At 38.1% G+C, this 71677-nt stretch overlaps 3 protein-coding genes across 13 annotated transcripts; 1 reads left to right on the top strand and 2 right to left on the bottom strand.

Moving 5' to 3' along the window:
* Positions 1 to 13176: 13176 nt before the first annotated feature.
* Positions 13177 to 21728, bottom strand: MAIP1 (matrix AAA peptidase interacting protein 1). Of its 4 annotated transcripts, none has more exons than XR_012421348.1 (5): positions 21258 to 21728; positions 18131 to 18202; positions 17590 to 17716; positions 15425 to 15751; positions 13177 to 13480 (listed from the first exon to the last, which is right to left on the bottom strand). XR_012421348.1 is itself a non-coding variant. In XM_005573853.4 (5 exons), exons 1-5 carry the CDS (start codon positions 21705 to 21707, stop codon positions 13402 to 13404), a joined length of 876 nt encoding a protein of 291 aa, XP_005573910.1. In that variant the 5' UTR covers positions 21708 to 21728; the 3' UTR covers positions 13177 to 13401. The 4 variants fall into 4 exon arrangements, 2 of the variants coding, with proteins under 2 accessions (XP_005573910.1, XP_045223385.1); XR_012421349.1 differs by having other exon boundaries at positions 15425 to 15566; XM_005573853.4 differs by having other exon boundaries at positions 15604 to 15751.
* A 287-nt stretch (positions 21729 to 22015) lies between these two features.
* TYW5 (tRNA-yW synthesizing protein 5) lies at positions 22016 to 52296 on the top strand. 7 transcript variants are annotated; one of them, XM_074009643.1, is made up of 9 exons: positions 22016 to 22115; positions 29044 to 29198; positions 33649 to 33718; positions 37036 to 37080; positions 38101 to 38238; positions 40653 to 40740; positions 41104 to 41220; positions 43800 to 44096; positions 50452 to 52296. In XM_074009643.1, the coding sequence occupies exons 1-8, from the start codon at positions 22038 to 22040 to the stop codon at positions 44054 to 44056; spliced, it is 948 nt and encodes a 315-aa protein (XP_073865744.1). In that variant the 5' UTR covers positions 22016 to 22037; the 3' UTR covers positions 44057 to 44096; positions 50452 to 52296. The 7 variants fall into 7 exon arrangements, 6 of the variants coding, with proteins under 6 accessions (XP_073865744.1, XP_005573911.2, XP_015288029.1 ...); XM_005573854.5 differs by lacking the exon at positions 50452 to 52296 and adding an exon at positions 36449 to 36515 and having other exon boundaries at positions 29044 to 29179; positions 43800 to 46663; XM_015432543.4 differs by lacking the exon at positions 50452 to 52296 and adding an exon at positions 36449 to 36515 and having other exon boundaries at positions 43800 to 46663.
* C12H2orf69 (chromosome 12 C2orf69 homolog) lies at positions 48828 to 65009 on the bottom strand. Of its 2 annotated transcripts, none has more exons than XM_005573856.3 (2): positions 64553 to 65009; positions 48828 to 52030 (listed from the first exon to the last, which is right to left on the bottom strand). In XM_005573856.3, the coding sequence occupies exons 1-2, from the start codon at positions 64886 to 64888 to the stop codon at positions 51206 to 51208; spliced, it is 1161 nt and encodes a 386-aa protein (XP_005573913.1). In that variant the 5' UTR covers positions 64889 to 65009; the 3' UTR covers positions 48828 to 51205. The 2 variants fall into 2 exon arrangements, with proteins under 2 accessions (XP_005573913.1, XP_073865743.1); XM_074009642.1 differs by lacking the exon at positions 48828 to 52030 and adding an exon at positions 55742 to 55977.
* Positions 65010 to 71677: the final 6668 nt, after the last annotated feature.

Here is a 71677-nt window from a genome sequence, read left to right as displayed (position 1 = left end):
CACTGTTGGTGGGACTGTATATTAGTATAACCACTATGGAGAACAGTTTGGAAGTTTTTCAAAAAACTAAAAATCCTACCGTAGGATCCAGCAATCCCACCCATAGGTATATACCCAAAAGAAAGGAAATCAGTATATCAAAGAGATATCTGCACTCCCATATTTATTGCAGCACTATTCACAATAGCCAAGATTTGGAAGCAACCTGTATCCACCAGCAGCTGAATAGATAAAGAAAATGTGGTACATATACACAATGGAGTACTATTCAGCCATAAAAAAGAAAGAGATCCTGTCATTTGCAACAATATGGGTGGAACTAGAGATCATTATGTTAAGTGAAATAAGCCAGGCACAGAGAGGTAAGTTTTTGCATGTTCTCACTTATTTGTGGAAGCGAAAAATTAAAATAATTGAACTCATGGAGAAAAAGAGTAGAAGGATGGTTACCAGAGTCTATGAAGGGGGGTGATAGGAAACTGGGGATGTGATAGGAAAGTGGGGATGGTTAGTGGGTACAAAAAAAAAAATAGAAAGAATGAATAAGATCTAGCATTTGCTAGCATAACAAAATGACTATAGTCAAAAATAATTTAATTGTACATTTTGAAATAACTATAAGAGTATAATTGGATTATTTGTAACACAAAGGATAAATGCTTGAGATGATTGATACCTCATTTACCCTGATGTAATTATTATGCATTGCATGCCTGTGTCAAAATGTCTCATGTAATCCATATATACACCTGCTATGTACCCCCAAAAATTAAAAATAAATTAAAAACTGTATTTAAGAATTAGCTTGGCAAGGCCAGGCATGTTGGCTCACACCTGGAATCCTAGCATTTTGGGAGGCCAAGGTGGGCGGATTGCTTCAGTTCAGGAGTTAACGATTAGCCTGGGCAAAATGGTGAAATCCCATCTCTACAAAACAAACAAACAAACAAAAATGCAAAAATTAGCATGGTGGTGTGTGCCTATAGTCCCAGCTACTCAGGAGACTGAGGTGGGAGGATCACCTGAGCCTGGGAGATCGAGGTTGAAGTGAGCTGTGATTGCACCACTGTACTACAGCCTGGGTGACACAGTGAGACCCTACCTAAAAGAAAAGAAAAATAGCTAGACAATATTTAGGACTATTTTCAGACTGCAGTTAGAAGCCACTATGGTTTCTCGGTGAAGCTGGGGAAAGCAAGTCTGTCAACTATTTGGCATTTGGCAGGGTCTGTGTGGCTTCATGACTCAAGTAACCCAATTAGGGCAAATTGCTAGAGGCCTACAGCCAATATTCATTCTCCTCCTCCTCCTCCTCAGTTTTAGGACCTCTGCTTTTATTTGAGGCAACAAAATGTACCCAGCTAAAAGACTATTCCTCAGCCTTACCTTCCCAATTACATGTGACATATGACTAATTCCTGGCTGATGAAATTAAGTAGAATTTTTTTTTGTGCCTTCTGGGAAAGCATCTTAAAAGCCAGCTGATGTATATACTCTTTGCCTGTTCTTTTCTTTCCTCCATTCTGCTCTATGGAATATGGATATGAGAGCTGCAGCTCTATCAGCCATTTTTTAATATAAGGACACATATCATGCCCTAAAGAAGACAGTTGTGACTAGAAGGAGCCTAGATTCCTGAGGACTTTGTGGAGCTGGCATACAAGCCCCAAAGTACCATATCTCTGAATCTCTGTTAGTGTAAGAGGAATCAACTACTTCTATATTATTTAAGCCATAATATTTAAAAGTTTTTGTTTCCTGCAATTATTTAATAGAATTCTAAACAATATGCCAATCATTTGCATAATCTGCCCACATTGTGAAATTAAAATGGTCAATATCAAGTACTCTTATAAGGTCTTATTTTATGTAAGTTTCTTAAAATTTATTTTGAGATGATGAACAATTTATAATAATATTGACATTATATAAGGTCTTAGGTGACCAATTTTGTTGTTGTTTTAGAAACAAGGTCTCACTATGTTGCCCAGACTACTGCTAACCTCAAACTCCCACACTCAAGCAATCCTCCTGCCTCAGCCTTCGGAGTAGCTGGGATTACAGGCGTAAGCCACTGCTTCCTCCTAGGTGACCCCATTAATCTAAGGAGTGTGTTAGTGCACCTTGGCAGATCTCATCAAATGGAGATAATGGAATTCAAGGGCTCTGTAGCCTTTCTCACTTAAACTGGTTTAGACATCTGCAATCATTGTTATACTAAATGAGTGATTCTCATCTTCAGACCCCCATAGCAGAATAGTCAATAATGCTCAGTTAATAATATATAACTAAAATACCTGGAAAGTCTCTCTCTTGGTCTCTGTGATGTAATACTGTGTGCTTTTTCTGTATGTGGTAATCATTATTGCATCTCACCAAATACTTCTTACCCTCTGCCTTCCAGCAACATGGCAGAATTGTACTTCCTGGGTCCCTATGGTTGAGTGAGACTATGTTCTGGCAAAAATAATTGTATCACTTCCAGGTTCATCCTTCAGAATTGTCTTTTCCATTTGCTATCATAGCCAGTAGTGGCTTCCTATCAGCCCATGTCCAGGGAGGAAGATGAGCTGGCACTGAACAGAGTCCCCAGGTGTCTCTTACTGAACATACAGTATGAACAAGAAATAACCCTTTTTTGTTTTGTTTTGTTTCAATCCACTGAGATTGAGAAGCTGTTTGTTAATGCAGAATAATCTACATTGTCCTGGCTGATACACCACACCATTCAGGAAAAATATCTTTCCAGGATGGGCGTAATTACAGAGGTACCGAATGATGTAATCTGTGGTTCTAGCAGGGATACGGGTAAAATTTTCCTCCAATTTGACCCCTGCACTTAATCACTTTTACATCAACAAATTATAGTCATAAAATATTTTTTGTGGAGCAATTTCCTAAAACATATCTATCTAGAAAAATCCGTCAATAAGCAAAGCAATCTTCCCCTTCCTTAGTGGCTTCATACCCTATCAAACTTACAGCCAATTCTGGCATTTAGATTCTACATACGGTTAGCTCCACCGTGTGGAACTTGAAAAGAATGACATTTGTTACAGGACCATGAAAGTGAGTTCAAATATCCAATAATACCATATACTCCTTGAGAGGGGTACTGTACATGATTTTAAAAATCACATCCAGCTTGCTAGGGTATCAAATCAAAAGCAAGAGGGAAAAAGTTCCTGCCATGTGAACTAGGAAGTTCAATAGAAGTGAGGCTCACTCTTATTTATCCAGTCAACTAATATTTACTGAGCTCCACTTTGTATGAGATATTGTTTCAGGGCCTGGGGATTCAGTAGTGAACAAGATAGGTAAAGTTCTTGCCTTAGTCCCAAAGACAATGGGAGAAATAAACAAACACATCCTACAATGTCTGATTGTGATACATGCTATAAGCCAAAATAAATCAGGGTTAGGGCATATAGAGAGTGATGGGGAAAGAATTATTTTAGGCCGGGCGCGGTGGCTCACGCCTGTAATCCCAGCACTTTGGGAGGCCGAGGCGGGGAGATCACAAGGTCAGGAGATCGAGACCACGGTGAAACCCTGTCTCTACTAAAAATACAAAAAATGAGCCGGGCGCGGTGGCGGGCGCCTGTAGTACCAGCTACTTGGGAGGCTGGGGCAGGAGAATGGCGTGAACCCAGGAGGCGGAGCTTGCAGTGAGCCAGGATTGCGCCACTGCACTCCAGCTTGGGCGACAGAGCGAGACTCCGTCTCAAAAAAAAAAAAAAGAATTATTTTAAATAAGGTTGACAGAAATAAAGGCATACAATCCACATTTAGCTTTCCCAAAGTTATTTTAGATAAATGATCCAAAATCTCAAACAGATATAAACATGTATAAACATTCTCTTACAGACATAAAATGAGAAAACACCTCAAAATGCTCAAATCTTGGTTTTCAAATTCATTGCCCTGGGGAAAAAAAAAGACTCCTTGGAGAAATGGCTGATTCTAGGTCTGAGGCAGGAAATGGACAAGAAGATCCTGAAATGTATTGTTACATTGGAAAACACAGGAGCACTCAAAGGCTAACAACAGTCATACTCATCTTTAGTCTGTCATGCAGATAGATTACAAGGACTCCTGCTAGCAAAACTAGGGCATATTTAGGCATCAACAAGAATAATAACTGTAATTGATATTACATTGGATGAATAAAAATCCATGAGTTTAGGCTGGGTGTGGTGGCTCATATCTGTAATCCCAGCACTTTGGAAGGCTGAGGTGGGAAGATCATTTGAATACAGGGGTTCAAAGCTGCAGTGCGTATGATCCTGCCACTGCACTCCAGCCTGGGTGACAGAATGAGACCTCATCTAAAAAATGAAAGAATTCATGAGTTTCTGGTGATATTTAAGAAAAATGAAGGGCTAGGGTTCTGTTTTATTGAAGAATGCCAATAGCAGGTATTATAGAATTAAAGAATAATCCTTTGGCAAACTATGAGGTAGTACTGATTCATATAAGGATCATCTTCTGTATTAATTTCTTGTTCCTTATGTAACAAACTACCACATTGTAGTGGCTTAAAACAACATAGATTTATTATTTGGCAGTTCTGGAGATCAAATGTCTAAAATGAGCCAGCGTGGCTGCGTTCCTTCTAGAGGCTCTGGGGAGAATGTTTCTTACCATTTCTAGCCTGTAAATGCTGTCCACATTCTGTGGCTGTCATGGCCCCGCATAGTTCTAACCTCTGCTTCCATCACTATGTGTTCTTCTCTCTGACTCCAACCCGCCTGCCTCCCTCTTATAAGGACATTTGTGATAACATTGGATCCACCCACATAATCCAGCATAACCTCCTCATCACAAAATCCTGAATTTAATCATACCTGCAAAGTCCTATTTTGCCAACCCCTGGAACACGTGAAGATGTGTTCCAGGCCCTAGAACACGTGAAGATGTGTTCAGGGGTTAGTACGTGGGCATCTTGTGAGCAGAGTATTTACCAGGTATCAAAGTATCATCTCACAGATTACTTATTAATTATAAAGAGAAAAAAATGACTTTTACAACTAAGGGTTCTCATAATCACCACTCTAAACAATGGGACAATGAGAAATTAGGTACTGCCTGATATTATATAATATGAGGTCCAAAATCACTGATATATTCTTGCCAAAAATGTTTCACCTGAATCTAATCAACCCTTTCGCCCTAACTTCCAGTTTACAGAAATGATGCCATAGAAAAACAAGCACATGCAAGATACGGGACATGCTGTATGTCCACCATTCTAGACTTCTCCAAATTGCAATGCCATAAACGAGGATGGGGGATATTCTAAATTTTGAAAAAAGGACTAAAGAGACTTAACCAAATGCAACGGGTAAACCTTGACTGGACCTTGAATTAAAAAGTCACTTTAAAGACAATTGGTGAAATTTTAAATTGAAATATTAGCTGATATTATGGAATTATTGCTAACGTACATGTGGTTATATAGGATAGTGTCCTTATCCTTTGGATACATGTTGGAATATTTAGGGTTGAAATATTAATACATGATGTCTGAAACTTACTTTCAAATGCTTTCGATAAAAACATTTGGTCAAACACTATTCTAGATGTTTCTGTGAAAGTTTTTGATGAGATTAACATTTAAACCACTATACGAATGTTAAATCTCTCTATATAACATATGTCTCCATAGATATCTATGTTTCTCTCTCTCTCCATAGATATGAAATAGATAAATAATAAGTTTTGTTTCTCTGGGGAACTCTAATACAATACCCTTCTTTCAATTTTTCAGTATGTTTGAAATTTTTTCTAATGAAAAGTTAGGGAAAAAATTAAATTCAGATAATTTTTTAAAAACATTCAGGAGTTTTTAAAAACATTTTCCTGATCTAGTCAATGCTGACATTCAGGAGTTAAGTGCATTATTTTGTAGCTCATGGCTGTTCTTCTAGGAGAGAAAATTAGTCTTTATGGAAAATAGACTAGCCAACAAAAAATAAGCATCACCTGTCAGTTTGCAAATATTTTTGAGAATTTATTGTCTTAGTGGTTAATTCTCAGTCCTGGGAAAAGAATGGGAAGCCACCCAGAAGTAGTCCTTGCTAACTTCTTCCTGTGTCACTGTGTGTCCCATACTTGGCAAGCCAAGTTCATTTGGGTCAAAGTAGAACACATCTAACTAGTTCTTGATTTTAAGAGAATCTACAGGTTTTCTGATCAGGGAGCCTGTATTGATGATATAGCCACTTCAGTGAAAGCCAACAGTGACAGCTTCATATTTCAAAAGTCAGACAACTCCAGTGAACATGATACAAACTCTTTTCTTCCTCTGTAACCAACACAGAACACATTTAGAAAGCTTATTTAAAAACATGTCAAGTTCTCAGAGAGAATAGAAGAATGGTTACCAGAGGCTGGGAAGGGAAATGGAGGTGGGGTGGGGAAGTGGGGGTGGGGATGGTTAATGAGTACAAAAAAATAGTTGGAAAGAATTAATAAGACTTACTATTTGATAGCACAACAGGGTGACTATAGTCAATAATAACTGTACATTTTAAATAACAAAAAGCATATAATTGGATTGTTTGTAACACAAAGAATAAGTGCTTGAGGGGATGGGTACCCCATTCTCCATGATGTGATTATTACACATTGCATACTTGTTTCAAAACATCCCATGTACGTGTACCCCATAAATATATAAACCTACAATGTACCCACAAAAATTAAAAATAAAAAAATTTTAAAATAAGAAAATAAGTCAGGTTCTGCTTTGGCCATAATAAACATTTATCCTGATGCCTTAAACATTAGACAACTCAACAGATTACATGAAACTACTGTGCTCAAACATTGGACAGTAGGAAGCACAGTATTTTTATCTATGGAAGAAGAGAAACAAACAAGGCAGATCCTATGATAACCCAAATTTCTGTGTGGGGCACTTTCTAGACCACCCAGCTGGGGAAAAAAGTCCCCAGCAGAACATGGTAAACTTGATGAACTGAGGAGATGGACATGGAAGGCCATGGAGTCTGAAGAGGCCCGAGGTGTAAGGCAAATGTTCAGACAGGAGCAAGCTATGCAGAACAGAACTTCAGAAGTTTGTATAGTAATTTCCTTGAGTTTTTAGTGAACACTAAGCTATGAACACAAAGGGTGAGACTCTATAAAGTCAAGCAAAGAGTGACTAGAAGCTGTGAAGTGAACAGTTCCCAGACAGTCTGTAGTGCTGGGAATACATTTTGAGTTCCCTAAGCCAGCATGGAGAGTGCTGTCCTGTTTGATCACTCAGGGCATCCAGTAGAGACCCCATAAATTACTCCATACAAATGGGCTACACTCTCAGTAGAGTAAAAATTACTCTAGATAAACCCTGACAAAGCTTAACAATAGCCTCAAAAAAATCAACCTGAACCACAAATGACCTAATTGGCTATCTAAAAGAACACAGTTCAACATTCTTCTCAAGGGAAATAATACCCAATGATACCCAGATATTCAATGGCAGAAAATTCATAAATTCAGTGTCCAATCAAATATTACTAGACCAGGCCAGGCCTGGTGGCTCACACCTGTAATCCCAGCACTTTGGAGGCCGAGGCAGGAGGACTGCTCAAGTTCAAGAGTTCAAGACCAGTCTGGGCAAAATAGTGAGACCTCATCCCTATTTATTTTATTTTTTTAAAATTACTAGACCAGCCAAAAGCAGGAAAACGTGGCCCATAACCAAAAGAAAAATCAGTTACTAGAAAGAGATTTTAAAGAGAGAGAAATAGTAAGATTCATGAAAGACAACTTTAAAACAACTGTTAGGCCAGGCAGAGTGACTCACACCTGTAATCCCAGCACTTTGGGAGGCAGAGGCAGGCAGATCACTTTAGCTAGGAGTTTGAGGCCAGCCTGGGCAATATAACGAGACCCCATCTCTACAAAACCTACAACAATTAGCTGGACATGGTGGCATGCACCTCAGTCCCAGCTACTTGGGAGGCTGAGGTAGGAGGATCACTTGAGGCTGGAAAGCAGAGGTTGCAGTGAGCCAAGATCGCACAACTGCAATCCAGCCTAGGCAACAGAATGAAACCCTATCTCAAGACAAACAAACAAAAAGTTGTTATAACTATGCCCAGGAAGTTAAAGGAAAACATGAACATAGAGAAGCTATGAGAAAGAGTCAAATGGAACATGTAGACATGAAAACACACACATCAGAAATAAAGCTGACATAATTCCACTCCCACCTTTCACTAACACAACACACTCTTCCTCAAAAATCCCTGTAAGATCAATGGTTTGCTCTGCTTGACAAGACTCCTCCCTTACTTAGGTAAGAAATCAATTCAAATTTGGGGTTTTATACTGATTTTGAGTGGTGGTTTCATATTTTGACAATTATGAGGTTCCACCAAGGTTATTTTGATGACTCTAACTTAAAAATAAATAAAGGTGTGCTCACCAGGTCCCTTTGGGTCCAGATTTCATTTATCCTTTGGATTTGTTCCAAGTATTTTTGTCTCAATATTGATCTGTACTCTGACTCTCAGTGAGCATGTATTGTTGAGTTTATTTTGTTAAATGAGGATTCCTATCAAAATAGTTCTTTGTAGATGGCATTGTCAATATTTTGGCCATTAATTTCATTATTCTTCAAGTGTGTGCTTGTTTTGCTTTAGTGCATCTATTAGTACAAGGTCTTGGCTCAGGACTTTTTTTTTTTCTGTTGCTTTGTCTTTCATAGTCATTTTATTTCTTGGATATATAAGGTGGTTCTACATAGGGAATAAACAAAGGAATAAGTCCATTCAGTTTCCAATTCAATCCATGTTGAGTCCAAGGACTATGAATTAGAGGTCCAGTAGACAGTGAAAAATTCATGATCAAACTTTGTCTTTTGTCCCCTAAACACCTTCATAGGGATACTTCCTCTTTTACTAATTAATGAAAGGCCATTTTGTTTAGTTCACATGCCAGGGTAAAAAATTGTCATGCCATTCATTGTATAGTCCCTTCTTAGCCCCAGTTGGTCAGGTAACCCAAGATGCTATTCTTTAGCATATATTTTTATTTGACTAGAATGGCTTCTTTCTTGTTTGTCATGAATGTTTCTAAATTAAAGTCATAACTTCTTACTGGCAGAACTACTTTTTATATGAATTCTCACTAAAATACTAACTCACGTGCTCACCCTAGTACAGCAAAAATATTTTTAACTCAAAGTAGCAATGACTACCTTGGGGGACATTCTGATAGTCAAAATTAATACATTTAAGTAGAGCTCTAGAAAAATGAGGAAAACTAGTAATATTCACAATTCATTAGTCAACTTCTTTGGTGTGTCGAGACCTCAAAACAAACAATTGATGAGAAGATGGTCTCTTTCAAAGACTCTCTAATCTCCTATCATTCAAGCCTCCTGAAACTATGCTCCGTATATAGATGATATAAAATTCTCATTACTCAGTCATATTCTTTCAATTCCATCTACTCCTGGCCTCCTAAATATGATACCCTTTCCTCAGGACTTTTCTCAGAAAAGGCCATTGTATAGTATCTCCTAAGACTTTCTAGAAGAGAAAGCAGGATCAATAGAAGCTGAATTTAAACCTTGGTCTAGAGCATCAGTAAGACTAACACAAATTTGCTGCAGAATTTGGCATTTTGTTAGATACACATAATTTTGGACTATTTAATTTATATAGCTTGCTTAATTGCTAGTTTCTCAAAAGGGAAAAACGGTTAAAAGCAGCAGGATGGGAAATACCAGGAGGAGATTTTCATCACTTAGCTGTGTATAAGTGAAGAAAGTGGCTTTGAGAGGGAAAACAGATGTATATATAGTACACTATATAGGGACATGCAGTTTTTCCTTTATGGATATGAACAGATTCAACATTGTAAGCAAAGTGAACATGAATTAATACAGGGCTTTAAAGATGGATTTCAGGAAAGTTTCAGTTTGAGTAGACAGTCAGAATAGCCCCAATATGTGAAATGAAGGGAACCTTATCTGTCATTATAATGGGCTCAGACTCAAAACAGGGGTCTTAAACAGCAATTATACAATGGAATGGAAAATTGCCGGTTTAGGAGAGTTCCAATATGTAACTGAATATTTTCAAAGAGCTTTAAAAAGGAAACTAGCTGAAAATTAAACCAAGCTTATCACCCTTCAGATAAAGTAACTGGCTCTAAGTTAAAAATAATACCGAAAGTCCTCTGTTCTTTAAGAATAAAGAGCCTATGGCTAGGAACACCTGTAGATGTTGTAAGCAGAAAAGCCAGTGAAGGAAACAATGAGCGATATTTTGAACAAAATATGAACGAAACAAAAAGACAGTTATCCTAGATCTGTCCAATTATGCTGCTCTAAGAGAAAACTCAGCACCCAGCAATTTTCTGTCATTCCTCTAAAGTCCCAAGGGGAATTACCTATTAATACAGATGGACAACAATGCAGCTTTTATGTTACTAAACGTGCCGCGTATCTATCATTAATTCTACCTCTGTAGAATATCAGATTGCTTAGAAAAACATTTTAAAGTTGAAGAGCCAGAGGAAAGATGAATTGATTTGTAATACAAGTTCAGAAGAGGGGAAAGGGAGAGTTTTGTCTTGAAGTGAAAATGTTTGGTTGTGAAATGTGAAAGAAAACAGTAACAAGCAAACTTGAGGGTGTATATAAATTTTAGAAGCCTTGATGAAAAGTGGACTTTACTTGCCTTGTTTTACTAAAGCAATTCAGAAGTGAGAATTTCTATCAATCCTAAATCTTTTCACCAGACCCAATATTTAAATGTTACTTTGGGACTACTATGAGAACATTCCTTTCTTCTTTGTGACATAAGTCCTATCTTACATGGAATTTCCAGATAAAATTAAAGCAGAAGGGTTATTTTTAAGGGTCCCTATAATTTCCCTCATATACACACTTACTAACTGGTCTATGAATTGGAAAACTTTCACTATGTATAATTCAAGAAATAACTGCAGAATTCTCTATGGTCCACAGATGTGGTCAGAATATTTGCAATAAAGGCCATAAGAAGCCATTGACTCTTTCAAGGTTATCATAAAAGTTCAGTTATATAGGTGTGTGAAAAGATAAAGCTCTTCTCCTTTAGGGGCCATAACTCAACAGCATGAAACATGTCAAAGAGCCATTGCGTGTTCTCCTTGTTTCAAAGATATTGTGGTCTCAGCTAATTTTGTTAAAACCTTTTCAGATCATCTTTCCCAATCTGTGAACTGCCTTTTAATTATCCTACTGATGTCTTTCAAAAAGTTTTAATTTTAATAAATTCCAAGTTATAAATTTTTTTCTTTCATGGTTCATGCGTTCTATATCCTAAGAAAATCTTTGCTAATCCCAAGATAGCAAATGTCTCCTATGTTTTTTTTCTAGAATTTCTAGGTTTAGCTTTTGTTTAGGTCTATCATCCATTTTAAATCTAAATTTTGCACTAAAATTATGTATGTGATGTAAAAGTTGAGGTTCATTTCTCATATGAATATATACTTATTCCATTTGTTGAAAAGATGCTTTCCCTCTTTGAATTGCTTTGGTGCCTTTTTGTTTTGTTTTCTTTTTAGACAGGGTCTCACTCTTCTGCCCAGACTGGAGTGCAATCACAGTTCACTGCAGCCTCAACCTCCCCAGGCTCAGGTGATCCTCCCATCTCAGTCTCCCAAGTACGTGTGACTACAGGCACACACCACCACACACAGCTAATTGTGCATTTGTCAAAAAATCAATTGTCCATATACGCATGAGTCCATTTTTGAACTCTATTCTGTCCACTGGTCCTTAACATTGCTTATAAAACATGTCACTGGCAATAAATTCTCTCACCTTTTCTCTGAGTCTTTTCACTTTTTGAAGATTTTTGCTGAATATCGAATTCTAGGTAAACATGTTATTTTTTCAGCACTTTTAAGATGGCATGCCAAGGTCTCTAACTTGCTGTTTAAGAAAAATAGGTAGTTATTCTTATCTTGGCTTCTCTGCATGAATATACTTTTTTTTCTCCAGTTGCTTTTACAACTTTCTCTGGTTTTCAACAATTTCATTATGATGTACCTTGATCAGATTTTTTCTGTTACCTTGTTTGTTGAATTTCTAGTGATCTGTGGGCTTATAGTTTTCATCAACTAGGACACTTTTCAGCCATTATTTCTTAACATACTATTTTTGTTTCCACTACTCCAACTTCTAGGACACAAAATACAAGTATATTAGATTAGTTGATATTATCCCATAGGTGGCTAAGACACTGTCCTATTTTTTTTCTCTTTGTATTTTAGCATGCTTTTAAATTCACTAATTTTCAGTTCTGTAGAGACTGATCTGCTATAATTTCATCTATTCCTTCTTACCTAGCTAGTGACCAAAGAAGTCAAATAGCAGCAGTAATTTAAAAATAAATCTTACACATACTTAAAATAAAGGTAGAAGGCCAGGCATGGTGGCTCATGCCTGTAATCCCAGCATTTTGGGAGGCCGAGACGGGCAGATTGTCTGAGGTCAGGAGTTCTAGACCAGCCTGGCTAACATGATGAAACCCTGTCTCTATTAAAAATACAAAAAAATTAGCTGGGCATGGTGGTGCATACCTGTTGTCCCAGCTACTCGGGAGGCTGAGGCAGAAGAATCGCTTCAACCCGGGAAGTGGAGGTTGTAGTGAACTGAGATCACACCACTGTACTCCAGCCTGGGCAACAGAGGGAGACTCCATCCAAAAAAAAAGTATAAATGTATTGGCCACAAATAAAATATGTAAGGACTATTAATTTAGAACTGTATAAGTAGGCTGGGTGCAGTGGCTCATGCCTATAATCCTAGTTCATTGGGAGGCCGAGGGCAGAACCACTTGAGGCCAGAAGTTCAGGACCAGCTGGGCAACACAGCAAAATCTCTATAAAAATTTTTAAAAATTCGCCAGCCATGCTGGTGGATGCCTGTAGTCCCAGCTACTTTGAAGGCTGAGGCAGGGGGATTGCTCAAGCCCAGGAGCTCGAGGTTACCGTGAACTATTATCATGCCACTGGACTGCATCCAGGGAGACACAGCAAGACCCTGTTTCTCAAACAATTTAAAAAATAAAGAAATGTGTAAGTAGTTTTTTCAATACCTTCTTTATTATGTCTATAAAATTATATGGAGCACTGGAAATATTATTGAATATGACACCAATGATGTGCTATTGTATTTTTTTTAATTTTGACTTCTTTTAAAGAAGGTGATAACAATCTGTGGAAAATGCTTTTACTGTATCATGCCAATATACTGCAAGGAGTATTTCAAAATAATATAAAAGTAATTCACAGACTTAGATTAAATGAAGATCAAATGATCCAAAAATTTTTCTTCCTTAGTTTTTCACAGCAACTGCTAAAGTCCATAAGCTGATTTTTCCAAGAAAATTATTCTAATAATTTTGAGTGTTCAATCCGTGCAATGGTCCAGTCAGGCTTTACTCCTTGTGTGAACTCCCTCTGAAACCTAGGAAAGATATTGCAAATAATGTAAATCTTACATCAGTCCAAGTATGTCTTAGATAACTATGTAATTTGCAAGTGTTTATTTAGAAGAATTTTTGGCAACAAGCTAATGGTTAATATTAAATCAAAATCAAAACAAATAAAAAGTTTAACCTACCCATTCAATCACAATAAATATACCCACAAAATTGAAGTACATTCTCAAGTAGTGTGAGTATTTTTAAGGGACTAATCTATATTCAACATCTGCCAGCCCCTAAGAGAAACTTGGATATTATTCTGTTTAAATACTAGCTATAACACTTGCCGAATATGAGGAGAAATAAACTGGACTCTGGTGATGCAAACAGCACTTTAAATACATAACCTAGGATACAGGAAAAAAGCTGTTTTTCAAATTGCACTGTTACCAATTTAGGAATAAATAGTGGAATTTAGTTTACATACATTAAATCAATCTTGAAAATAACAATGTTTATGAGGTACCCACAGTCTTAGTAAGAAACATCAGAAAAGATAAAGTTTAGTATTGATGACAGTGCTCTTTAAAAATGATTTCTTAACAGACAATTCAGTAGATTTAAATTAAGTATTTAAATATATAGAATATTTTGGGTAATTACAAATAAAGCAAAATTTAAAAAACACATTTCTTCCAAGAAAAGCAAAAAAAAAAAAAAAAAAGAGGATATGATTCTCTTTTACCTTAGTAAAACAGAATACATTTTATTTCTTAGGTCATTTTGGGGGTTTGTTATTTTGTTATTTTAAAGCAGATTTGTGTAACTCTGGCAACATAATCATTTTTTAAAAAATAAATGTCAAATTATATCTTCATTGACATGCTCCAGCAGTTTACTGTTGTAGACTTTATTCACATAAAAATACAATATAATGTCTCTTTTACATAACCTGTTAACTTCCTACTATACAGTATGTCCTTAAGGGCAGTATCCCTTCAACTTTGTATCTGAACCTCTACCAGAGCATGTGGGCACACAGATGATCAACAGATGTCTAGTGAATAAATCGTTCATGTACCAATTATGGCAGATTTTATTTTCCAAAAATGGCCACAACCATATCTCCCCTCCTATGTGCTCTTCTGCTATGTGACCTTGCTGTTTTTTGCCCCAAAAAGCAGGGGACTCTTCTTTTTTTTTTTTTTTTTTTTTTTTTTTTTTGAGATGGAGTCTCGCTCTGCCTCCCAGGCTGGAGTGCAGTGGCCGGATCTCAGCTCACTGCAAGCTCCGCCTCCCGGGTTCACGCCATTCTCCTGCCTCAGCCTCCCGAGTAGCTGGGACTACAGGCGCCCGCCACTTCGCCCGGCTAGTTTTCTGTATTTTTTAGTAGAGACGGGGTTTCACCGTGTTAGCCAGGATGGTCTCGATCTCCTGACCTCGTGATCCGCCCGTCTCGGCCTCCCAAAGTGCTGGGATTACAGGCTTGAGCCACCGCGCCCGGCCGCGGGGGACTCTTTCTATACCCTATGAACTATACAGATCCTTTGACTGCTTTGACAAGGAGACTATGGCAGAACTGATGTTCTAATTCTGGGCACAGACCTTTACTGGTTTAGCAGCTTCCATTTTCTGCCTCCTGGAATTCAACCACTCTGTGAAAGATATGACTAGTCTGAAACTACCACAAGTCCAAGCCACAAAGAGAGGCCCTGGAGAATGCAGAGTCATGGAGAAGCCAAGGAGTATCAAGGTGCCACACATGTGAGTTAAGAAGTCACTGTGGAAATGAATCCTCCAGCTCCTGCCACCCATGTTGATGCCAGGTGAAGCAGATAAAACCCCCTAACTGAGCCTATCCAAAATTTCTGAGCGTGAAATAGCAGGCAAAATCAATGGCTGTTTGAAGCCAATGAATTTGGGAGGAGTTTGTTAAGCAGCAACAGATAGTTAAAACATCATTTAATTAAATTTAGCAACATTACCTCTTTCTAATTTCTTAACTCTCCTGTTTCATATCCAGTGTGTCTTTCTGACCTTTTCTCTTCATAAATAACTTGTCAAATTTCAATTCTTTTCTTCCTAAAGATCTCTTAATTTTCATACCTTCAAACTACCTTCCATCTTCTGGAGAAAGGAAGCAATGAAATCTGATTAAACTTACTCATAGCTTGCACTAAGAAGTTGTTTAGTTTCCACATTCTGATTCCCCAACTTAACCTGGAATACACTGGCTCCTCTTAAAGTTTCACTGGGGATGTTGGCACTGGTTAGATACCAAAAGCACATCAGGATGTTAACAAACTTCCTTCCTTAGAGAAAAAACATATACACACACATACAAATACAAATCAAAATAATCTATCATCCATATATACAAAATGAAATCAGAAATTGGCAGTAGTCATACAGTTGTAACAGGTCAAATTCTGTGCTTATTCTGATGTGACTTAAAATATTTGTATCGATACTGTTTTATTTTTAGTAAATTGTCTTAGGGTTTATGGCATACTTGCTCTCTTCTCTGTATCTCAGTAAAAAGCTACTACTTAACTGAGCACATACTTTACTAAGTATACTATATGGATTATTTTCAATTAGTGGCATTTTCTTTTTCTTTCTCTTTTTTTGACACAGTGTCTCACTCTGTCACCAGGGCTGGGGTGCAGTGGCACAGTATCGGCTCACTGCAACCTTCGCTTCCCAAGCTTAAGCAATCCTCCCACCTCAGCCTCCTGAGTAGCTGTGACCATAGGCACCCACCACCATGCCCGGCTATTTTTTCATATTTTCAGTAGAGCCTGGGTCTTGCCATGTTGCCCAGGCTGGTCTTGAACTTTTGAGCTCAAGTGATCTGCCTGCCTTAGCCTCCCAAAGTGCTGGGATTACAAGTGTGAGCCACTGCATCTGGCCAGGCATTTTCTAAGATTATAATAATCTCATGACAGATATGTATTGTCAAACCAAAAACGAGGAGAAAAATAATATCTTTTGCTGCTCAGTAACTATCTTAACTTCAACTGCCAGAAAGAGTAAAGGCTTTCTATTCTACCCTAATTCACCTTGCTGTGCCTGGTGATTCTGACAACCTCCTGATGCAAAAGTTAGTTAGTGACCATGGTGCTGAGATGCAATTTGAAATATTAGGGAAGAAGAAAATATTTATCACTAAAAATATCTTTACAAATGTTTCAAAATAATGTGTGCATGAAAAATTTTATCATCATTAAGAGTCTCTTTCTTCTACCTTAGGAAGTGTTTAAGCAGAGTCTACATTTCCTGTGTGGCTGGCACATAATACATATGCAAATAGAGTCATCCCTTGAAATCCATGGAGGATTAGTTCTAGGACCCTCCTGTGGATACCAAAATCCACAGATGCTCAAGTCCTTTATATAAAATGGTGTAGTATTTGCATAACACACATCCTCCAGTATACTTTAAATCATCTCTAGATTATTTATAATACCTAACATAATGTAAATGCTAATGTAAATAGTTGTTATACTGTATTATTGAGAGAATAATGACAAGAAAAAACTACATGTTCAAGTATAGATGCAACTTTTTTTTAAATATTTTCTATCCGAGATTGGTTAAATCTATGGATGTGAAACCCCCAGATACAGAGGGCCAACTTTGTATGTATCAGGAACAAACAGTGAATTATCAGGAATGCTATAGGGAAAATGTATGCCTCAGACAAGAAGAACCAGATAACCACTAAACTTCCTCCCAACTTTTTTCATTATTCTCAACTAGATCCAATTTGGGAGTTCTGCAGTTAATCTTTTGAAATCATCTTTAGTTGACAATATCTAATTTGATTTTCTTTTACCCCTCATTCCTTCCGTATAAGGTGCAGTTTTAAAATACTCAATTGTTTCCTTCAAGTTACTATTGTATTGAATAAAAATAAAATAAATAAATAAATAGTAACAGAAAAAAGTTCTAGATAGAAAGGCTTAAGAAATGATGACCATGTCTCAACTCTTTCAGAAGTAGGTCTTTAAAGAATGGATATAACATTTTCTTGGAAGTTCTATTAATTTCTACTTGTCCTGACAAAACTCTATTTTGTGATTATCCACTACTTTAGCTTATCTGGACAATTATGGATCACTTCAAGTTGACTATGCTCTGGCATTACCTTTCTCATCATAGTAAATGGAGATGTCTCCTGTTGATGTAAATACAATTTCATCTATGTTAGCAGCAAGGGCATTTTTATGGTTGTCAGGTAGTGAAGTAACCTTTTCTTTCAATACATGTAGCACCTAAGTTTGAAAAAAGCAAGCCATTAGTTCACCAATACCATTTTTGAAACCTTTCAAAAAGTGATCTTTATCATGGAATACATTTTTCCAAACCTATTTTTAAATTTACTACCGTATTTACTCATCCTCAGAAGCAAGGCTGAAATGTATCTCATTATTCAACTAGGTAATTCCTAACAGAACATTCTATATAAGAGCAATTGAAAGACATCATAATTACTTACTTATGCCTTAAGTAGCAGGAGTTATTCCATGCTTTTATATGACCCGAAGTACCCATAAGAACAGATACACAGACTCTACTTTGGATGCTGGCACACATGCTATTTTTAAGCATAAATAAGGAAAATGTGCATCATTCTATTACAAGAGAATAGCATTTATTTTTAAAGCAAAATGTACAATATACTTTACCTCTTTGGCCACAAGTTCTTCCAACAGATCAAATTTACACTGTGACAGCAACTTGGATACATGAGCAAAAGCCTTGAAAAAAATATTAAGGGAAGTGTGGGGATTATTATTTCAAAATACCATGTTCATATTTAAATGGCTAAGTGTAATACAGACTATTTTATGGTAATGGTGATAAACAACATCAAATATTAATTTATCAAGGCATGACTCCTTCAAGGTTGGTTGACTTTTTGTATATGGCCTTGCCACATATATAGCAGTAAGTGACTTGACTTTTAATTCTGGATCCACCTTCAGGACCTGGGAAATGACAGCGTGTTGTGTACAATCTAGATATCTCAATAAAAATCCTCCTTTATATTTCTTTTTAAAATGATGACGTAAACAATCATTTGACAGCTGTATGACCCACCTCTTAATCATGCATAGATAGCAGTTGGAAAGGAGAACAGTCTAGATTGCACTGGGAGTCTGGAAATCTGGGCTGAAGTCTGAATCTCAGTATGGGAGATAATGTAGGTTTGAGAAAGTGGGAGAAAAGGTCATTAGTTTATATGGTCTAAAACAGTAGATCCTAGCTTTGAAGTGTGAAATTCCATTTTCAAGGAGGGAAAATCCCAACTGCAATTCTCATTGCTAGCAATGAGAAATCAAACTGTGAATTAACATCCTACCTGTCTTCAGGGAACTTTCAGTCCACTTGGGAAAAAGACAAGTAAACTGACAAGTTTAGGAATTTTGACAGGGATAAGAACAGGATGACTTGGGAGCATACAGAAGAGCCTTCTAACCCAATCTGAGAAGATCAGAGAGGGCTTCCTAAGGGAAGAAACATCTAAACTGAAATCTGAAATAAGCTGAAATCTAGGCTGCCAGAGGATGCACAGGCATGTCAGATATGGCATATCAGAGAATACTACCTAACTGTTATAGGATGAATTGTGCTCTCCTTCCCCCAAAATTTATGTTGAAGCTCTAACCCCCAGAACCTTGGAATGTGACTATATTTGGAGATAAGGCCTTAAAGAGGTGATTAAGTTAAATGAGACCATCAGGATGGGCCAAAATCTAATCTGACTGGCATCCTTAGAAGAGGAGCAAATGTGGAGTAAGAACCACCAGGAGCGCACATGCACAGGGAGGACCATGCAAGGACACAGCAGGAAGACGGCCATCCGTAAGCTGAGAGAGGCCTCAGGAAAAAAACCCCTCCGACACCTTGATACTGAAATTTTGGTTGTTTGCTTTATATAAGCAACATTGCATACAGACTGGCTGATGAATGGGGTGGAAATACTACTTAATAGCAAGGAAGGAGGTGAAAATAGCTAACAGCTGGAGAACCACTAGGACTGGAGTGACTCCAAAAATGCTGCAGGCTCCTCTGTGTGTTCAGAGGAAACAAGTACTGAGGCCTGATTTCTGCCAATGGTGGGGCGATGATTTGCAATCCTTACTGAAACATAAATGAACTGGTACCATCATATGTGTTATGAGGTGGACAAGCTCATATATCATCGGTGGGCACTGTAAAGAACAGGAGGATCAATACAACTTACCACTGCATGGACAAAAGATTTTAAGAACTGACAAGAGCAGAGGTTTATCCCTTAATTATGATGCTGAGTTAACCATCTTAATCAAGCTTGTTCTTTGACTTTTTTTAATGTAAATATATATAGTAGTCAAGAGTTGACTCAGAGAAGCAGGCAGCAGGAGTTAATACTGACACTTATTACATAAAGTTGAAAACATTTATTTACAACTGATAGGTCTCATAAATACAAATGGCCATGATTATGGAAAGAATCTGAAATAAATTTGGAGTAAAAATATCAATACCAGTATACAACCAATATTGTAAAATGATTACACCAATGGTATGGTTTTAAGGCATATGAAGGTATGAAGCAGGAAATATACTTTATGAATTCTATTGTGGTTTTTGTTTTTGTTTTTTGAGACAGAGTCTCGCTCTGTCGCCCAGGCTGGAATGCAGTGGTGCCATCTCAGCTCACTGCAACCTCCACCTCCCAGGTTCATGCGATTCTCCTGCCTCAGCCTCCAGAGTAGCTGGGACTACAGGGGCGCGCCACGGCTAATTTTTGTATTTTTAGAAGAGACGGGGTTTCACCATATTGGCCAGGCTGGTCTCGAACTCCTGAACTGTGATCCACCTGCCTCGGCCTCCCAAAGTGCTGGGATAACAGGCGTGAGCCACCATGCCTGGCCGACTTCTATTGTTATCAATAGTTTTGCAATGTTTGGGAACGATACAATCTGTAAAGGAGTCAAAAAAAGAAAAAAAAAGGTATACATGGCCCTTAATCCTAGAAAAAAAGCATGTACCCACAAACTCTACAAATAACCTCAGGGCCCAAGTGACCACTGTCATAAGGGTAAGGCAAGGTATAATCAGCCATTCAGAAACAGGTACGTAACTAACGAAGTCAGGGATAAGAATCTCTAAAGGCTAAATATTTTCTGTGTGTAGGGTGCTGCGCACTTAGCCACCAGGCAGTCTCAGCAAACCCTTTAAAAGGGTAAAACTGCTCATCTCCAGTTTAATCTTTAAGGAGTATGGGGTGGTGTGTTGGTGGACTCTGTCAAATAAACGGCAGAAAGTTCTGCTCTTCTACCCAAGGTGACATTAGAGCACTTTGGAAATGTTATCTCATTTATTCTTCAAACTGACCCATTTATTAATGTATTCAACAAACATTCATGGAGGGCCTACTATGTGCCAGGGATTGTCTTGCCCACTTTGTAGATTTGAAAATTACGTTCAGACAATATGAGACCATATAGCTTTTTCCTTTATTTTTTGAGACAGGGCTTGGCTCTGTCTCCCAGGCTGGAGTGCAATGGCACCATCACAGCACTACGTCCAACTCCTGGGTTCAAGCAATCCTCCCCTTCAGCCTTCTAAGTAGCTGAGACTACAGGCGTGTACCCCCATGCCTGGCCAGAAGCTTACTTTAAGTCAAGCAATGGCTGGAAAGCTCTATGTCTGGGCCACTAATCACTTTGGATCACTTGTATCCCAGTGAAGAAACTAAGCACTTCTGCGAATAATAGTTGAACTCATTAGAGACAGACAAGTCAACCAGGAAAATAAACAAACCTGCTTCGCTCCCTCAGAGAACTCTGCGATGCTGAACTCTTTGTCGAAATAGGCCCAGATAAGGAAGGCCTTAATTCGAGTCCTAACCCAGTTGATAGGGTTGGAGAATCCCAGGACGATCATCTTGGTTTTCTGGTGCTGCTGGGGCTTCTCCTCCGTGCTGTAGCTGCGCTGAGGGCAGGCAGGGAAAGAAGCGAAGGCTGTGGGGAGTCCCGGGCGGCTGAGCACTGGCCGCCGGGAGCCCTGGGCAGGTAGCGCCGAGGCCGCCAAGGCCCAAGCGCTTCGGGGAAATGACGCCGCTCCCGAGCCGAGGCGACAGCGGCAGAGGTAGCAAAGTCTGGCCGACGGCAGCCTCACCTCGGCCGCAGCGGGAGTCCGGAGTCGGACGGCCCCGCAGGGCAGCGACCCAGAGTGCCGCAACTGGGGTAGCAGACCAGCGGCCAGCGCCATTTTTATATGACCCTTCACCCCGGTGCCTGCTGGTGCTGTATGGAAAGGAAGTCGGTGGGAAACCACCTCAGCGGTGTCGGAGAAAGAGACTGGAGAGCAAAGTGGACTTGTTGCTGCAGCCTCTGATGAGTCGGCCCCGTCCCCGCTCTCCAGCACGCAGCCCAGGCCGAGGCCCTTCGGCAACCCGCCCCGCGCTCCGACCCAGCCTCTCTGGAGTCCGCCGGCCTCGCGGACCTTTTCTCTGTCGCTCGTGTTTCCGGGCGGATGGCGCTGAGGAACGCTTTAGAGCCGAAGTTGCGAGGACCTGTAAGAGGGCAGGCGTGAGCAACCATGGCCGGACAGCACTTCCCGGTAACCCGGCTGGAGGGCGTTTCTCGGGAGCAGTTCATGCAGCACTTCTACCCACAGGTGAGTCTCTTGCGCGGGGCAGAACCCCGGGAAACCAGCGGGAGACGCGTCTTCACCATTTGGACGACGGGGAACTGGTTTTTAGAGACCCAGGGTGTGGAAAAGAGGCGCAGGACGGCAGCAGATGACTGGTTGGCCCTTAGGCCAAGGGAAAGGTGCACGTGGGACGCCGACTGGCTCCTCTATTGAAATTTCCGGAGAAAGTCCCGTGTTTCTAGGGTGCAAGATGATGGCGGAGAGCTGAGTGCGAGAGGTATTTTGCCTAAACTCTACTCCGCATCTGTCAGTCTATTCCGAATTAATGGGTTTGAAGGCACAACTTTTCACTCCACTGAGCCAAAAAGGAAAGCAATGGGATTCCCCCGGGAAATTCCTACTTGTCTTGAATTCTAACTTACTTAGGTTCTAGTTCCGACATTGGAGTCTTTTATACCTGTAGTTAGAACCTTAGGTCTTTAAAACTCAGAGAAATATTAGGGGAACAAAAAGTGCTTTTACTTGCAGTGCTTTACAAGGGAGTCCAGACCTAAGAAAAACAGAAGGTGTTAAAAGGAAAAAATCTACAGGATTACAGTCAGTTTATGGTAGGAAAAATACTCAGCAAGCCGGGCGCAGTGGCTCAAGCCTGTAATCCCAGCACTTTGAGAGGCCGAGACGGGCGGATCATGAGGTCAGGAGATCGAGACCATCCTGGCTAACCCGGTGAAACCCCGTCTCTACTAAAAAATACAAAAAACTAGCCGGGCGAGGTGGCGGGCGCCTGTAGTCCCAGCTGCTAGGGAGACTGAGGCAGGAGAATGGCATAAACCTGGGAGGCGGAGTTTGCAGTGAGCTGAGATCCGGCCACTGCACTCCAGCCTGGGCAACAGAGTGAGACTCCGTCTCACTAAAAAAAAAAAAAAAAAACAAAAAAAACAAAAAAAACCTCAGCAATTTTCTTACCTGATATTTACACTTCTAAGGGTGGACATAGAACTACAGTTCTGGGGCCGGGCACGATGGCTCATGCCTGTAATCCCAGCACTTTGGGAGGCCGAGGTGGGCGGATCACCTGAGGTCAGGAGTTAGAGTCCAGCCAGTAGAAATCCCGTGTCTACTAAAAATACAGAATTAGCCGGGCATGGTGGTGGCACATACCTGTAATCTCAGCTACTCAGGAGGCTGAGGCAGGAGCATCGCCTGGGGAACCCGGGAAGCGGAGGTTGCAGTGAGCCGAGATCGCGCCACTGCATTTCAGCCTGGGCAGCAAGAGCGAAACTCAGTCTCAAAAAAAATAAACACTACAGTTCTGAGTGTTACAAAAATCAGGGATGGACAAGGCACGGTGGCTAATGCCTGTAATCCTAACATTTTGGGAGGCCCAGGTCGGTGGATCACTTGAGGTCAGGAGTTCAAGACCAGCCTGGCCAATATGGTGAAACCCCATCTGTACAAAAAATACAAAAATTAGCCGGGCGTGGTGGCACACGCCTGTATTCCCAGCTACTCTGGAGGCTGAGGTCGGAGGATCTGCTTGACCCCAGGAGGTCGAGGCTGCAGAGATCCATGATCCTGCCACTGCACTCCAGCATGGGCGAGAGGGTGAGACCCTAGTTTAAAAAAAAAAAAAAAGAAGGGGTTTGGGGGACGTGGGAGGAATAAAGTTTTTCTTTTGATAGCAACCTACGGGAGGGGATTCAAGCCTTTATTAGTTGGGAGACTTGTACTACATGGGATGTTCTTTTTCTTCCTGTCCCTAGACCCCCCCATCTCAGAATGTGCTAGACATTAGTTGCCTTAAGGGCAGTGTTGTGAAGATTAATGTATGTGGAAGTGCTTTGTAAGATGCATAGTAAAAGGTATTTTGTAATTTAATCTCTTCAGACAAGACATATCACAAAGCATCATTACATTTTAAAGAGTTGAAAATTACAAACAACTTTCTTTGGCCATAGGGCAGTAAAACTAGAAATTCATAACAAAATTGGAAAAAAAGACCTTTCTATCTGGAAACACTAAAAAGTATGAGGGAGCATAGTCCTATGAGTTTTTGTTAAATATTTTCTAATAACTCCATAATTAACACTGTACATTGTACAGGTACATGAATAGATAGACCAAGGGACTAGAATAGAAAGTGCAGAAATATCTATTTCTATGGAAATTTAGTGTATAATAAACATGACATTTCAAAAATCAATAGGGCAAAAAATGACTTTTTAAAAAATAGACTGTTTTTTAGAGCCTTTTTAGGTTCACAGCACAATAGACCACAGGTACAGAGATTTCTCATATCCTTCCCGTGCTGACACATGGATAGCCTCCTCCATGATACATCCCCTCATTAGAGTGGTGTATTTGTTGCAATTGATAAACCTACATTGGCACATCATTTTCTTTTTCTTTCTTCTTTTCTTTTTTTGAAACGGAGTTTTGCTCTTATCGCCCAGACTGGAGTACAGTGGCACAATCTCAGCTCACTGTAACCTCCGCCTTCAGGGTTGAAGCGATTCTCCTGCCTCAGCCTCCTGAGTAGCCAGAACTACAGGCACCCGCCACCACGGCCGGCTAATTTTTGTATTTTTTAGTAGAGACGGGGTTTTGCCATGTTGGCCAGGCTGGTCTCGAACTCCTGACCTCAGGTGATGCGCCCATCTCAGCCTCCCAAAGTGCTGGGATTACAGGCGAGAGCCACCGCACCCGGCCTGGCACATCATTTTCACCCAAAATTCATAGTTTATATTAAGGCATACTATTGATATTGTACATTTTATGGGTTTGGGCAAATTTATAATGAAATGAATCCACCATTATGGTGTTATACAGAGGAGTTTCACTTAGAAAGTGATAAAATTCAGTTTATATCTCACACTGTACACAAGAATAAACTCCAAGTGGATCAGAAAAATGTAAAGAAATGAAACTACACAAGTTGTGAGTATACTTGGCAATACAAAAAAAATGAAGCTACACAAGTGCTAGAAGAAAATAAGGGTAAATTCCTCTATAATCTAGGTGTATGGACGGCATTTCTAGCTATGACTCAAAATTCAGGTATAATATTAGATTAAAATTTGACTACATGAAACATTTGTTTGCCAGAAACACTATAAGCAAATTTGAAAGACAAATACAAAGTGGGAGAAAATATTTGCAACATTTATCTCATATAAAGGACAGTAAAAACCCTTGTATGGAAAGAACTTTTAAAAGGGGGTAAAAGGCTGAAAATCTGGTAGAAAAATGAGCAATGATAGAGGGGGAAAAAACAACATTAAAATGGCCTTTAAACTAGGATGTTTAAGTTTACTCTTAAGAGAAATAAAGCTACACTGAGATACAACTTCTCTCGTATCATATTGGCAAAAATTTGAAAAGCTCTGGTAATACTCTTGGTGAGGCCGTGAAGAAACTGACACAGTCAAATTTTATATCAAATGGTACAACTCTTTTGGCATGTCTAACTATGTTTACTTTATGACCCAGTAATTCCTCATTTAGGAATTTATTCTGGAGATATAGCTCCAAAAATATGTAAATATTTACATAGTGTTACTGCACTTGCAAATTATTGGAAATAACCTAAATGCCTATGCAGGCAAGAATAGTTGAATAAATTATGGCCCATTTACACTGAGGTATACTAAGATGTAAAAAAGAATAAAGGCGATATCTGAACTGATAGTGGTGATTTCTAGGATATATTTATGAAGTTTTTAAAAAGCACATAACGAAAGAAAATATATAGTAAGCTACTATCTATGTAAAAAAGGGAAGAGATAATGAAATACATGTTTTTAATCACTTTGCAAAAAAGAAATAAAGGAATGATAAGCCAAAAATTAATGAGATGGTTAATAACCATAGGGGATGTGTGAGTATGAGATGGAAGAATGTGGATGGGGTGACTTTTATATAGTTTTGATTTGGGTAATCACGTTAATGTTTTACATTCTAAAGTCATAATAATAAAATCAACAAGGATGGAAAAGTTATTTTTTAAAACACCCTAATATAGAATATAAAAAGTAACACATGAACCTATTTAAGTGGGAGAGGGAGAAGTTACCCAAGTCACTTTTTTTAAACACAATACTTTAATTATATGTCCTCAATCTAAGACAGAAAGAACTGAAAACAAACTGAATTCTAGTTAGTACAGTAAAGTCCTCATTTAACGTTTTCAGTAGGTTCTTGGAAGCTGCAGCTTTAAGGGAAATGACCTATAATGAAACCAGTTTTACCACAGGCTAATTGATAGAAACAAGATATAAGTTCCAGTGGCATATTTCTGGTCACAAAAACATCACCAAACTTGTAAATAAAGACCCAAAACATTTCTAATCTTAAACATCGAAGTAAATGTGAGCTACATGAACATTTAAGAAGGATTAATAAAAATAAATAATTACTCAATTTTTGGTGAATTGTTATGTGACAGTGGTCATAGTAGTGGTGGGTTAAATCAAGGAATAAATGTTTACAAATGGAAAATTGTAAGGAGCACCTCCTACCACTGAACAGTTCAAAACAAGTATGGCAGGTTCACTGAGTGCTTTCATACTGACTTGTTTATTGTGCACTTGAATGATTATCATATGCTTTACAAATTTTTGTTTTACATACTTTGTATTCACTTCTTCCTTCATTTTCCAACCTGCTTATTCCAGTTCAGGGTCACAGGTGGCCAGAGTTTATCCTGGCAGCTCAGGGCACAAGGTAGGAACCAACCCTGGACAAGATACCATGTCATCTCAGGGCACACACACACATACACGTGCGCACACACACACCCACGTGCACTCATTCATGCTGGGACTATTTAGACATGCCAGTGAACCTAATGTGCACATCTTTGGGTTGTGGGAGGAAACCAGAGTACCCAGGGAAGACCCACAGAGATGTGAGGACAGTGCAAAAACTCTACTCAGACAGGGGCCCTGGCTAGGAATTGATTTTCTTTTTTTCCTTGTCTGTGTTATAACTTTACTTGAGGACCTGTTGTAGACATGTTTTTTACAGTGGTGTGACCTAACAGTGGCAAAAGCAAATTCTGTGAATTCTTTACTTCCTGTGAATTCTGGGATTTTGCAAGTCATTAAACATTGAGGATAATGGGAATTAGGTTTCCCACGGCTGAAAATCGGAGTTACAAATTCAGTAGATTATAATGAACCTTGAAATGTTTATGGCTCATACGTACACCTGTTAGGTAAATGTGTGTGTGCATGTATTATATATATGGACATATATGGAGAGAGAGCTGAACAGAATAGGTATATGCATATATGGGGTATACGTGTAGATCTATTTGTGGGATATACATAGACCCTCACATATATCCTAGCTCTGTCCACTCAGAAGAAACCAGAGCTACTTTAAGAAATGACTGATCACAAGGCTGAGCAGAGAAAGTATCAAAGATGTTGGGTCATGTTGTTTTGCCATAATGTAAGGAAGTGCCCCGGTTAAAAAGTCACAAGAGGCATCTTGAAGGGGCTTACTGGCCAAATCTGGGATAATTTGGGTGTCAAAATTATACCACTAGATTATTACCCAGTGAATAAAATAATTCAGTGGAGAAGTTAGAGCTCATTTCGATATTAGTATGCCAACTAATAAATGTAGAAGAAATGATGGAGTTTAGAAAAATCACTGTTTTTTGTACTCATCGTAGCAAAACATCGTGTGCTACCTGATGTGGCATGCTGAGAAGGCTACACCATTCCTTTTGTGGCACATTCCTTTTCCAAAATGTGTAACTTGAGTCTAATTACGAAGAAACTTGAGATAAACCCAAATTGAAGGGTTTTCTAAAAATAGCTGGCCTATACTCTTCCAAAATGTCAAGGTCATAGAAGATAAAGAGGCTGATGATTAAACATTTCAGATTAAAAGAGACATAGCAACTGAATGCAGTGTGACATCTCAGATTGAATTCTGGGTTAGGAAAAAATGCTAAAGGAAATCATTGGGACAATTAGCAAAATTTGAATATGGACTGTAGATTAGATAATAGTATTATGTCAGTGTTTTGTTTTTTGTTTTTTTGTGTGTGACGGAGTTTCACTCTGTTGCCCAGGCTGGAGTGCAATGGCACGATCTCAGCTCACTGCAACCTCTGTCTCCTAGGTTCAAGCAATTCTTCCACATCAGCCTCCCGAGTAGCTGGGATTACAGACATGCACCACACTTCAATTTTTTTTTTTTTTAAATTTTTATTTTTAGTAGAGATGGGATTTCACCATGTTGCCCAGGCTGGTCTCAAACTCCTGACCTCAAGCAGTCCACCCTCGGCCTCCCAAAGTGTTGGGATTATAGGCGTGAGCTACTGCGCCCAGCCTACGTCAATGTTAAATATAATTTTGGTAATTATTCTGTGGTTATATAAGAGAATGTCTTTGTTCTCAGAAAATATACTTAAGTTTTTAGAGATAAGGACCATGGTGTCAGCAATTTAACCTTGAAATGGTTCCAGAAAAATTAAATTATGCTTAATTTAATTTCAATTAATGATAATGTCCTTTTATTGACAGTAAGAACAAATCATAAAGCAAATGTGCAAAATGTTAACAGTTGGTGAATTGGGGTAAAGCGTTTACGGAACTTCTTTGTAGTGTTCTTAAAACTTTTTTATAAGTTTGAAATGACATCGAAATTAAAAGTTACAAAAATATTTGACTATAAAGTACAAATTTTAGTCATTATATATTGATGGTCTTGCAGTTTTGTTTTGTTTTTCTAATCTTAAAATTTTGTTCTAGGTATTTCACATGGCCCCTCTTCTTGTTTTAGTGACAACATGAACTGTCAAAAGCTTTGAGGTCGAGCATCTTGGGAGCAAGAGTCAGATCTTACTTGTTTTTTGTCTTCCTGTTGCCAAATACAGCTCTTGATGTGTCGTTGGTTTTCATGAATTTTGTTGTTGTACTTCTTTCCCCACTTACAGAGAAAACCTCTTGTGTTGGAAGGGATTGATTTGGGGCCATGTACAAGCAAATGGACAGTGGATTACCTAAGCCAAGTTGGAGGGAAGAAAGAAGTAAAGATTCATGTTGCTGCAGTTGCACAGATGGACTTCATTAGTAAGAACTTTGTATATAGGTATTTTCTTCTGAGGTTTACTCTGGGGATACAAATAACTTTTTTAAAACTTTTAAAATATTTTTGCATTATTATACAAAGACCATATGGCATTTCATCTTTTGGCTGGTTTGATGTAATCATGGAATAGCTTACTGATTTTTAAAGAGTGGTTTTTAAAAGACAAGAATTCTGAGTTTACATAATTATACAATGACAATTTTTTATTTTATTTTTTATTTTTTTTTGAGACAGAGTTTTACTGGGCCACCCAGGCTGGAGTGCAGGTGCGTGATTTCGGCTCACTGCAACCTCTGCCTCTCGGGTTCAAGTGATACTCCTGCCTCAGCCTCCCGAGTAGCTGGGATTACAGGCACGTGCCACTATGCCCAGCTGACTTTTGTATTTTTAGTAGAGACAGGGTTTCACCATGTTGGCTGGGCTGGTCTCAAACTCTTGGCCTCAAGGCATCCACCTGCCTCAGCCTCCCAAAGTGCTGGGATTACAGGCATGAGCCACCATGCCTGGCCAACAATTTTTTAAATAGGGTATATACCCAATACCTTCTGGAGTCATGGAAGGAAGAGAAAATTTCTGTAACTAGGGTTAGATTTCATACGAAGTTGGATGTGCCGTACTCATTCAATGCTTGATTAATTAGTTGATCCTATCACATTAGTAACTGTTATATAGAATAGGAAATTCTAAAAGGCTCGTGTTTTCTTTTTCTGTCCTCTCCAGACAACCAGGACAAGCTATGTTTGGTATAATATTTCATCATCTTAGATAACTTTTAAAAATCATACTTAATTTTCCCTTTTGATAAAATAGTCTTAAGTACCTTTAATTTCTCCCATGATTGTCATTTTATGCTGTGGAATTTCTTAAAAGTAAATAAGAAATAGTCAAAAGCTGCTGATTGTCTAAAGATGAAAGTTTTAAATGCTGTCATCTTACAGATTTCATTTGCTATTTATTCCCATGAGTTTCATTTAAATTGTTAAATTAAAAACAAACAGCTTTCAAACTCTGAGCATGTGAAGTTCCCAGCAAATTCAGTCTATTGAAAAACCATGTAGTTCACAAGACTTCAATTTAGAGATGAGTTAAACAGAGCTTCTAATGTCCACAGCCATTCCTTTCTCATTAGTTTTCCAAGTTCATATAGCAGCTGCCAAAGCATTGCTCAGTTTTTAATCCTTTGAATAGTCACCATAATGGTTTTAGTTATTAATAGTCCATGAATTGAATTTAATTGCCTTAAGTTTTTCCAAGTGTAGGAACTTTTCATTTTTTATCAAATTAAAAATGCCAGAACGATGAGTGTTTTTCAGCCAGCAGTTAATGATGTTTATTTTCCAGGGAGTCCAATGCCATAACAAATGAGTACTGAAACTTCATCTTGAATTGCCTTGATGTTTTGTCATGTCTTTTTAAACTTTTCAAAACTTGTTTTTGAAGCACATACATTATGTAATAGTTCCTATCGCAGCTTCCGCCAAGCCTTTCACTAGAGCTACTAAAAAGTTGCAAGATTATTTTTTTAGTGCAACAAAAAAAAATAGGTTTAGTCATTTTTAGCATTTACCAGGCAGTAGGAAAGAAGGAATGCAACCAGGCCAAAGAGAGACTAGAAAGTAAGAAACCCTGCACACACATATATATTATTATTATCACTTGAAATTGAGGTTGCTTTTATGCTTTATCAAACTTTGGAAGAGTGATACATTAACAAGTATGAACTTTTACTTCTTTCTTCTTGGTAGCGCTCATTGTTCAGAGTCAGGAGAGTATGGACAAAAGAACCTTGTGTGGTCAAAGGATATTGTTGGCATTCTTCTGATCATAGATTTTTTTTTAAAAAAGTCTCATCATGTAAGGTTTGCCACATCTTCCTGTCACATCCTGTAATTCCTGTCATCATCTTGCTCTTGTTTATTGTACTCTCATCAGTTCTGATCTTGATTTTATAAAGCAGCCTTTTCCAAACGGGGAACAAGACAGTGAAGGGCTTTTTTCTTCTTTTTTAAAGTGTTGATGACTACTTGCATGCTGCAGAAGGGTACGTTGTCATTGTTGTTAACCCCACCATCTGTCCTTTGCTGAGCACTTATTATATTCCAGGTACTGTGCCAAGCCATCTAGGTTATATTACTCATTTCAACTGCAGAACAATCTGTGAGGCAGATATTTTTAATAATAATTTCACAGATGAGGAAAGAGAGGTTAAAAATATTAAGTAACTTCTCCAGGATCACATAGCTTGAAGTGACAGAACCCAAGGTGTTTAATTTCCCTGACTCCACGGAGCCCATGATTAAGCCTTCTTTGACATTACCTTCCTTACTGGTGCTGCCAGTCCAGACAAATGGCAGTTTAATAACCAATGCCCTTCTTTTTGAAGCATGGATAGGATAGATTTTTAAAAAGCCAAAGAACTTCCCAATTTACATACCTAATTTCTCCCCCATCTGGGCTTAGTAGAAGCTATGACAGGTACCATTACCTAGGAGAGAAGGTTGCTGGTGGCATCCCAGTTCTGCTTCTCTGGGCTGAGCTACTCTGTCTGCTCTTTCAGGGTCACTATTCTGCTCTGTTTTTCTAAAAGTCTTGAAACACTTTTTTGTTCTCCCTAGTAAGAAAGCTAAGCCTGGGTAAATGCAGCAATTATAGTAGTAGCTATGGTCCAGATAAACTTCCCCACTGGCCCAGACAAAGATGCTTTGAAGAATGAAAGCAAGAAAGAATGAAGGGTATATGGTGAGGTCAGAAATGGGAAACATTGAGTAGGAGAATGCCAAGTAAATTTGTTGATATTAGTCAGACACTATTTATAGTCAAAGAAATAGTACTCTGCATTGGTCTAAGTAGATGGCAGATCCCTCTTTTCTCTCCTGCAGTGCTCACTCTACATAATTACCAGCAGTGGCCTCAAGTTCAGATTGACATACAGAGCATCCACCAATCCATAACCTGGCTTCAGATTCCCTTACCTTTCTGCAGGAGGATATAAGGCAGGAAACGGCATTCTAGCAGGATAGTATCAGTGGAGTCTTTATACAAATCCAGGGACTGTTTTTTGACTCATCAAGTTACAGCTTAGTTGTAAGGGAATGAGACAATGGAGGTAGTATAGAAACAGCTGAGCTTAGGTAAAACATACGGTCCATAGAAACCAGTAGCTTGAAACACCCCATGAACTTAGCTTCTGCTTTCCTCCAAGGACCATACTCAGGAGAGTTGCACTACACATAGGAAAGCCAAATCATCTGCTTCTGAACAAGTATTTGTAGTCCATTTTTAGGCCACCTAGTGCAAACATAATTCATCTATCGGATTATTTTTACAATAAACAGTGTTACCCGATATGACAACTGACATTCTACATTTATCTTTAATTTTTTTGTATTCAACGTAATTCATGGGTTCACACCGTGTTTGTGTTTACCCAGTATGTTTCTGGGAAAACAGTGCAAGGAGAAAGTAAGCTGGCCCAAGGTCATCTTCTCATAGAGAAGGAGAAAGTATTCAACCTTTTCTTTCAACTTTCTCAGTACAGAGTTCAAGTGGGAAGATATTTGGTAGTAAGACTGAAAAGATTACAGCTTTTAATCACAAGTTTGGAGGCAGGAGTGTAGTGGGGGTAGCAGAGGAGAGGCTTTTGAGGACTCATTGTCTTGTTACCTATACCATATCATCTTCATTTACAGGGCAATACTTTTGATTCTAGAGAGTAAAGGGATAGATGCAATCTAGAGTAAGAATATCCTTCTGGCTCAAGAGTGTGATGTAAAGGAAACAAATTTTGGTTCCACAGTGTTCAGCCCTGTTCATCAGGATGGAAGGAGACAGGCATTTGGGCAGAAATTTTGAAGAATAAAAATTGGTCACTTCACTGGAATTCTCTTTGAACTATTCCTCAGAAGCCTTAAAATGATAGAGGGTGGTGCAGCAGGATGAGAGCAGTGTTACTGGCTTCTGAGTTCTGTGATATGCCAACAGGCAGGAATATGGGGGGTGGTTATCTTCATGGGACCATTTGTGTACTGTCTCTTCCAAAGTAACACTAGTAGTTTGCCCCACTTTTCACAAGATTTGTTTTGCCATGACACTTAAAAATAAGTAGCAATCAGAACCTGAAAGTCTGTATATTTACAAAGGTCATCAGATACCATAGAAACATTTTTCTGTCATAACTTGGAATAGAATATTGACCTATGGAAGGATCCATCTGTACCATAGATTTTGAAATCTTTAATTCCAAAATTTCAGACAACTTAGGTCAAGTAAACATACTGCTCAATAAGTTTTGAAAAGTTAGAATTTCATGTAATAGGTTATAATAAAAATTACAGATATTATAAAACAGGAAATTATATCCAACTCCAACAAGCCTTTATGTATAGTCATTAGATTCTTACTAGTTGATCTGTTATTATTAAGTCCAAGAATTCTTTTGTGTTTATTTCAGAACTTTACCTTTTGACCAGTTGGTCCAGAGGGCAGCTGAAGAGAAGCATAAAGAATTCTTTGTTTCAGAGGTAATTGCTTTTAACATTTTTAAAATTAGGCATTAATATCTATATACTAAATGGATTTCCTTATGAAGGAATAGTATACAAGAGCTATAGCCTTCTCTGATAGACATTCGTAAGATTTGGTTGGATGCATCATAGACTGTAGCTCTGCTATTTATTAGCTCTCAAACTTTGGCCAAATTATTTTTCTGTACTTCAGTATACTCATCTGTGAAATGGGGGAAATAATAGTACCTATTTTATAAAGTGTTTGTGAGGATTAACTAAATAAAATCAGTAAAATACTTAGCAGTGCCTGATGTGTGGAAATTACTCATTAAATGTTAGCTATTAATGTTACATCCTTTTAAAATGCTTTGGTCTGATATGTCAACTTCAAATGCTAATGGAAAACTTCATTTTCGTATCTATTGACTATTAGACTGTTTCTGTATTCTTATTATCAATGTGATTTCTTTTGTGTATATTTGCTATAATATTTGTTCAGGATTAAATGCGGAAGAATTCTACTTAATTATAGTCTAGCTTTAAATAATTCAATTTAAATACCTTGAGATAAGGCATCAAGGCCTTGTATATAAATATGTTTTTAAAAATTTCCTGTGTTGGCCAGGCACAGTGGCTCACGCCTGTAATCCTAGCACTTTGGGAGACCAAGGCGGGTGGATCACCTGAGATCAGGAGTTCGAGACCAGCCTGACAAACGTGGAGAAACCCCGTCTCTACTAAAAATACAAAATTAGCTGGGCGTGATGGTGCATGCCTGTAATCCCAGCTACTTGGGAGACTGAGGCAGGTGAATCGCTTGAACCCGGGTGGCAGAGGTTGTGGTGAGCTAGATCGTGCCATTGCACTCCAGTCTGGGCAACAAGAGCGTTAATTGTCTCACACACACACAAAAAATTCACTGTGTTATTCAAAAGCACATTTTAAAAACAAATTGCTTTTTAAGCTTTGAATAAACCTGTTTTCTGCATTTGAGCCAGCTGGGCTGGGCAGTTTGGTTCCAAAAGGTGTTGCATTTTTACAGTCCTCTTGTCAGGTAATAGTTACACTAGATTACCGCTGCAATCCCCACAAACTCTGTAGGTCTGTGATTCTGTAGTATAACCAAAATGTCTTTTTAAAATTGATTCCATTAGCTACACCTGAGAACTGTTTTATAACTTTATAGCCATGCTTTGAACATGTATATTCAGTTGCCCTTTGGTACTTTCCTGTCTAAGGGTAATCAGTGGTATAGATTTAAATAGCCATGAAATGTGAAGTAAAAGAAATAGACACATGGTAAAAGATTAAAGTCTAAAAATCATGGAAAGTATGTAAACAAGATCAACATGAACTGTCAGTTTGGTCCTCTAGGACACAGATGCTGAGATGGAATTAGGAGTGCAAAAGGCTTTTTAAGTAGGAGAAATACCTGTGAAAGGAAATGGGAGGAAGCAGGATTGGATAAGGGGAAGCCATGAGCTATACAGATCTGACAGTCTCTGACGGCTCATTGGAACTCCTGAGCAGACTGCCTGTGAGAAAAGTCCTGCATTGGGTGGCAGTGTCTAGGTCTTTTAACAGCTTAAGTCACTGGTTGGGACTACCCCAAGAAGAGCATGACCTAGGTTCCAATCCTGAAGTGGACCTGAAGAAGTTAACAGCTGGTAGCTCTAAGCTAATCACACTCCTTGCAGTTAAGCAGTGAGTTCTTTCCTGAAGGAATTTCTGAGCAATGCACTTCTGTGTCTGCTGCATTAATTTTATTTTTTAAATCTTGAAATGTTAGAACTAGTAGAAAACCCTTAGAATTTTGAAGAACATATTTTGAAACCTATTAGCCAGTAATTTATAGAATCTATGTGATGTAGTGCTAGCTAAAAATAGAAAACACTGAGAGTTCAATTAAAACCTCAATCATCAATTTATGTCTTAAGATAAATATGAAGCTCTTTTGAAGTTTATAATGCTCAGTGTTGGGTGAAAGAGGCAGAATTCTGAGTTTAGATTGTCCAAGTGCTTGACTTGGTATATCTCACTTCTCTTAACAGTGAATGTTTTATAATTCAAACAGTTCTCTATTTAGGTACTTGGTGAAGGATAAATAATAATTTTTGGCCACGCACAGTGGCGCATGCTTATAATCCCAGCACTCTGGGAGGCCAAGGAAGGAGGATCACTTGAGTCTAGGAGTTCGAGATCAACCTGGACAACATAGCGAGTCTCCTTCTCTACAAATAGTAAAAATAATTAGCTGAACGTCCCAGCTACTTGGGAGGCTGAGGCAGGAGGATTGCCTGAGCCCAGGAGGTTGAGGCTGCAGTGGGTGTGATCGCATCACCGCACTCCAGCCTGGGTGACAGAATGAGACCCTGTCTCAAAACAATTAATTAAAAAAAATTAAATCATGATTTTTTTTAAACGATCAGTTTAAGTTTACTACAATAAAATTATATTTTTCTAATTCATACAAGAGCTGAATCTTAAGCATTTGGCTTGAGAATTGATAGGCAGGGATAGGCTTAGCTTGATAAAATGCAGCGTTCTCAAGTTTAAAAAAATATATTATTAAAAGCATAAGGTATCTGTTACTGTACATTTGTATTATATTTACTAAGTATTAAGACACTATTAAAATAAGAGTCTAAATAATTTGGAATGTAAAGACTAAATCATTGTAGCTTTAGAGATGGTATGTATATGTTGCCTTTGGAATTTATTCTCCTTATTGTTTTTTGGATCCAGTCACTATCATGAGCAACATATTAAAGACATTTCTTCATATGGCCACCAGAGAGCATTAGTAGAAAGGGTAAGAAAATTGAAGTTTTTTTTTTTTTCTTTTTTGAAACAAGGTCTTGCTCTGTCAGCCAAGCTGGAGTGTAGTATCATGATCATAGCTCACTGCAGCCTCAGCCTCCCAAGTAGCTGGGACTACAGGCACGCACCACCATGCCCAGCTAATTTTTTGTATTTTTTTGTAGGTGGTGTCTCACTCCAATGTCCAATCTGGTCTTGAGCTCTTGGACTTAAGCTATCTTCCTGCCCTGGCCTCCCAGAGTGCTAGGATTACAGTTGTGACCCCTCGCGCCCAGCGATAATTGAATTTTTTAGAAAACTACTTAACTGGGTCAGATTTTAAGACTTGTTTCCTTCTTTACTTCCTAATATTTTTGAAGTGAAGGTGTTTTATTTTTTTTCATAGTTCTCAGTACATAATTATTTTTTTACTTTTAATTATTATGAATACATGATAGCTGTACGTATCCTAGTATTTTTACATTTAAAAAGGTAAAATATTGCTGATGTTATTTTTCTTTGGGATGTTTAAGGATGAGAAATACTACTTACGGTCACTTGGAGAAGACCCTAGAAAGGTAAGAATTCTAAATGTAAAACAGTTCCCTAAAATCTAAATGGTCGTATATATGTTAACTGGCAACACTGTAATTTTTATACTTACTGCCTGACATATTCCCTGTTCTGTCCTTTTCCATTCTTTTCCCAGTGTTTTGTGCCCCTGAATAAGAAGTAAGATGATTAAAAATTGATTACTTAGTATTCAGGTAGGCCTGTAGAATCTTAGTGTTTATAGTCATCTAATCTCTATATAATAAGAAATCTCTTCTACTGTGTATTTTATATGTGGCGACTCAGTTAATAAAATATTAATTTGAAATAATTATTAGAATCCTGAATAGTTCATTGTATAAGTTTATAAGTTTTAACATGTATTCAGAGTCAAATTAGTATGGCTGCCATATTAAGGAGTAGTCCCTAAAATGATCAAATAAGATTATTTTTTCCATTTATGTCACCATTTAGTTGTTTACCCTCTCTTTTAGTCCCCTCCCTCAGTAGAATTCACAGGTTTTGTGTAGGTGATGACTAGTAATGTTAGTTCAAGGTGTTGACTCCTGAATATTAGAGTGAATGACAATTGTGTAATTCTTGCTTAAAGTAGAAAGAACCTTTCTATTATTGAAGCATATTGAGCTTAACAGTAGTGATACTATTAAATCTGCAATCTTGTTACACAGCCTGGTATTTTTTCATTTGAAAGATCATATATCGGCCAGGCAAGGCGGCCTCATGCCTGTAATCCCAGCCTTTTGGGAGGCTGAGGTGGGTGGATCACCTGGGGTCAGGAGTTCGAAACCAGCCTGGCCAACGTGGGAAATCCTGTTTCCACTAAAAATACAAAAATTAGCTGGGTGTGGTAGGAGGTGCCTATAATCTCATCTACTTGCGGGGGAGAGAGAGAGAGAGAGATCCTGTATTGGCACATGGTCACATCATAGTATTTTAAAGCAGTGAACAAAGTTTGCTTGCCCCAGTCTGCCTTAATATCATAGGGTCTAATGTGATGTTTTCTTTTTATGTTTCTGTAAATGCAGGATGTTGCAGATATCAGAAAGCAGTTTCCTTTGTTGAAAGAAGATATTAAGTTTCCAGAATTCTTCAAAGAGGAACAATTCTTTTCCAGTGTTTTTCGAATTAGTTCACCAGGATTACAACTATGGACTCATTATGATGTATGCTACATAAATGAGAAATTTAAAGCTACAATAGATCTTTTGCATTATAGATTTAACAGTCAGTTTCAGCTTCCTATAGGTTATCCTAAAGATCTGTGTAATTCACTGAAACATGACTTTTGAAAATAGGTGCTGTGCATAACAGTGATAGAGGAATGAATTATTTTGCTAATGGCAAAATAATTGGTTCCTCACATTTGTATTTCCCTGTGGTCCTATTCTTGATTCATCATCATATATATACCAAGTTTTATGAAGTGATTTTTTTTTCCATGTGAAAAATGGCCACCAGATAATGGGGGAAACTATTGGAAAAAGCGGTAAGCTTGTAATATGAGGAGGTATAAATGATACACATGACTCTGGCCACCCAGAGATCCATAACTCTCTGGGTCATCCAGAGTTATGTTATTCAGGAAAAAGGCTGAAGCTTGTTGAGTCATTACCAATTGTAAGAATTTGGGGATGTCTGAAGATCTTAGGATATATATATATATATATATATATATATATGCCTTGAGAATATCAAATATCTGCTGTATTTGTAGGGCAGCAAAAATGTGTACAATATTGATATTGATCAGCCGGGCGCGGTGGCTCATGCCTGTAATTCCATCACTTTGGGAGACCAAGGCGGGCAGATTACGAGGTCAGATCAAGACCATCCTGCTAACACGGTGAAACCCCGTCTCTACTAAAAATTTTAAAAATTAGCTGGGCGTCGTGGCGGGCATCTGTGGTCCCACTTACTCCGGGGGCTGAGGCAGGAGAATGGCGTGAATCCAGGAGGTGGAGCTTGCAGTGAGCCGATGGCGCCATTGCACTCCAGCCTGGGCGACAGAGTGAGATTCTGTCTCAAAAAAAAAAATTTTGATCTTGATTATTTGTGGTGTTATTTTGTTTGCTTAAGTTTATATACACATCTGTAAGCATTTTAAAAACATTAAAAATACTAGTATGGTATATAGTTTGGTGTTGGGAAGTAGAGAAACTTAAGGAAGGTAAAGGAATATCTAACAAGTTTCCAAAGAAAAAAAAATTTTAAGTTATAAATCACACTATAACATTTTATACATGTGTTTTATAATTAAGTTGAGACCCTCTTGGGAGGATTTTACCATAGTCAGTAAATCTGTAATTAAATGAAATAGACATAAACTCTTAGCATATTTTGCAGTTTTATATGAATAATATGAGAAAATCATGTGGTAATACATTTTAACTATATTCTATGATGATGATGATGCTGCTGATGATGATGATTGTTGTTTTTTGAGACAGAGTCTTGCTCTTTCACCCAGGCTGGAGCGCAGTGGCACGATCCCAGCTCACTGCAACCAGTCCCTGGCAGGTTCAAGCGATTCTCATATCTCAGCTACCTGGATAGCTAGGATTACAGGCATGCACAACCACACCCGTCTAATTTTATTTATTTTTAGTATAGATGGGGTTTTGCGATGTTGGCCAGGCTGGTCTCGAACTCCTGACTTCAAGTTATCCGCCCACTTCGACCTCCCAAAGTACTAGGATTACAGGCGTGAGCCACCGCACCCAGCCTCTATGATTATGTTTTAAATTTTGAGTAGTATCCTTTTACATAAATTATAGTAGAATATAATATATAAAGGTTTTATTATAAAATTAAGTCAGAGGAACGCTAAGTAAAGGGTTAGTACTAAAAGGAAGAATGCTTAGGTAGAAGTAAAAAATCATGAATATATCTTGCTTAGTGTTTATCTTAAATCCTTAGCTGAGAATTATGTGGCTCTGCCTTTAACATTTTTTCACAATCTATACCAAGAAAGTATACCATTACATTCATGGGAAAAGATTGCTCCAATAATAAATATATTAAGAAAATCTGTCATAAATCATACTGTTTGCAGAAAAGAAAAAAAAGAAAATCTGTGAGATTATATTCCTATAGAAATAATTTGAAAATCAAGATACCTGTAATGAAATTATGGATGAACATATGTAAAGAGTGTAGCAGTGGTTGCAGCAGTACCTTGTATTTTCCTAGCATCTGATTTTTCTAAGTGCTTTTACTCTGTTGTCTAATTTTGGGCTGATAGCATTGCTTAACAGATAGTAAATATTCACCAAGGGGAGCCTTAAATAGGCTTAACTATGCTGTCAGTTAATAGTGAGGCAAAGGCAAATCGTTTTCTGACTCCACATTTTCTAATTTGCCAAGTCTTCCCATTTTAGGGCAGTACTCCAGAAATGTCTTTAAGGCCCAGTTGTTTATAGAATACAAATGTTTTTATTGTTAGGTAACTGTAAGAGTTAAGTAAAACAAGTCAAGTCTCATTAAAGGATCGGGTTTGCAGTTAAAGTTTAGAATGCCATTGGTTCTATTTATTTGAATTTTAGATAATGATTACCCATAAGCTTTTATTGGTCTTCAGGTAATGGATAATTTGTTAATACAAGTGACAGGAAAAAAGCGTGTTGTACTCTTCAGTCCTCGAGATGCCCAGTATTTATATTTAAAAGGTATGGGATTTTTCTTTAAGTTTATATTTCTGAAGTCTGTTCAGTTACTCTTTTTGAGAAATCTCTTGATTCTTATAGGAAAAGAACACTTTAGGACTTAATTGTAATTGTATTTGTGTATATATGTAATAACAGGTTCAAATTTGACATTATCTTAATTATATTACATGGGTATCGTCATCAGAATTAAAGAGTGAGTCATTGAAAATTGTCTTAGGTGTCAGTAGCATAGTAATTCTCACAGTGTGGGTACAGTAAGTAACTGGATAGAAAAGAATAAATTTTCAAATTTATATTTGTGATTACTTTTTTTAAAATGCTAACTTTGCTGAATCTATATTATCCCTTTTTGGAATTTTTTAGGTACTAAATCAGAAGTACTGAATATAGATAACCCAGACTTGGCTAAATATCCACTTTTTTCCAAGGCTAGAAGATATGAATGTTCCCTTGAAGCTGGTGATGTATTATTCATTCCTGGTAAGATTTCTAGACCTCACTAATGTGCTATTTATAAAATGTGTACTCTGTCACTCATCCTTCATGTGATTTTTTTTTTTTTTTTTTTTTAGTACAAACATATATTTGTTATATGTATCTGGTCCTATACGAGATGATTTTTTGACAAAACTGTGTGTGTGTGTGTGTGTGTGTGTGTGTGTGTTTAAAGCAGGCCTAGGCAAACTTATAAAACAGTCCTTGCACTTTTGGCCTATAAATTAACAGGTCTTGCACTTTTGGCCTCAAGCAATCCTCCCACCCTGAACTTTGGGAGGCTAAGGTGGGAGGATTGCTTGAGGCCAAAAGTGCAAGACCAGCATGGGCAACATAGCGAGACCCTGTCTCTACAAATATAAATAAATAAATTTAGTCAGGCATGGTGGTGTGCATCTGTAAGTCCCAGCTGCTCAGGAGGCTGAGGCAGAAGGATCTCTTGGGCCCAGGAGGTTGAGGTTGAGGAGGTTGATGCCATGGCATCATGGAATCACTATACTCCACCCTGAGCAACAGAACAAGACCCTGTGTCTAAATAAACTAAATTAACAGTCTTGCTTTCAAGGGCAACCTATAAAAATAATACTATACTCTAAACTATTTTACTAAGTGACATCAAGTAAGACACTTTTTTTATGGCTTTTTTTTTTATTATTATTATTTTCCAGGTAAGACACTTTATATCTGGGAAAACATTATACTGGTTGGTTTAAAAAAATTTTTTTTAAAATAATATTATACTCTATTTTATTAAATGACATCAAGTAAGACACTTTATATCTGGGAAAAGCTTATACTGATTGGTTTTGTAAATTATTTTATTTTTAAAATATTTCTGTATTTTAGAACTTTGTCACTTAAATATTTACAAAAAAAAAAAGATAAATATCTTTCAAGGCCAAAACAGATGAAAGATTTCATTAAATATTAAAATGTTATAATCTCAACACCTGTAGTATCATTTGTGTACATTATTTTTCTATACAGTCTGGATTTGTGTCACTTAATTTCCTTGTTCAATTAATAGGCATTAGTTTGAAAGTCCATAAAGTTCAACACAACAAGGTAATTAACATCTGTAATTAGTACTTAAAAGTGAACTCTTGAAGATTATAAAAGTCGTAATTAAAATTAAAGGGATATGTTAACAAATTCTATTTATAATTATAGTTCCATATTTAAATTAATATATTGAGAATCATTAATACTTCTTTTCATTGATAAAAATAATATTAATAAAGATAGATATTTGATTATTTCATTTGAGACTAGATAAATTCCTTGAAGACAAAGAACTATGTTTTGTTCATCTTTGTCTTCCCCAAAATGGCCTGATATAATGGTTTTCATATAATCATTTATAAAAATTTGATTGACTTTTTATTCTTATTTTCATTGAAAGCAACCCATGTATTAGTCTTCAAATCCATTGCCATCTTTTAAATTTACATTTTTGGTTTTTGTATCTCGGGAGCATGATTAAGGTCTATGTAGTTTTCCCTTATTCTTCATACAATTGTTTTAAGAAAAAAAAAAATAGAAATACTGAACATTTGCATATATTTTTAAACAAAAGCAAAATTCCTATCTTTGGGTTTAAATTCAACTGAATGGTTAGCATTTTCTTCCTATTATATTGAATAAGGGAAAAAAAAATTCTGAAAGAAAGTGTAGTTAAGATTAAAACCATGTTTGAAAATTAGTTTTCCAAATAAAATATGTTAAGCTTTTGTTTTTCCTTAAACACTCTTAGAATAAGTTTCTAAAATTTAAATCTCCCTTTCACAGGATTAAAAGGGTTTTTTCGTGATTAGTGTTCCATCTTTGTTATATTGTGGTATTGCTTTAGTATTCCTCTAGCACCTATATTCTGAAAATGTTTAGATTCACTTGAAAATAAAGTAGTAAACTTCCCAGTAAAAGGAAAAAAATTAATTAGGTATATAATAAAGTTTACTCATCATTTCCACCACCAAAATATTTGCTATAGTGTTGTATACTATTTATAAAGGAGCTGAAGGAAATATAAGACGATTATAATTGCATTCAAAATATAAAACGAGGAGGCTATAATGAATACGAATGTAAGCAAGTTAGAAAACCAAATTGCAGCTTGAACAGGAAGTCTTTAGGGACAAAAGTATTATAATGAATCAGAAAAGGTCAAAGATACTCCTCAAGTAATTGAAATGTTCTGTGTACCAAAAAATAAACACTTTGATGTGGTTCCATGACTCAGGAAGTATAAACAAGTAAAACACAGCCCTAGATTAGAGAACTGCAAAACAAATATATCTTTATTATGTCTTTCAAGTTTAAAGGAAAAATTGCTATTTCTAAAGGTTTTAAAAGTAAGGGTTGTGCTATTGACACTTTAAATTTGTTGGCAATTCATAAAAGTTAAAATGATTCTGTTAAAAGCCTGGAGTGTGCTAACGAAGGGATCTGGTTACAAGAATTATTTCTTACATTGGCTATATGCAATTCGTGATATTTCACTGACATTTTGGGTTTTTTTTTAACTGTAGGTTTTATTTTTAACTTGTTTTTTAAACTTTCTCCAGCTTTATGGTTCCATAATGTAATTTCTGAAGAGTTTGGAGTGGGAGTGAATATCTTTTGGAAGCACCTTCCATCTGAATGCTATGATAAGACAGATACCTATGGAAACAAAGATCCTACAGCAGCATCAAGAGCTGCACAAATTTTGGACAGAGCCTTGAAAACACTGGCCGAATTACCAGAGGAATATAGGGACTTCTATGCACGACGAATGGTCCTACACATTCAAGACAAAGCCTACAGCAAGAACTCTGAGTAAATAATGAAGTGAATGCAATGTACATCAACACTTTAGTAAGGTATAACGATATAAATTATTTTGTTAAAATAGGAAAGATACATCAGATTTACAGATTATGTAAGTACGAAGGGGTATTTGTGTGCATTCTACTTGATACAGATTGTTATAATTAAAGAATGCTATGCTCGGACCACTATTTAACATTCAGATGCTGACCACTAAAAGTCCAACTTAAAATGACTTAAAAACAGTAAGAAAATATATTGAATCACAATACATGAAATCTATTGACAGAATGGGCTGCAGTGTTTCTGATCCAGTGATTCAGTAATGTCATCAAGAACCTTGGGAGCCCGTCTCCACACCCCACCCCCTTTTCAACCACAACATTGGCATCATCCTAAGGCTGGCTACCCTCGTGGTCATGGGATGATTGCCAGTAGCAGTTGGAGCCTTGTGCATCTTCATTTACATGCAGCGGAAGAGTCAGGCTGGATTCCAGGGGCCCCGTCCTAATATGAGAAAGCTTTCCCAGAATTCATTTTCCATATCCTTAGGTCTCATTGCTCTAAAGTAACTTAGACCTGTCCATCCCTAAGCCAGTCACTGGCAAAGAGTCTGGAATAACCTTTACGGCAGTCAGGTCCACTGGAGCTGAGAGTAGAAGTGGAGACCACATGAGGGATATATGGGGGCAGAAAGGATAGTTTTTTAAAAAATCTTGGTTCTGATAGGAAAAACATGAGCAACCAACAATATTTATTACATTTGCCTAGAAGCAGAATTTTTTGAGGAACTTTTAAAAATGTACAGATACCTAGGTCCCAACTTTGTAGACGGATTCATGTTTGGGATTTGGTATAGGAACTTAGTAGACCTCATAGGGTGTTTTGATGCATAATCAGAGCTGAGATCAACTGAACTTGATGATAGTGACTTGGATTATTAGTTTTGTGATTAGTCCAAAACAAATGTTTAATCTGATCTTTTCTTGCCACGCAGTATGTCAGGTCTGTCTGTTTTTTGGTTTTCGAGTGTTAGAAAATAAATGTTTTAATTTATACTTATGTCTAAACCTTAGCCTAATTAAAGATTTCCCAACTTTTTTCTCCACTTATCCCTTTTTTAAAAGAAAAAATTACTTAAAGAATGAATAAATGAGATCCTAAAAGTGTTGTCATTGAAGACAGTGAGCCATTGTGTGTGGATCTCTGCTTTTCTTTTTGTACCTAGTAATTATATTGCAGTGTCATTGAAGACCAGATAATCTTCGCTGAACATAAATGTGTTCATCTAAAGCAATCTCTTAGTACATCAATTTGGTGCATTTTAATTAGAGAAAATCATTTTCTCTATTGAAGAGAATCCATCCACTCATGTCCTATAAATTATAGTAAATAAGAAAGGAAAAGCATATAAAACATTCTGAATTTCCTAGGTGTCTTTGGAAACAGGTCAAGTTACTCAGGTGAATAAAAGTGAAAAAAGTCTTGTCAGAAAAGGAGTGATTATATTAGGCAAATTTAATTACCACATTTTGATCTTCATTAAGCAAAGCAAAGAACTTCTTTAATGATTCCTTGTCCTTCAGTAAGGAAAAAGACAAAACTTTCCTTAGTTTACACAGTATTTATGGTTTTTAATAAATCTTGTTTTTATCTTAACCAGCAAGATAATTGATACAAAGTATAAATCCAGTCATGTAGAAAACTTGGAAGTATCAATAAAACAGTCTGTGCACTGAATATTCATCTTAATTGATTGTTTAATGGAGAAGCAAACTGTATGACCTGAGACAAAATAACATTTATCTATGAACCTTATTTTCCTCATCTTTAAAACAGAACTACAAAAATGCAGATAGATAGTTCAAGGGCAGGCACATAGTTGATGACTGGTGCTAGTTCTTCTATTTAATTATATTCTTTCTTTGCTGAGAGATTTGAGGTAGCTCTTGTTGCAGTATTTTTATTTAGAAAGTTAGAGAACTTTCCTTTGGGATGTTTTAAAATTATTTCCCTGGTCATAATTTTTAATATTAGGGTCTGTTTATTTCAAATACAAAATAATCTTTTTTTCCTACTGGGTTAACCAAATGAGATGTTTGTTTTTAACGTATAAAATATTATACAGTGTATGTTAGCGCAACTTCTCAGGATTTCTGAATCTTAGAACTTTTTTATTGAAAGAGATCTTAGAAGCCATCTAACCAACCCAGATTGCTTAATGATTGTCTGGGCTCACATAGCTATGGGTGATAGAAACTGGGATTACTTGTGAGCAGTAACTCTCCATTCTTTCTCCCTAATGTGCAGCACCTCTCCAGTACTTCTGAATAGATTACACAGCTTTTCTTTGACTAGTCTGGGGGCTTGACCTGATGCAAAATGGAATTTTTTTCCTCTGCCAACAAAATTTCTCACAGCACTGCTTGCTACACAGACAAGATTCAAAATAAAAGTAATGATGGGTCAGGTGCGGTGGCTCATGCCTGTGTAATCCCAGCACTTTGGGAGGCCAAGGCGGGCAGATCACGAGGTCAGGAGATCAAGACCATCCTGGCCAACATGGTGAAACTCCATCTCTACTAATAATACAAGAATTAAATATGTTACATGAAAAACATATTTGAAACTGTACTGTCATTTGTGTAAAACAAGGTACGTGGTGTGTGAACACCTTATTTGCATATGCATATAATTATCTCTAAGGATGCACAAGAAACCAGTGATAGTTACGCCTCTAAGAAGAGGTTCAACTAGGTGGGCCAATTGGAATCTGCAGTTTTGTATTATTTGGACTTTTGTTTACATTATCCTTTCAAAATACGTTGTAAAAACACTATATGCATTGAGGTGGGCGCATCATCTGAACTCGAGTTCGAGACCAGCCTGGGCAATGTGGCGAATCTTTGTCTCTACTAAAAATACAAAAAATTAGCCGGGTGTGGTGGTGTGCGCCTGTAGTCCCAGCTACTCAGGAGGCTAAGATAGGATCACTTGAGCCTGGGAGGTGCAGGTTGCAGTGAGCTGGAATTGTGCTACTGCACTCCAGCGTGGGTGACAGAGTAAGACCCTGTCTCAAAAAAAAAAAAAAAAGAAGACTATATGCAGAGCTGGGAGTGGTGGTCCACACCTGTAGTCCCAGCAACTTGGGGGGCTGAGGCAGGAGGAGCACTTGAAACCAGGAGTTCAAGTTCTTCTGTCTCAAAACAAAACTTAGCAGAGTATAATTATTAGCATTTCCATAATATTATTTGTCTTGGTATTTGAATACATTAGAATTCTATTTGTTCTGTAATTAATTTCTAACTCACTTTGATGAAACACCAAGTCAAAGGAAACAAAGTCAACAAAACTTACTTTGTATCCTTCATCCTTTTGAACAGCAGCTATGTGAACATTTGGAAAGAACCTTAGTAAGGCGGCTTTTCTATCACCTATAAAAAGTTGCCAACAGACATCAAAGGAGTTGACAAAAAAAAAAAAAAAATGCAGGAAGCTGGAAGGCAGGCCTGGATGGAATTGGAACTGTGCTGCTGTGACTCCTTTCCCCAGTGCTAAAAAATAGATGTAGTCAGGAGGAACTAACATAGATTGGCAGTCACCCATGCATCTCTGGTGTTACCTTAGTCTTGTTTCAAGCATACAAGCCACAAGTTTTTGGGTGTCTTAAACATACCTAAGTTGTAGTCCTCTCTTTTTTTTTAACTATAACTTCTAGGGTACATGTGCACAACGTGCAGGTTTGTTACATATGTATACATGTGCCATTTTGGTGTGCTGTACCCGTTAACTTGTCATTTACATTAGGTGTATCTCCTAATGCTATCCCTACCCCCTCTGCCCACCCCACGACAGGCCCCAGTGTGTGATGTAGTCTTTTTAAGTTCCATTAAACAGGACACTAAAATGACCTTTTTTGGTGACTCTGCCTGGCGCTACCACTAACTGGCTTAAAAGCTGCTGGGTCTCTGCCTTTGTAAAGAGCACATGAGTTTACAGATGAGGTCTGTCTATATCTCCTCTTATGTTTGTTTCTCTTAAAGACCTTCAAGTGAAATAAAACAAAATAGCTCTTTTATGAATACTACCTTTTGTTTTGTATTTTACCTCATAAGCTTTAATGTATTAAAAACATTTCTATACCAACATGCTGGGACTTTGTATTGTCTGTCCTATATCCTTATTGCCTACCCTCCTTGACCTTGGTGGTTACTTAGATTACATGAATGAAATGAAAAATAGATTACACCATACCCTAACCAAGTCTTGTAAGAAGCTAAAGGACTACAGAACTACAGATCACTGAGATGATTAGCACCAAAAGGAGAAAAGGATGAACTTGTTAGAGGTTTTGTTCTCTATGAAATCCAATAAAAGAAGTGGATATAGTGCAAATTTTTATGGAGCAATTTTAAAGGGAGAAGATATGTATTTGTACAAAAAAGGTTCAAAGTTGCTCATTTGAAAAGACATGGAGGATAATGAAAAGACAAAGGAGTAAGTCCTCACTTAATGTGCACAAGTTCTTAAGAAACTGTGACTTTAAACAAAAGGACAAACAGCAGGTCCTCAACATTTTGTTCATTGTCATCTAGTTAAAACAATGAGAAAAAAAATTAGTTTTGTTATATTGCTTCAAGTCCCAGTTTCCAAGAACCTACTGATATGTTAAGTGAGGACTTACTATATACAAACCCAACCTAGCAGGGTAGACAGAAATGGCTTCCTTTTAAATAATCTGAAGTTTTAACAATGCTAATAATATAAAGCACATCCAAACAAACTTCTGTGGCTGATCAATTTTAATACAATTATACATTCATGCTGTGGTGGTAACAACTTTCACATTATTTGTAGGACTACTTTTCTCAACTCATGACAAAGGCACAAACCAAAAGTATAAATTAACATTACAATAAGTTTTACATGTGGACAAAGGACCAATCTGAAATATTAAATAGAAAATATCTGAATATGGATCAATTTGAACATATTTTCATTCCAGAAAATATTTTTTCTTTTCAATATTGTCTCATTTTGCTATGATGGCAGTTTTGGGTGCCTGGTGAGTTACTCTTAATATCCATTCAACATGTAACATTTATAATTAAGCATTCACATACTGGATAGACAAAGAACCCAGATTTTTAAATACGTCTGATTGTTTAAAAATTATTTTATTTTTAAATGAATTCTGCTAAATGTCTTACTTTTCCATTTCAGTTAATCATGTGAAAATAAATGCTTTTTCTTCCCCTTATAGAATTCAGTAACTCAGCTACTTTACTTTAGATACGTGTGAATTTAACCAAGGATTATTAAACAAATAGAAAAAAAGCCATCCAATCATAGTGCTTAAAGGCAATGTAATATGTAAAATGTTAAAATCAGGCTGATTTATTTCCTTCATGGGAATTTTTGGTCTCAAAAGAAACAGGAGGTATTTAAAGAAACTGAAGCAACATACTACTACTTTGTCTTTAAAAAAAAAAAAACCATTTAGCGATGCTGTTCTGCAGTTTATAAAATTAAGTGTTAAAACACCAAAAAGATGTTATTTTTAAGCATTTGTTAAGAATCCTTTCTCATGAGTCTCTGAATATTTGGAATGTATTTATAGAGTTATTAAAATATAATTCTGGGAAGAAACCAAGAAATTAACATTTTTCTTCTATATGGCTTTATAAATCTAGGTCTTCTGGGTCATTAAGGTATTAAGCTTCAGTGTCTTTTTTTTTTTTTTAGTCCTAAAGCAGCATGTTACTTCCCTGCTATTTCATGACCTGCAAAAGCTAATTATTAATAAACAACAAACTGCTCACCTTTTATTGTAATCACCCAATTACAATGTCAATGTTGGTTGACATTCATTAGATCTGGGTTTCTCAAAGTGTATTTATCTAGGTCAAGAAAAATGGGCAGAAGGAAACTTCACCCAAATTATGTAGCAGTGTTAAGCAAATTCAGTTTTTGAGCCAAAATTAAATCATTTGTGTCTTCAAACTTTCCCTTGTAACTTTTCTTATAGCAGTGTAATTTTGCATTTTGGCCAAAGAGAGCTATTTTCTTTTGGCAGACAAAATCATGCTTCTGGAGAAACACTGACTTAGATCTATGGAATCTGTTTCCTTTTTAATAGAGCTCTAACAAATAGAGCTTTATATATTTATTTTATCCAAGTTGATCCTTTCAAAAAGACTGATTAATGAAAAATTTGAAATTTGCTCTGTAGTACATTTTTATCCAATATACATAAATATGCTCAATTTAAAGCAATTTTCCAAAACAACTGGTTTTTGGCCAAGATTCAAGAAACCCCAGAATGTCTTATCCAAAATAATAAAAAACTGACAATTAAAAATTAAACAATAGTGCTTAAGTGTAATTTTGTTTCATTTTGTTTTACAGATGAAGTCTCACTATGTTGCCCAGGTTGAAGTGCAATATCTAGTCTCAAACACAATCATGGTGAACCACAGCCTGGGCTCAAGCAATCCTCCTGCCTTAGCCTCCTGAGTAGCTGGAACTAAAGGCACACACCACCACACCTGGCTATGTTTTTAAAAACCACCTTTACACTACTGTACACTTTTGGACATCTGGAAACAAATATATGTTGACTCTCATGAGAAAAGTACTTGGTGACACATTAAAGAATGAGTCAAGGAGTTTACAAAAACACAAGAGGCAGAGTACAGTTATTCCAAAATGAGAGAAAACAGCATCGTACCTTTGCTTTTGTTTGAAGAGAAATGAAAATATTTCCACTTAAAATAGCTAGTTACTGTTAAAATGTCACCAAATTAGTTTAAAACATTACTCAGAAAAGCAGTTATTTCCAACAGTAACAATTTTAGTTACCTTTTGTAAGAACTACGTTGTAACTTTCATTTTTAAGGGTCTTACATCTCCTCAGGATTATTAAAAACCACCTTGTTAGATTTCAAATTAACTAATTCTAACTCAATCCAAATTAATAACTGCTCACATTCACAAGCAAAAAATACTATTGCACATTACACTCACATTTTAGGAATGTGTGCTTCCCCCCATACCCCAAAACTGACAATGCAGGTATGAATTACATCCCATAATCTGAATTTATAGCACTCAAAGTGCTTATGTTCTTCCAGTGAACAAGTTCATTAATATACCTGTAATCTCAAAATACTTCATGAACCCTGAAGTGATTCTCTATGGAAGGAGCTTCCTTTGTAAAATGAATTTGGCTAGTCACCTGCATACCAAAATCCCCAAGTATCTGAACAAATTTCTTGTGCTCCTTTCCAATCCAAGATCTCATTGGATCACGTACTTGGTAAGGTGTTACATGAGTGTGAACGATAATCCCTGTTTGTGCAAATTCTTTCAAGACTTCTGGATAAGTAACCCAAGTATTGCTTCCTCCAGAATGACCACCATCCAGCCAATACATTGTTCTTATGCTTTTGATAAAAGCATCTATGTTCTTGTCTTTCTTGGCTTCTTTCAATTCAAAAAGCAACTGATTCAAAACAACACAACCTTTACTGAATCCAATCAAAGTAAAAGATGCATCATTTAGTGATGGTGGATAAAAACTCATGGCAGATTCATCAGACTTTTCACAGGTCCTCACTTTTTCTCCCTGGCAACCATTCGTAGTATGAGAAGAACTGGATCTACAGTTAGATGCTATGGAGTCCTTATTCCAAACATTCAAACTTTTCTTTGATAAACTATTCTGACTTAAATTAAAAGCATTAACTAATAACATATAAAGGTGCTTAAAAGCTCCAAAGTCAGTATTGTGTTCTGGGGCACCAAACATGTTACTTTTCACAAAATTGTCATAGCAGCTGAATTTGTGCAAATGCATTCGGGAACATTTTATCACCCAAATGTAACTATTGGGGAACCGGTGGGCTAAAATGGTAGCAACATTTTCTAGACTCCAGTTTTCCCATTGATAATTCTCAGGATGACGAGTCATAATTTCATGGTAATTCTGAAAGGTAAGAAAGATGAAATAAGTATTAAATACATATTTACATAAAATGATTTCCACAAAACAGTTTCCATTTTTATTGTGGAGAAAGGATGTTACAATGACCTATGGTTAATATACACTAGAAATGAAAACTATAAATTTGTCATTACTTTCTAGTAATAAGATTTTTGAACCAATTACTTCTTCAGTTTAAGCCTGAAATCTATCAAGAGACAAGGAAATAAGATATACCTACATGGAACAGTAAAAAGTTTTTAAAAATTTAATTTTGAAGAGTTACAGATAATGTTTAACAAATTTTATTTTAGTATATACATATAATCAATTTTCCTAACACATCAACTGAAAATATAAATTTGGTTCACTAGATAGACTTTCTGACCAACACAGAATCTTAAAATATTTCCCTAAGTTGCCATTCTATACCCCTCCCTCTTTGGATTTCTCTAGCAACCTGAACAGTACATTCAATTTCAAATTTAGTATTATACACAAAGCTGCAATAAACATTATAGAAAACTCTTTGTACACATCTGTGATTATATCCTTAAATTCCTAGATATGGAAAAACTAGGTCAAAGAATATTTGTAATTTAAGTCTGGATTTCTATTCTTGCCTATTTATATCCTTTGCCCCTCATTCCCCACTTTTTGTGTGAGACAGGATCTCGCTCTGTCATCCAGGCTGGAGTGCAGTGGCATGATTATGGCTCACTGCAGCCTTGACCTACCGGGCTCAAGCAATCCTCCCTCCTCAGCCTCCCGAGTAGCTGGGACCACAGGTGCATATCATCACATGTAGCTAACGTTTTTATTCTTTGTAGAGAAGATCTCACTTTGTTGCACAGGCTAGTCTCAAACTCCTGGACTAAACCATCCTCCTACCTCATTCTCCCAAAGTATTGGTATTATAGGCATGAGCCACCATACCCAGCCTCCTTTGTCCTTTTGTATTTACACCTTATTTATAAGCATTCTATATATACTAACCATAACTTTTTGTTTAGGTCCTAGGATGTACATATAAACTGTTTTAATTTTATTCATACTGACTTTTTTTTGGGGGGGGAGATTCATTCAAATTTACTCATTTGTTCTATAAAATTTACTGGATACCTACCAGTTGGGCAGGGAACAAAAGAGACTAAACCCTTGTTCACATGGAGCTCACATTCTACTGCAGAGATACACACAACAAACAACTCCACAAGTAAATAGAGCAGCACTGTCCAACAGAAATAAAACATGAGCCACATTTAAAATTTTCAAGCGCCAGATTTTAAAAAGTAAAAAGTTAACAGGTGAAACTAATTTTAATTTCTTTCTTGAGCTAAATATATACAAAATATCACAATCTCAACATGTTACCAATATTAAAAATTACTAGAGGATCTTAACATTCTTTTTTCCTTCCTAAGTGCTTGAAATCCAGTGTGTATTCATACTTATAGTACATCTCAATTTGGATGCTAAATTTTCATCAGAAATACTTGATCTGAATTTGAATCTCATAAAATTTACAGCTGAAAAAGTAAACTCACATACCCAACTTGTTCCAAATATACTTAAAAGTTTTCCATGAACTGAACTGGGTATCCGTTTTTTAATATACATTTAAATTAACTGAAATTAAATACAGTTAAAAATTTCGTTCCTCTATTAAATTTAGTTCCTCAAGTGGACTAACAACATTTTAAGTAGTCAACAGCCACAAGTGATTAGTGGCTACCATATTGGACAGTTCAAAACATATTAGACTTATAGCTTGGAAACATTTCAAAAATATATATATATATATTAGATGGTAGTAAGTACAACGGAACATAATAAGTAAAGCAGGAGAAAAGGAAGACAAGGTTTTGGAGAAGGTAGAAAATTATTAGTTAACACAGAATGGTCAGGAAAGGCTTCTCCATAAAGTGATAGTTTGAAAGGACCTGAAGGAACTCAGAGAGTGAACCACGTGGGTATTTCAGGCAGAAGGAACTACAACTGCAAAAGGCCCTGAGGTGGGAGCTTGCTGAACATAACCCAGACACAGCAATGAGGTCAGTGTGGCTCCAGAGGAGTCAACAGTATCAAACGTGATCACAAAGGAGGGCAGAGAGATTGTTTAGGGAAGAGGAGAGGTGCTGACCAGGCTTTATAAGACACCACAAAGATTTTGCCTTTTGCTCTGAAAGGATCTGGAGCCAAGGGCTGATATAATACATGCTTTGAAAAGATTACTCTGGCTCCTAATAATGAAGGGGCAATAGCTGATGCAAGGAGACCGTTAAAAGGTTACTGAAATAAAATCCTGATAAGAGAAGGCAGCTTGAACCAGAGTAGTAGAAGTGGTCAGGTCCTGAATTTATTTTGGAGGTAGTGTCAACATGATTTGCAGATGGACTGGATATAGAGGGTGAGAGAAAAATAAGATAAATGATGTGAGTTTTCCTAATTTCTAATGGTCATACACAGTATCTATCAGTTTTAAATACACTCTCCTTTTGACCTAGTAATTCGAGAAATTTATCTCATTGATATACTTACATATATGCATAAATAAATATGTATAAGGATATTTATCTCTGCTTCAAAAGAATGAGGCAGCTCTAGGAGTACTCCTACTCCTATGGGTTGTAAAATAAGGGCTAAAAAATCCAGTACACTATGCAACCATTTGTATTTTTAAAAAAAGCCTGAGGCTGGGGGCGGTGGTTCACGCCTATAATACCAGCACTTTGGGAGGCAGAGGCAGGCAAACTGCTTGAGTTTGAGACCAGCGTGAGCAACATGTAAAATCCTGTCTCTATTACAAAAAAAAAAAAAAATACAAAAATTGGCAGGGTGTGGTGGTGTGCCCCTGTAGTCCCATATATATATATATATGTGTGTGTGTATATATATCTAACAGTAGCAGCCTTGGAGAAGGGAAGGGAAATGGGCAACTGGAGGGAATGGGGTGAAAGAATTACTTTTCAATGTAAAACCTTAAATAATCTGAACTTTTAGCAATATGCACATTTTCTCTATTTGAAAATTAAAACTAGTAAATACTACAAAAATTCAGTCTATATACAAAGGTATAGGTAAGATAGAAAAATCATCCACATAACCACCAATTAAAAATAATCATTATTAAAATTCTGATGTCTAGCAGTCCAGTTTTCTCTAGCATACACATATTCAAGTACGTATACAAGGGAGCATTCTTCTCCCCCACCAAGCAATAAGCTTATACATAGTTTTCACTTAAAAATATATTACAGGCATGGTTCCATATCAATATAGACTGGCATCATAATTTTTAAACATCTAAGGTTAATACTAATTTACACTTTCACTGGAATCATAAGAGTGCTTATTTTCCCACATCTTTACCCATCCTTAATGCTAATGGCTATTAGCATCAATTTTTAAAAATCCTTGCTACTATGATAAAATGATTTAATTTGCATGTTTTGATTTAATTTGCATGTTTTGATTTACTTTTGATTTAATTTGCATGTTTTGATTCCCAATCAGGTTAAACATTGTTAACTGGCAGTTTTCATTTTTCTTTTGTTAATTTTCTGTTCATGTCCTATGATAATTTTCCCACTATGATGTTCAATTCCTTCCTAAGTTATATTTCACTAATATTAGTAGTTTGAGCCATATATGTTAAAAATACTAATTCCCAGGCCAGGTGCAGTGGCTCATGCCTGTAATCCCAGCACTCTGGGAGGCCAAGGCGGGCGGATCACGAGGTCAGGAGATGGAGACCATCCTAGCCAACATGGTGAAACCCTATCTCTACTAAAAATACAAAAATTAACCAGGCATGGTGGCACGTGCCTGTAGTCACAGCTACTCGGCAGGCTGAGGCAGAAGAATCACTTGAACCCGGGAGGTGGAGGTTGCAATGAGCCAAGACTGCGCCATTGTACTCCATCCTGGGTGACAGAGCAAGACTCCGTCTGAAAAAAAAAAAAATGCGAATTCCTAGAAGGCCATCATTTGACCTTTTATGGATTCTGCTATTGCTTTCTGCACAATTATTTTATAATTAATGATACATACAATTATCATGAAATTATAGGCAGTTACATCTGGAAGGGCTCATTTAAATCCTTTTTATAGTTAAGGAACCTGAGGTCCTAGAAACTACAGTTATTTATATATTTATTTAGTTAATGAGCCAAAACGAACCTAGATTTTATGACTCTCAGTTTTGTCCCTACCACATAGAAGGTGCTCTAAATCTAGAAACGTGATATTTTCCTTGCTCAGCCCCGGGTTCCACAGTTAGAGGAAGTAGAATGCTTATTCTAAGGAACTGTATGCAGTAAAATGTAAAGATGGAATCATTACTGTGTGTCAAAGCCCAGATCTGAGAACAATGGAAACACACTTCTATATTCTAAAAAGAGGCACCAGATACCCCTATACAAGTTACAAAAAGGTAGCCCAAACTGGTTCTGCAACCAAGGCTGTTACCCATGGCCAATCTACAGAAAAGGTTAAAGACTAAGGAAAGAGAGAGATTTCTTTCAAGAGAGTTTTTATCCTAGTTGGGAATGCAATGCACTATCCCCATAAGAGGTAAGGGGTGAAAGGCCATGCTTCTCATCCCCAGTGAGGCAGGCCACAAGAGAATCTCTTGAGAGTTTAAAGAATGCTTACTACTCCACAGTTAGATGCTTGCTGACCTGCAAAAACTCAGAGAGCCACTCCAAACTGTTATTGAAGTAAGGAACAAAGGATTTTTAGGAAATCTTGACATGTGTCTCCAAGAGTTTGTAGACAAATCATAGATTCAAACTAAGTGTTCTGCCCTTAGAGCAGAGCAAACTTCTGCTATGGTTTGAATGTGTCCACCAAAGTTCATGTTTTGGAAACTTAATCCCCAAAGCAACTATGATTAGAGGTGGGACCTTTAAGAGGTGATTAGGTCACAAGGGCTCTACTCTCATGAACGGATTAATGGTTCTTGATAAAAGGATGAATTTGGCCTCTCCTTCCCCTCCCCCACTCCCTAGTGCTCTCTTGCCCTTCTGCCTTCCACCATGAGATGACAGGGCAAGAAGGCCCTCACCAGATGCAGGCGCCTCCCAACCTCCAGAATCATGAGCTAAATAAATTTCTGTTTATTATAAACATAAAGGGCACATCTGAGGTAAGCAGGCTAGAATGACCAGAACAGGGTCCAGCCTAAGAGAGCTGCCTGATAAAGTACAGGAAGCTCCAAGGTACATGACCAGGACATACTACTTAGGGCATGATCATCTATAGATTCTAACCTTTAGGAAAGCAAAATTTTTAAAGAGTTAAAACTGGAATTGACTCAAATGTTTATGAGCTGCTGAATGGATAAACAAATTATATATCCATACATAGAATACTACTCTGTAAATAAAAGGAACAGACTACTGGCTGGGCACAATGGCCCATGCCTGCAATCCCAGCACTTTGGGAGGCCAAGGCAGGAGGATCACTTAACCCCTGGAGTTTGAGACCAGCCTAGGCAACATAATGAGATCCTCGTTTCTACAAAAAATTTTATAAATTAGCCAGGTGTGATGGTGCATGCCTGTAGTCCCAGCTACTTGGGAGGCTAAGGTAGGATGATCGCTTGAGCCTGGGAGTCAAGTTGAGGCTGCAGTGAGCCATGATCACGCCACTGCATTTCAGCCTAGGTGACAGAGCGAGACCCTGTCTCAAAAAAACAAAAAAAAGAAAAATGAAAAAAACTATGGATACAGGTAACGAGATGGATGAATTTCAAAAGTATTAAACAGTGACACAAGTCACACACAAAAGACTACATACCATATGACAAATTAACAAAATTCTAGAAAAAACAAAAACTATAGTGAAAGAAAGCAGATTAGTGGTTGGGAAAAGAAAACTGACCATAACAAAATTCTAGAAAAAGCACAAACTATAGTGAAAGAAAGCAGGTTAGTGGTTGGAAAAAGAAAACTGACCATAAAGGAGCACAGAGCTACTTTTTAGGAGAATGGAGATACTCTACAACATGAGTATGGTGGTTATATAATTCTAACACTTGTCAAAATTCACAAAATTGTACTCTTACTTAAAATACAAGGGCTGGGTGCAGTGGCTCATACCCGTAATCCCAGCACTTTGGGAGGCCCAGGTGGGCAGATCACTTGAGGTCAGGAGTTTGAGACCAGCCTGACCAACATGGTGATATCCCATCTCTACTAAAAATACAAAAATTAATCAGGCATGGTGGCACATGCCTGTAATCCCAGCTACTCAGGTGGCTGAGGCACAAGAATTGCTTGAACCTGGGAGATGGAGGTTGCAGTGAACCGAGACTACACCACTGCACTTCAGCCTGGACAACAGAGCAAGACTCCGTCTGAAAATATAATGATAATAAATAAATAAAAATAAAATAAAGGGGATACATATAATTATATACCCAAGGCTTTAAAAAGATAACTCAAAATGGAAAGCACCTACTTTAAAAAAATCTTGATCTCCCTTCAGAATCATTATTGCCAGATGAGAAAAACATAGATACCTAGAGAAATACAAAATACTATGGATATGAGGTTTGGTTGTGTCCCCACCAAAATCTCATCTTGAATTGTAGTTCCCATAATCCCCACATGGGAGGGACCCAAAGGAAGATAATTGAATCATGGGGGCAGTTACCCTCATGCTGTTCTGGTGACAGTGAGTTCTTACGAGATGGTTTTATAAGGGGCTCATCCCTCTCTTTGCTCTCATTCTCTTTCCTACCACCATATGAAGAAGGGCATGTTTGCTTCCCCTTCCACCATGACTGTACATTTTCAGAGGCATCCCCAGCCCTGTGGAACTGTGAGACAATTAAACCTCTGCTTTATAAATTACATAGTCTTGGGTATGTCTTTATCAGCAGCATGAGAATAGACTAATATAGTAAATTGGTACTGCAGATAGTGGGGTGCTGCTATAAGGATACCTGAAAATGTGGAAGCGACTTTGGAGCTGGGTAACAGGCAGAGGATGGAACAGTCTGTAGGGCTCAGAAGAGAACAGGAAAATGTGGGAAAGTTTGGAACTTCCTAGAGACTTGTTGAATGGCTTTTGACCAAAATGCTGATAGTGATTTGTCTAGGCTGAAGTGCTCTCAGAGATAATAAACTTCTAGGAACTGAAGCCAAGGTCACTCTTGTTATGGTTTAGCAAAGAGACTGGCAGCATTCTGCCCCTGCCCCAGAGATCTGTGGAACTTTGACCTTGGGAGGGATGGTTTGAAATTGGAACTTATATTTAAAAGGGAAGCAGCACATAAAAGTTTGGAAAATTTGCTGCCTGACGATGCTATAAAAAAGAAAAATCCATTTTCTGAGGAGAATTTCAAGCAGACTGCAGACACTTGCATAAGTAACGAGGAGCCAAATGTTCATCACCAAGACAAGGGGAAAAATGTCTCCAGGACACGTCACAGATCTTCAGGGCAGCTCCTCCCATCACAGGCCCAGAGGCCTAAGAGAAAAAAATGGTTTCGTAGGCTGGGCCCAGGCCCTTGCTGCTTTGTGCAGTCTTGAAACTTCATGCCCTGTGTCCCAGTCGTGGCTAAAAGGGGCCAACATATAGCTCAGGCTGTTGCTTCAGAGTGTGCAAGCTCAAGTCTTGGTGGCTTACATGTGATGTTGGCCCTGTGGGTGCACAAAAGTCAGGAACTGAGGTTGGGGAACCTCTGCTTAGATTTCAGAGGATGTATGAAAACACCTGGATGTCCAGGCAGAAGTCTGCTGCTAGGGCAGTATGGAAAAGAAATGTGGGGCTCTACATTTCCTCACTGGGGCACTGCCTAGTGGAGCTGAGAAAAGGGCCACCGTCATCCAGACCCCAGAATAGTAGATAAACCAACAGCTCGCACTGTGTGCCTGGAAAAGCTGCAGACACTCAATACCAGCCATGAAGGCAGCCTGGAGGGGGGCTGTACCCTGCAAAGCCACAGGGGTGGAGCTGCCCATGGCCATGGGAGCCCAGCTCTTACATCAGTGTGACCTAGATATGAGACATGGAGTTAAAGGAGATCATTTTGAGACTTTAAGGTTTAATGACTGTTCTATTGGATTTCGGACTTGCATGGGGCCTGTAGCCCCTTTGTTTTGGTTCATTTCTCCCATCTGGAATGGCTGTATTTACCCAATGCCTGTATCCCCATTGTATCTAGGAAGTAACTAACTTGCTTTTGATTTTATGGGCTCATAGGTGGAAGCGACTTGCCTTGTCTCAGATGAAACTTTGGACTTAGACTTTTGAGTTAATGCTAGAATGAGTTAAGACTTTGGGGAACTGTTGGAAGGGCATGGTTATGTTTTGAAATGTAAGGACATGAGATTTGTGAGGGGCTAGGAGTGGAATGATATGGTTTGGCTGTGTCCCCATCCAAATCTCATCTTAATAGTAGTTCCCATAATCCCCATGTGTTGTGAGAGGGACCCAGTGAGAGGTAACTGAATCACGGGGGAGGTTACCCTCATGCTGTTCTCATAATACTGAGAGAGTTCTCATGAGATAGTTTTATAAGGGGCTTCCCCCACTTTGGTCTCATTCTTCTCCTTCCTCCTGCCATGTGAAGAAGGACTCATTTGCTTCCCCTTCTGCCATGATTGTAAGTTTCCTGAGGCCTCCCAGCCCTGTGGAACTGATTCAATTAAACCTCTTTCCTTTATAAATTACCCAGCTTCAGGTATGTCTTTATTAGCAGCGTGAGAATGGACTAATATATATGGCCTTAGCTTTCTTGTAATTCAAATGATAAAGGACAAGTATAGAATTTTAAAAAAGGACATACAACAAAACATGACTGCAAAAGGAACATGAAGAAGTTAATAGGAATTAGGAGGACTTAAAATCATATGAAAAACCAGTTCCAATTAACACCAAATAATGAAACAGTATCAAGACAGGCGAAGCTTCAGGCCAGGTGTGGTGGCTCACGCCTATGATCCCAGCACTTTGGGAGGCTGAGATGGGAGGATCACCTGAGGTCAGGAGTTTGAGACCAGCCTGGTCAACATGGTAAAACCCCATCTCTACTAAAAATAAAAAAATAAAAAATTAAAAAAAATTAGCCAGGCATGGTGGCACGCACCTGTAGTCCCAGCTACTCAGGAGGCTAAGGCAGGAGAATCACTTGAGCCTGGGAGGTGGAGGATGCAGTAAGCCAAGATCATGCCATTGCACTCCAGCCTGGGCAACAGAGCAAGACTCCATCTCAAGGAAAAAAAAAAAAAAGATAGGGAAAGCTTCTAATACTATCTTATAAAATTCTGTTTAGCCCTAATCTGTTCAATATTTATTCAAATTAAGAATAAAGCTATAACAAGAATGCTCAGCCAGGTGTGGTGGCTCATGCTTGTAATCCCGACACTTTAAAAGGCTGAGGCGGGAGGATCACTTGAACACAGGAGTGGGCAACACAGTGAGACCCTGTCTCTGTAAAAAATAGTAATAAAAGAAAATAAATAAATAAAATAGAATGTCTATAGGCATTCTAAAAGGATCAACACAATAAAAAGATGGGCTGTATTTAACAGTGAAAATTTCATCAGGATAAATATTAGGCTCAAAAGAATCAAGTACAAAAATACAGATGAGGAAATCAGCCTAATAGCATTTTATATAATAGCCAACACATTTCAAGTACTTCATGCATTGTTCAAAGCAACTCACAAATACTCATTTATACAACAGGTCACCTACTGCACACCTACTACATGCCGCTGTTAAGCATCACAGATTATATCAGTGAACAGACATGAGCTTATTTATATTTTAGTGGCAGAAGGCAAACAAAACTCAAAACGAAAAGTAACTAGTATAGTAAATGCAATGGGTAAAAATAAAGAAGAAAAGTTTATAGGAAGCCTATATATACTATGATTATTACACAGAATGGTCAGAAAAGGTCTCAGAGAGGCAGAGTCTTGAGCAGACCCAGAAGAGGTAAGGTAATAAACCTACAAGTCATCTACTTGGAAGGCTGCTGCAGGCAGTATGCACAACGCTTTTTAGGTATAGTGTGCCTGACATGTTTGAGCAACACCAAGAAAGCCAGAGAGGCTGGAGAAAAGTAAACAGAAAAAGGAGACCAAGTCAGATAGGTAACAGGGTGGGAAAAGATAGAGATAATGAAAAGTCTTGCAGGACAGGACATTAACAGGAAGGACTCTGGCTTTTACTCTGAGTGACATGGGAAGTGATTGCAGTTTTAAGCAGATGTGGAATGATTTGACTTACATTTTTCAATCGTTATTCTGATTAGATACACTGAAAAGGTGAAGCCATTAGATTTGATGATATGAGGTATGAAAGACTTCTAATGGATGACTTCAAGATTTCTATCTTGAGCAACTGAGAAGGTAAAGTTTCCATTAATGACATGAGGAAGACTGCACAGGGGTGAAGATCCAGAGATTTTAGGTTTAGGATATCTATTAAATATCCAAAAGGAAATAATCTTGCATATAACTGGTTGGCCTAAAGTTTGGGGAGTATGTGTAGGCTAGATACACAAACATTGAGGGGTGTCAGTGTACAGGTAGTGAGTAAAGCCATGAGACTGAAGGGAGTGAACACAGACAGAGGAAACGTGGAGGAACAGACGACTAGGATACTCCAATACTTTTTAAAGTCACCAGAGAGACGAGAAGGGACCAGAACTCATTGAGTATTCACATATTTAATCTCCATTGACACCTTATAAATTATTATTCTTATTTTATACTTGAAGTACCTGAAATACAGAGAGATGTAACAATTGTCCAAGGACTTTATACCTAAATATAAAGTTCTAAATCAGGGTTCAAACCCAGGCAATCTGGCCTCAAACTGCATGTAAGACTTTTTAGACCTCCTCTGAAGTCTTGTACTATACATCTTGGCTGGCACACTTTAAAACACTTTAGGAGGTGCTCAATAAATGTTATCATTATCATCATCATTATTTTAGGAATGCATGCAGTAATTGTTCCACAAAATTATTCTGATAGTCAGAAATGTCACATGCTATTTTCCCAATCTGAGCCACAAGGGCACCAAGTCAGTAAGTGACTTTTTTTTCTCTTAAATCTAAGTACTAGTTGTTTTTTTTCTTTATTCTCTCTCTTTTTTTTTTCCAGTTTTTATTAGCAGTCAACTAAACCAGTCAGTTATTTTGAGGGCAAAAGAAAATACTATATGTGTGTGTGTGTGTGTGTGTGTGTGTGTGTGTGTGTGTGTGTGTATGTGTGTGTACATATATATCTTAATCATTATTTGACTCAGAGCACAAAGTTTCTAAGTATGTCATTTTAAGGCATCAATTTTGAAAATAAACGATTGTAATTTCATAGTATAAGAAACACATCTAGGCCGGGCGCAGTGGCTCACTCCTGTAATCCCAGCACTTTGGAAGGCCAAGGTGGGCAGATCACCTGAAGCCGGAAGTTTGAGACCAGCCTGGCCAACATGGTGAAACCCCATCTCTACTAAAAATATAAAAATTAGCCCAGTGTGGTGGCACACGCCTGTAATCCCACCTACTTGGGAGGCTGAGGCACGAGAATCACTTGAGCCGGGGAGGCGGAGGTTGCAGTGAGTCGAGACTGCACCATTGCACTCCAGCCTGGGCAACAGAGCGAGACTCCGTCTCAAAAAAACAAAAAAGAGAAACTACACCTAGCTATATTCTAGCTTTACCTGTCTAGAACTTTCTATGATGATGGATTATTTTCTATGATAATGCTATATATCTGTGCTGTCCAATACAGTACACACAAGCCATCTGTAGCTACTGAGCACTTGAAATGCAGCTAACATGACTAACTGGATTTTTAGTTTTATTTAATTTTAATTAATTCAGATAGCTATATATATACGGCTAATGGCTACCATATTAAATAATGCAACTTTAGATTAAGACCCAGTTTTCAGGGCAACATAACCACGGATATTTGCCTGCAGCTATAAAATAATAAACATAACATGCAAATGTACAAAATGAGGTGAGCATCAAAACATTGACACGCTTAATAATCATTATCCCTTTTCTGCCATCCCCACTCTTTTTTAGGGTTACTGGGTGTCGTACCTTCATAATGTTTGATTTTTAATTACTGCCACCGTTTTCTAAACACTACGTGCTAACTTAATTTGAAAGCCATCTCTGTCCCCTGCCCAACACACACACACACACAGGGTCCTCTGAAAAACCAAATTATAGAATGAATATACAAGATGCGTCTCATTCCCTGTCTCAAATTCCGCCTCCTGGAAGCCTGGACCGACAGCTGGCTCTTTCGAAATCGTAGCCCTCGTCCGACACCTTCCCCATGGGGTTCTATGGACAAAGGGGGCCAGGGGCGTGGAAGCCACGGTTTTGGATTTCGTGGAGTAAGGGAAGAGCCACCCTCAGTGAATGTGTGGGTGTGTTCAGGCAAGGAAAGGAACCAGGCAGCAGCTACGAGGGAAGAATCCAGTGACCGCGTCCGTATACACGAGAGGAGGGAACAGATACCCAAGCAGGCCCCGAGTTACCTGCACATCCCCAGGGAAATAGAGGACGTGATGCTGGCGCGGCGGCTGCGGCTCCTCCTTCGCCGGGTCCCCGGGGAGGTCCTGGCTCTCCAGTCCCTCCCCGCCCGCCGCCAACAGGAGCAATTCGTTGCTGCGCTGCGGATCGGCTCCAGGCACGGTGGACAGCTGCAGGCACTGCCGGCGGCGCACCTCGGCCGAGAGGGAGCATCGCGCGCCGCTGCTGCCGCCCGGGTTCATGGTTCTGGCCTGAGAGCACGACGAGGCGTTTCCGATTCCGAGCTGCGGCAGCAGAAGCAGCAGCGGCGGCGGCGACCGCAGGAGCCTGAACCCCCACATGGGTCGCCGCTGCGAGAGCGGTTCGGAGGTGGAGGGTGGCGGGGGGGTTCCTGAGGGAGGGACTTCAGCAAGCGGCCCAACGGTCGGCGGCCGCGGCCCGGCCGGGAGCCGGCGCTGAGGCGACGACGTCAGAGGCCGACGACCGCGCGCAGCGTGCGTAAGGAAAGGAAGGGAGGGGTGTGCGCGAAATCGGACTTGGGATCCCGGAGAAGACGGTGGGCGTGGCTTGAGGAAGGGCGTTTGTGATTGGTGGGTTCTGCCGCGGCCGGGAAGTTCGAACAGAAGTCTGGGGACGAGTCGGCGAAGAGCAGAGTTGAACTGAGTACTCCCGGCTAGAGCAAGCGGCAGTTGCAGCGCATGCGCAGCAGCAAGGGCGGCCGCAGGTCGCCCTTCAATAATACGAAACGTATAGACTTTTGAGTATACCAAGCTCCCTGTTTCTGTGGGTTCACCTGAGATTTATCTGGTCTTTCGGGCCTTAAAAGGGAGACAGTCCCAAAGATGTGAGTAATTCTCACCTATCGAGGATTCCGTTGGAAGTCTACATGCCCTGAAGGAAGGGAATCTCTTTCCTCACACCCTGAGTTTCCTGAGTACAATTATTATAGATATACGAAGATCTCTATGCTCATGGGGAATTTGCGGTTAGATATGAAGCTAATTCATCTCTGCTTGGTAGCGGGGAACAGGGCACATGGTCTAGGACAGGAAAAAACGGGGCGAGGCACTACGCATTACTTGGTGTTTGCAACCGATGAGATTTGCTACTTGGAGGTTTTCAAAAACTAAACAGTGTAGGAAAGTCATGTGTGTCCAGCAACTATCTGTGTCCAGTTGAGTAGGAATAAGATTTGGGGAAATGTATGCTCAGGCCTGTAATCCCAGCGCTGTGGGAGGCCAGGCGGAGGATCACTTGAGTCCAGCAGTTTGAAACCAGGCTGGGCAACATAGGGAGGCCTTGTCTCTACTAAATTTTTTTTTTTTTTTAATTAGCCGGGCGTGGTGGTGCATGCCTATAGTCCAAACTACTGGGAGGGCTGAGGTGGGAGATTGGATCGCTTGAGCCCAGGAGTTGTATGCTGTGATGAGTTGTGATCTCACCACTGCACTCCAGCCTGGGCAACAGAAGCAGACCCTGTCTCAAAAAATAAACCAAAAACAAACAAAACAGGGAAATGTGTGCATGCGAGGATGAGATGCAAGTACTTGTGAGGCAAAGCACTGTAAAGAGAATATTAATGAAAATTACAAAAACTACAGCCAACATTTGTTGAAGGTTTACTACAGGCCAGAAATCTAAGCACTTTGTATATAATTGTTCGGAGTTTATATATGTGTATTTAAGCACACATACTGTTTTCTGTGGTCTACATATGCAAATATTAACAAATGGCTTGGAGTAGACATAAATGAGCAAATGATAAAATATGTTTTTTTTATATATAGACTTAGTGATATATATACAGATTTATATATATTTATATAGATATATAGATATATATAGATTTAGTATGCTAACCTACTCTGGTCTAAATAATTGCATTCCATCTGACATCAAAATATTGTTATCAATCAAAAATTAATTACTAAGGAGATCTGCTGCTTTCTAAAATAACTGGTTAAAAACAAGTAGAGGTTAATTATACAATAATTAGTATATAATGACATTTAGGCAACCTGACTTCACTCTGTTTTGCCAATTGCATACATGTTACTTTCCACTGTTAGATAGAGAATTGCTGAAATGTTATCTAAAAGTCCAAACATGTACATGAATTGCAAAAGCAGCTTTTGATTTGTGGTCTTGTTTTTAGCTTGACCTTTTAATGAAATCTATTTTTATTTTTATTTTTATTTTTTTGAGACAAGGTCTTGCTTTGTCGCCCAGGCTGCAGTGCAGTGGCACAATCTCGGCTCACTGCAATCTCCACCCTGCAGATTCAAGTGATTCTCCTGCCTCAGCCTCCCTCGCAGCTGAGATCACAGGCGTGTGCCACCACACTCAGCTAATTTGTGTATTTTTTTAGTAGAGACAGGGTTTCTCCACATTGACCATGCTGGTCGCAAACTCCTGACTTCAGGTGATCTACCCACCTTGGCCTCCCAAAGTACTGGGATTACAGGCAGGAGCCACCATGCCCTGCCTTAATGAAATCTATTCTTATTGAAGAGGATGGAGAATGTGTTTTAGAAGGAAAATTGTAGCAAATATTAAATACTACAGAGTTGTCTCAGTATTGCTAAAATAATTAAGGTCTTTAAGAAATACCAGTAAGGATTTAAAGAGTAAAGAAACAGACTAAAGTTAGCACAAATGTTTCCCTACAGTCAAGGGATTTGTACAGCCCTATAGGAGACACCTCCAGAGAAAGTAACAGCTCTCAATTGATTCACTGAGGTATGTATGTCATTTATGGCAAGTCATTGCCACTGCAATTCCTTCTCACAGATCCCCTTGATATTACTGTAATATCTATTTTCTGTCTCCATCCCTTCTGTCTTCTTCTAGGAGACCAATTTTGTAAATCACTACTTTTCTAACAACACTGGCACAGATGGCCCAGCATTCTCCCTTTTCTCAGAGCTGGTTTTCCATCCCAGAAAGAGGTCCCAGAAAGTTACTCTAATCAGTTGTGTGAGTTTTCTCTTCTCTAACTGGTAAGGGTTCTGCACAGGGATTAGATTAATGCTAATAGTGTCCAAAAGGCTATAGCTCGCCTCTGGACTCTTGAGAGTTCTCAAGGGATCCTGCTGAGCTCTCCCTTTTTAATGCTATTCAATATAATAGAAAAGTTGCAAAATTAGAAGGAATCTGAGAAAGACTAATTTACAATGGAAAGGACAGCATTAAAAGGCACAAACTCCAATATCTACAGGGGCCAGGTCTATATTATAAATAGTAAAATTGGCCACAAGTAAACAATGGGGAATGTAAACCCTGGCAAACTAGAGAGATGTCATATTTGAAGAAGGCAGTCACTATTCACTGCTAGCCAGTTGTAAAATGAAGGCAACATTTTGCTAAACCTTCAAACTTGTTAAGAGATTTCTCGACACAAATCAGATACAGATTTTTATGTTTCATTTGCCAACTTGTAAATGTTGACAACTAATTAAATTTGCTTGCAAAACACTGTATTAAATGCACATATAGACCATATTTGGCCTATGGGCCACAAATGTACAACTTCTCTATTAAAAGGTGAAATGACTGGATACAGAAAGGCAGGAGATCGGGGGAAGAAAAAGACAAGACAGAAAAAACCGGGCATAGTGGCTCACACCTGTAATCTCAGCACTTTGGGAGGCTGAGGCAGGTGGATCACTTGAGGTCAGGAGTTTGAGACCAGCCTGGTGAACATGGTGAAACCCCATCTCTACTAAACAAACAAAAATTAGCTGGACATGGTGGTGGGCACCTGTAATCCCAGCTACTCAGGAGGCTGAGGCAGGAGAATCACTTGAACCTGGGAGGCGGAGGTTGCAGTGAGCCAAAATTGCTCCACTGCACTCCATCCTGGGCAACACAGTGAGAGTCTGTCTTAAAAAAATAAAATAAAATAAAATAAAATAAAATAAAAGGGCAAAACCCCTTAAATGTGACTTTCTGTGAGCAATTGAGAGGGAAAAGAATGTGGAAATGATTTTAAGAAGTTCTGTGAGATTTTAATTGGATCACATTTGATGTTCTTTAAGAGATTTAAAAAGTTTTACTTTTAAAAAATTATTCTTGGTTTTGAACAGGTATTTTTTTGTGTTTTAATAAGCTTCTTTGCCAAAACTGGGCCTTGAGAGAAACAGGCTTCATATGAGGTGTGCCACTCTAGCATATAATTTGGGTCCCAAAATGCTCAATAAAATAAAAATTAGAGAATGGAGCATTTGGGGATTTGAAAGCTTATTCTTTGGCTAGTTTCACCAGCTAAGCAACACCATGTACACTGTTCCTGTGGTATATAATTTATTAGAGACCTACTTCCTCAAAATGCAAATCACTGCATATCAAGAAGGCTTTGGCTAAAGTCATGAAGATTTACTCCTATTTTTTTCTTCTAAAAATTTTATAGTTTTAGCTCATATATTTAGTTCTACACCCCCTTTTGAGTTTTGAATGCTTCGAAGAAGGGGTCCAACTTCATTTTGTGTGTGTGTGTGTGTGTGTCTATGCAGTTGGCCCTGTACCACTTGTTAAAAGGCTTTTTTTTTTCCCCCATTGAATTATCTTGGCACCTTTGTTGAAAAACATTTGACCATAAATTTAAGGTCTATTTCTAGACTCTCAATCCTATTTTACTGTTTTACATGCCTATCCTCATACCAATATGCACTGTCTTGATTATTGTAGCTCTGTAGTAAGTACTGAAATGGGGAAATGTGAGCCCTCCAACTTTGATCATTTTTTTCAAGATTGTTTTGGCTATTCTGGGTTCCTTGCATTTCCATATACATCTTAGGGTCAGCTTAAACATTTTTGCAAAAGAGGCAGTTGGAATTCTGATCTCATATTCTCATATATGGCACCAAAAGCACAAGAGTAAAAAAAAAGGGGGGGCATATCAGACTTTTATCTAATTAGAAAAAGTTTAGTGCTTCAAAGGATACCAATAGAAAATGAAAAGACAACCCACAGAATGAGAGAAATTATTTGGATATAACATATTGGTTGTGTTAGTCCATTTTATATTGCTCTAAAGGAATACCAGAAATTGGGTAATTTATTTAAAAAAACGGAGCAGGTTTATTTGACTCACAGTTCCGCAGGCTATAAAAGAAGCATGGCACCATCATCTGCTTCTGGTGAGGCCTCAGGAAGATTTTACCTGTGGCAGAAGAGAAAAGGAGCTGGCATGTCACATGTCAAGAGAGGTAGCAAGAGAGAAGGGAGGAGATCCTAGGCTCTTTTTAACAACCACATCTCATGTGAGCCTACAACCACTCATTACCATAGGGAAGGCACCAAGCCATTGGCTAGAGATTTGCCCCCATGACCCAAACACCTTCCATTAGATCCTGCCTCCAGCATTGGGGATCACATCTCAACATGAGATTCAGAGGGGACAAACCTCCAAACTATACCATTGGTTAAAGGATTTATATCCAAAACATAAAATCCATTCTTACTACTCAGTAATAAAAAGAAAACCCAATTTTTTAAATGGGTAAAGGATCTGAATAGACATTTCACAGAAGATATACAAATAAACAATAAGCACATGAGAAGATGCTCAATACCATTAGCCACTAGGGAAATGCAAATCAAAACCCTAAGAGATACCACATTATATCCACCAGGATGGTCACAGTAAAAAGACAGATAATAAAAAATGTCAACAAAAAGTTGGGTATTCATGCATTGCTCATAAGAATGGTGTAGTGGCTTTAGAAAACAGTTTGATAGTTTTCAAAATGTTAAATATAGATTTATCATGTGACCCAGCAATTCTACTCTTTGGTATATATTCAACAGAAATGAAAATATATAACCACACAGCAACTTGTTCACAGATGTTTATAGCAGTACTATTTGTAATAGCCAAAAAGTAAAAACAACACAAATGTGTATTAACTGATAAATGAATTAAAAATGTCATATATTCATACAATATATTGATTTATTGAATAATAAAATATTAATCAATAATAACAAAAAGGAATTAGCCTGGGCACAGTGGCTTATTCCTGTAATACCAACACTTTGGGAGGCTGAGGCAGGAGAATTGCTTGAGCCCAGGAGTTCAAGACCAGCCTGGGCAACATAGTGAGACACTGCCTCTATTTTTTTTAAGTAATTAAATACTGATCTAAGCTACAACATGAATGAATTATGAAAACATGCTAAGTGAAGGAAGCTAGTCACAAAAGACTACATATTATATGAGTCCATTTTTATTAGTGCTCTAAAAATTGAGTATCTATAGATTCAGAAGTTACATTAGTGATTACATAGGGCTGGCGAGAAGAGGAACTAATTAAAACCTGGTCACCAAGTCCACTTAAGGGGAGGAGAATTACCTTCCACCTTTTGAAAAGGCTCTACCTCTTGAGGGGAGGAGTATCCAAACTCTTGTAGACATATTTTAAAACAACCATACCCAAGCTCACGCTAGACCCATCAGAATTCAGAGAACTTTGAACTTAAGCACAAGGTGAATAAAAAATAAGGTACAGCCGAGTGCGGTGGCTCATGCCTGTAACCCCAGCACTTTGGGAGGCCGAGGCGGGTGGATCACAAGGTCAGGAGTTCAAGACCAGCCTGACCAACATGGTGAAACCCCATCTCTACTAAAAATACAAACAAAAATTAACCGGGTATGGTGGCACGCTCCTGTAATCCCAGCTACTTGGGAGGCTGAGGCAGGAGAATCGCTTGGAGGCAGGAGAATCGCTTGAACCCAGGAGGCAGAGGTTGCTCTGAGCCGAGATCGTGCCGTTGCACTCTAGTCTGGGTGATGAGAGAGACTCTGTAGGAAGAAAGAAAGAAAGAGAGGGAAGGAGGGAAGGAGGGAGGGAGGGGAAAGAAAGAAAGAAGGCTTAGCTAAGACTAGATTATTGTCAAGTCCAACAGAGCTTAAAGGTTAAAAAAATGATTATATGAGACTAAAACATAACCTTTATCTTGAAAAACCTGGGGAGCCACTGAAGAATTTTAAATAGGGAAACTCATGATCAGGTCTGCACTTTAGAAAGATCACTGTTACAGCAGTATGGAGAAGAAATTGAAGGAGGCAGAAATGCAGTCAAGGGAAGCCAGTTGGACAGCTACTTCAGTACTCCATATATGTCTTGTTA

Source organism: Macaca fascicularis, chromosome 12, assembly GCF_037993035.2.
Source record: "Macaca fascicularis isolate 582-1 chromosome 12, T2T-MFA8v1.1".
Lineage (NCBI taxonomy): Eukaryota > Metazoa > Chordata > Mammalia > Primates > Cercopithecidae > Macaca > Macaca fascicularis.
Note: the sequence above shows the minus strand (reverse complement) of the source record. Positions and strands in the feature narration are given on the sequence as shown.

What these genes read in the sequence shown, in the direction of transcription:
- MAIP1 (XM_005573853.4), bottom strand. Translation starts at nt 21,707, where the DNA reads ATGGCGCTGGCCGCTGGTCTGCTACCCCAGTTGCGGCACTCTGGGTCG. An exon ending in AAGAACTTGTGGCCAAAGAG is followed by an intron (nt 17,717 to 18,130) that starts GTAAAGTATATT and finishes TTTCAAACTTAG; the next exon opens with GTGCTACATGTATTGAAAGA. An exon ending in CTTCTTAGTGCAAGCTATGA is followed by an intron (nt 13,481 to 15,603) that starts GTAAGTTTAATC and finishes TATCTTTCCTAG; the next exon opens with GTTTCAGAGGGAGTTCACAC.
- TYW5 (XM_005573854.5), top strand. Translation starts at nt 22,038, where the DNA reads ATGGCCGGACAGCACTTCCCGGTAACCCGGCTGGAGGGCGTTTCTCGG. An exon ending in TGCACAGATGGACTTCATTA is followed by an intron (nt 29,180 to 33,648) that starts GTAAGAACTTTG and finishes TGTTTATTTCAG; the next exon opens with AACTTTACCTTTTGACCAGT. An exon ending in TTGGAGAAGACCCTAGAAAG is followed by an intron (nt 37,081 to 38,100) that starts GTAAGAATTCTA and finishes CTGTAAATGCAG; the next exon opens with GATGTTGCAGATATCAGAAA.
- C12H2orf69 (XM_005573856.3), bottom strand. Translation starts at nt 64,888, where the DNA reads ATGTGGGGGTTCAGGCTCCTGCGGTCGCCGCCGCCGCTGCTGCTTCTG. An exon ending in ATTTCCCTGGGGATGTGCAG is followed by an intron (nt 52,031 to 64,552) that starts GTAACTCGGGGC and finishes CTTACCTTTCAG; the next exon opens with AATTACCATGAAATTATGAC.